General features: G+C 40.5%; 1 protein-coding gene across 1 annotated transcript; it reads right to left on the bottom strand.

The window, feature by feature from the left end:
- Window positions 1-43586: 43586 nt before the first annotated feature.
- Window positions 43587-70351, bottom strand: MKI67 (marker of proliferation Ki-67). The gene is made up of 17 exons (XM_074831536.1): window positions 70260-70351; window positions 68671-68752; window positions 68473-68588; window positions 67896-67965; window positions 66909-66987; window positions 62350-63855; window positions 61801-62039; window positions 60618-61038; window positions 58418-58533; window positions 58042-58213; window positions 57819-57953; window positions 52338-53686; window positions 51232-51307; window positions 49117-50669; window positions 48011-48086; window positions 45463-47448; window positions 43587-43962 (listed from the first exon to the last, which is right to left on the bottom strand). The coding sequence occupies exons 1-17, from the start codon at window positions 70349-70351 to the stop codon at window positions 43811-43813; spliced, it is 8220 nt and encodes a 2739-aa protein (XP_074687637.1). The 3' UTR covers window positions 43587-43810.
- Between the last annotated feature and the right edge of the window lie 1738 nt (window positions 70352-72089).

Here is a 72089-nt window from a genome sequence, read left to right as displayed (position 1 = left end):
GACTTACTGATACCCCTTTAGAGAGTGGATAAGCTGAGCCACATGATTAATTTCTTCACCACTTAAGTAAAGCCAAGGAAGGGAGCCTTACCATATGGATATCTTATGTCTTGGCCGACTGTTCTTTCTCTCTTCTGAATGGTCCCTGGCAAAGGTTCAAGCTAAGTGTCTAGAAATGGGGTTCAGGGTGTAACATCTGTCTGTAGTGCTGTCATAGGAGTTTGGAAAAGAATGAAAGGATGATGAGTCGATTGTCCAAGAAATTTGTCACTTTTAAAATCAGTACTGCTTGTCCTGGGCTGGGTTATCACAATGATGTGGCCTGAGACCTGCGTGAGCCTCCCAATGGTCCTGGAGATTATAAGAACTGGAAAGAAGACATAAAACAATGCCAGGGCCTAAGACAAGGTAAAAGCATTTGGCAGCAAGCCTGGACTTGCTTTCTCCCTGGAGAAGATCTGTTGGCACTTGTACTAGAAAGTGATGAACAAAAGTTTCTGCTTGTGCAGCATTTCCAGGACAGAGGGATTAAGAAACCATTCTACAAAACAGACTTACTATGGGGTGTGTTTTGGAGATCAAGAAAGGACAGCATTTGAGATTTGATGTAAAATTGAATGCAACAAGTCCACAGACAAATCACATCCTAGCATCAACGTGACAACCTTGTTCCTTCCTTTTCTACTCATTGTTGTAGTAAGTGAAAGCACCTATAGTCTGCGATCTTAAGGACCAACGGGGAGATCGTGTCAGGAATTCTTCTGACCCCTGGGAGCACTTCCAGTGAACTTTCTGCTGCAAGATGACAGTAGTTAACAAACCTAAACAGAAGTTTCCAACTTCCAATTGAGATATGTGTTATCACAGTCATAGCTGGCACAAAACATTGTTTTATTTCAAGGACATCATATTAAGAAGGGTAAGAACTCTAGTAGAACCCTAGCTGGTCTTCCTATATGTAATTGCATAAATTTCTGCTCCTGATGGAGCTGTAGATGATGTAGTTTGACCACTAATCCAGCAGTTTGACCACTAATCTAATCCAGGACCTGAGGCGCACTGGGCAACACTGTTCTTGGATGCCAATCTCCCTTTCCAGCTGGAACCGTGTCACCAGTCCAGACTGTCAGCCTGCCTGAAGGTGTAAGGAACTGAAGGGAGCAATGCCTCAAACATTCATCGACACAGTAAACCTCAAGGACAAGCTGTGGCCTTTGTGATTAGTCTAAGGAATGTCCCCCAAGGAAGCGGGAGTGTATGGAAGGCTGCACCCCCCACCCCCTTGCAGTTTATTGACAAACTCCTTAGATAAGCCTCAAAGGGGGGAAATGTGGAATCAGTGAAACCAAATGTTTCTCATCAAGCCCAAGCACCGCTAATCACTGGCTCTGCTGTGTCAGCCCCACTTCACTATTGAAAAGGTGATAAGGACTGATAAGAGGTGATCATTTCTGCCCCAGAAGCCGGATGATTGCTCAAGAAGCATGAAGTCAGCAAAAACCTGTGGGAACTGAGGAAAAACCAAAGGTGGGCAGGGTGAGCATGACCACCGATTCAACTGGACAAGGGGTGGTGCACCCCATTTCCCCCTCAATACATGACAGAATCCCCACTCCACCTTTTTCCTCATCTCTCATGGAAATGAGTTTCTGGAATCCCTGCCCCTCCTCGTCTAGTATACAAATCAGCTGATAAAATGAAATTAAAAGGCAACAGAAACTTTGCTGGGTGTGCACTCACCACCCAAAGCTACCTGCCCTGAGACAGCTGGATCCAGGGGTGGTGATCCAGATTTCTTTGACTCCCTTTCCCTTTCCCTTCACTTCTTACAGATTTATAAAAGACCACATTGCTTATTATCCTTTTCCAAGTTTAAATTGTTTTCTACCACAAGTAAAACATTTTAACTAGTCATTTGGTGTCATTTCACCTTAATTTAACCCGAGAGGATCACAGAACCACTACAACTCCCTGGGCTCCCAGTCCGGGTCGTGACAGAAGGCAAACAGACTGTGTCAGGACTAGATGTTTTTAGAGGTTTTTAGAAGAATTATTGTGAGATGTTTTCAGCAAGTTAATTTATCACACAGAGTGACATATTTGTGTTCATGTCTTGTGCAAGGCAGCTGGAAATTGGCTTTCCAGCAGAAGTCTCTGCATTGCTCTGACTGTTCTCCTACTTGCTCATGATGCTTCAAAATATGTTCTGCTCCTCAGAAGTCAACAGATTCTCAGAAGCAACTAGATTGAGTAAATCTAAAGACTTGAAAATTAGTCCAGACAAGTCTCTCCAACTTCTTTGGAAATTGATTTGTAATACATTAATAAGGCTGATACTTATGGAAAAAACCACCCATCACTCTCTTGTCATCTCTCTTTGAGACTGTATTCAGCTCCTTTTCCCTCTGGGATGTTGTCCAAGCATTTCTTACTTCCTTCAAATCCCACTTTACCATTTACCATAGCAGAAAATTGCAAGAAAGAGAGTCCTCTGCACTCTGTGGAGGTTATAAGACTAGAATATTGCTGTGGGAGGGTGAGTCTCTACTGAGGTGCAGGACCTGTGCCATACAGTCCCTGTGAAGCTACAACCATGCTCAGAGTGGTGCTCTGAACAGCTCCGGCACAGTGACATTCAGTCCAGAACCTCTGCTAGCGTGGACGTGGTGCTAAGCACTACTGGTAACCCCTGCTCTGGAAGGTACTCACAATGCTCCCAGAGTCGAGGCTGCACTTCGAAGACTTAGGTAAATATTTTAGATTCTTGTCAGTGCTGAGGATGTTTCCTGCAATAAGAATGAAGAAACTGATGAAGCAATAGAAGAATCTTAAAACTAAAAGATGGCATAGGCAGGAATTTGTGTTGCAGAAATCTAAACTCCTGTGCATGCAGCATTAAAAAATGATAATTAAAAAAACAATTAGGTGAGGGGTGCATGTGTAGACAAGTATATGAAGAAGAAATAACCAGGCTCAGGCATCCCTGCTGTTTTCTTTCATTTTCTTCTGAGCAGAGGGAAATCTTGTCAACTATTCACACGCTACAGGAGGAGGAAAAAAAAAATAAACATAGTCAACCTCTTTACCAATCCAGGTGCTTTATGTGAACAGAATCACTGCAGATAACCCTGAGACAGGACGGCCCTGGAGACGCATAGTGCTTCCAAACAGCTGATGGGTGGTTGGTCATACAACCATCAGAAAAGGTCAGTGATGAAAGGGCTGGGTGAAAAGCCAGCTGAAACCTGGAAAAGATGAGCAAGGGCTGCCAGTGAGTCTTACCTGGTTACTTACCAAGATACTGATAGTAGCCAGCTCAGCCCAGCCTTGCCCTGGAGCGACAGGAGTCCTGCAGAACAACTGTCCTCTTCTGTAGCTCTGAAAGTCCTTCTGGCTCTTGGCTTTCACAGACCCCTGAAACAAGATTCCTGGCCTTAGCTGTACGAAACTTCTGGTCTGGGCTCCACTACCTCTGGGGAAGAAACAACTTAGAGGGTATTCCAAAAAAATCCCAAACACCTTGATCCACACCTGAGAGAGTATATAAGAAGATCCAACAGGTGATGGCAGTATTAAGGAAAAGTGGGAAAAGCAACCCTCTCTTGAAGGTAAATTGAGGATTTGTGGGGAGAGGAGTCACAAGAAGCCAAACACTCAATATTTAGAGTTGAGGTGTGTTCCTGGCTCACTGTTTAGGAATGTTCCGAATTTTCACCTACACTTCTGAAAGAAAAAAAAATCCAAATAATGAAGCCTGGGTTTCGATGATGAAGAATATGTCTATCCAGAGCTTTATATAAAAAAAAGGAACATTTGTTTGAACATTACATGCTCAAATGCTTATTAATTTTTAACCATATTGCAGGTTCGGCCCACTTTCATTCTGCTGATGCTGGCGGTGTTCCCCAGGGGTGAGCTTGCCCCATGATGCTGTGCTGCCCGGCGGCTTCCAGTGACCAAATCAGCTTCTTTCCATCTCCAACAAGGTAGGCAAAAGCCCTTTAAAGCTTGGGAGAAAACCAGGGAAATTTATCCATCATTATTGCAGACAACACTTTTCTTATGGAAAGAAAGGTTTGTTGTCAGCTAATATGGGTTTCCAAAATTAGGTATATTTCTAATTTGTAATCTGTTAAACTACAAAGATCTCCTGGGTTTACACATGGGAGATATGTTCACCACAGAACCTGACTTACATTTCTATCACTTCCACTTCTATCAAAATTCAAGCCAATATACTGCATAAATTGATGCAACTTTGGAACTGAAAAGCTTTACCTAATACATGATAAACGGAACTAATAAGGCTCAAAGTATCAATTGATGCCCATATGAAATAGTCAACAAAAAGGTCAGGAATCTTATTTCCAGATAGAAACTTCATGAGTGGATTTCTGAAGATGGGGAACAGTATTTTGGTTTTGTTTGAGAAAGGATACTGGGGACCAGTGTAGGGCAAAGGTACATATGAGAAAACTACTAGAATTGTGCTGGCATTTGTGCACTTGACCGGGGTAGCTGGCAGTCCCCATCCCACTATGCTAAAAGAACTGGATTAATATCTGTTACAAAATGCCAGTTTACCAGAAAGACACGACAAGGCAGGAAAAAGAAAAGTACATATTGTTTATAGGCTGATCCCAGTGAGACAAGGACTTCAGAAGAACAGAAAGGAGCTATAAGTGCTTTGACTATTCTTAATCTATTTTGGTATTAACATGGAAATGCCTGTAACAGCTAAAGGGCTTCTTGGCCAAGAGAATAAGGTGAGAGAGTCTAAGAAAAAACATATCCTACAATTTTGTAAGAAGATTTCAAAGTACTATAACAAATACCCCACACACTTTTAGCTGCTTTATCTTTTCTAAAGCCAAATCCATTGTTAATTCACTTACACTAGCAAAATTGTTTCCATATAGCTCATACCGAATCCCTGAAAATAAGTCTTTCTTCCTATTACAGTATTTTTTTTTAAATATATATATCTGTGGGCAGAAGAGAGATTTTTTTTTTTACCTAACAAGAGTAAACGTATCTAGTTGAGGCAGCTGTAGGCATAATTAATTGTAGGAGGAAGCCTGTTTCACATGCTACCTACATAAATCACAGATTCAAGTACATGTATTTTTAATAAGTGCACCTTAAAAGCACACATGAAAAAAGATCACCTCAATATTTTAAAAGCAAAATTATTAAATTTGATTTAGTTCTATTTCTGCCTAGACCAAGCATCTGCTTTGCTGAGTGATGGGTGTCTCTTGCCATGGAATACACGTGAAGCTGAGGGAAAAAATATCAGGAGAATGGTAATATAATCTAAAGAAATGGCTACAGAGTAACGTCTGTGTATGTTTTCTTTTGCCAGTCCATCAATACCTCAAGCAAACCAAAAAGCTTGTTTGAGTTATGTTTTTCAAGTCTTTGATTTTACTACTTCTCTAACTTTATTTTTTGGTTTTAATTAGTTGGTTTTGCTACTAGGTTGTAGCAGGACAGTTTTCGTGTATGTCTACTGTATATCCAAAAGCAATTAAACTGCTAACAGTCAGGTATTTACAAAATCAGGTGCAGATGATACACAGCAACTGATGATGCCAGAAAATAACCTGAAGCAGGAGAAAGATGAGTCCTGGTAAACGAAGGTTACTAAAGAGATTAAACTGCTGCTCTTAGATTATTTTCTTTTCAAGATTTTCCACAAGGACAAGAATGAGACCTTTGTTTTTTTTACTTCTCCTTTACATTCTCAGCTTTCTTCACAGACAAATCTTTACTTACCTATCGACATGATTTCTTTTCATGCTGAAAAGGCACTCATGTAAACCATTCAAAGCAAGTCACACCTCTGTATAAAAATAAAAAGTATGTTTTAATTCTGGGCAACAGTTAATCTACAAACCAACTTTGCAAGGTGCTGGGCACTCAACTCCAGCCAACTTCAGTGGGCAATGAAAGTGTCCAGCCCCTTGCTGTTTCAACTGCAGATGTTTTCTCTGCACCGTAGAGCACCTATTAATTATGTACATGACAGTTCCTTCCTCCTACATTAGGGACAAATAAAAACCACAAACGTTTCTCCTGATAACATGCAATACTGCTTGCTTATCAGCTGTTTTCCACTTCTACAATACAGTAGCACCTTTGATAAACAGCAATGCATTGATATTTAGTCATGAGCAAGAATCTAGTAGCCTTGCTGCCAGAGCATGTCACACAAATATGTGTATTTTGAGTAGGCACTAGAAAAAAAAAACTTTTTTTGCCATCTTCAGTTTTGCATGCTAATTGTCACGCTCGTACAGCTGAGAAATTACATCAGGCGTCGTAGTACTGGGAAAGCTCTTCCATGCTGTTTTGCCAGTACACTTCAGTCCTGCCCTCCTGCATCCCTGTTATTCCAGCCTTTGCCCTCTCTTGAGCAGACGCTGCCAATTGTGCTAAATTGGGTAGTGGTTTTGGAATTGAACAAATTGGGACTAGAAAAAGACCCCAAGCTCATTTTCAATTTTGTTCTGAGCTCCTATTTGAACTCAAGTAGTTAAGAAAGCAATAAATAGGCCAGGGCCATAGGGGAACAGCACTTGATGTACATTTGGGTCAGGGGCTACCACTAGGATTTCTTTAGAAATCCAGATGATATTATATTAAAAAAAGTTTTGTATGGAATATTTTGGCTATTCACACACACACTACTTAGTTAGATACTACAATAACAGTCCAATCAACACTGCAAAATAGATAAGAATGATGTTTATTTTACCCAATTACTTACACATTGTAAACTTACCTCTCCAAATGTCCCAGCTTCCATTTAAAAATGGGTGTTCTACACTTTTACAAATAATTACTATGAAAAGATAGTAACTGATGGAGGCCTTACACTTAAACTTATTTTTAGCAAAATCTCTAGTTTAGTCTGTAATAAGTCAATAATACCTTAACAACAAAATTTCAGTCTTTATCATTATTATACAGATCCTTAAACTACAGTCATTGTTATATTATCCAAGTTTATGATAGTTGTATAATTAAGCAAAATAACAAATCTATCCTTTTTTTTGTTCTTCTGCCTTGTCCTTCAGATGCCAAACATGGAACATGTTGATGAAAATTGGTTAGTTTTTTTAAATGGAGATATCAATCACTTGGATTTTGGTGGGCTGTTTAGTTCAAGTTTTGTCTACTTTTCTATATACAGGCTATAAAGAATTTATGTTTGAATGGGCAAGGCTGAAGAACTGATCCCTGTGCTTCGACTGGAAGGATTTATGTGCAAACACACTGGCTGGCAGCAGGGCACGCTGGGAAGCGTTCAGCCCACGGGGTGCCAGTTTAGTGGATTTGCTCCCACAGAAACTTCCTCACAAAACTTTCATGAAAAATATTAAAAATAACCTTAATATCTTCAGCTGAAATTCCTGGAGCATCGAGAACAAGACTCAAGACTCCTCTTTAACAGAATAATAAAATGTTGCTATCACAAATATATCCAGGTTATCTCATGGGACAACCTATTACATGCACTGATGTTACACGTTTTAGGTGTGGGGTGAGCCAAAGACCAGGATAAAAGCTTTCCTTCTATCTTCGCAGAGATATTAGAATCTATTTTAGAGTGGTCCACTAGCTTCTTTTTTAAGGAACTTTTAATGACCATGCATAATTACTGGTGTATGAAACACCTCTCTGTTCATTACTGTCATGCCTTTTGAAACAACAAAGGGGGTACTTTGGTATTCATACAAGTAGATTTGATTAATGTAAACAACAAGCAACTGTTGTTTATCTTGACTCCTTTCATTCCTTCACAGTTGGACACTCTTTATTATCTCTCACTGATAAAAATAGTTCTTCAAATGGAATAAATCATTCAAAGAAATGACAGAAGAATACAAAAACCCAAGAAACATCCACCTTTACTATTATGGAGACAAGGTCCTTCTCTCTTTACCCTTCAGGGACACTTGGTGTTTTTCACTAACCTTAAATTTACTTCCAGGAAGAAAAAAAATTCTCAAATTGTTTATCAAGAGTGGTGTGAAAACTAATCAGAGGTGCTTATTCTCATCTTCTTTCATATCTTGCTTGTATCACTTTAGCAGTCTGCTTGCAACCCTTTTGATGATACAAAATACGCACATTGGATTAGAAAGAAATTAGAAAAACAGTTCAGGAAACGGGAATATAACAAAGCTTAGAGCTACGTTATTAAACAAGGCCAGAAAGGCTAGTTTCAAAAATGTAGTTTTTAATAGCAACATGATAGATGATACTAAGTGGATTGCATGATGGGTTGGCACCTTGGTGCATTGGGAGAAAACTGTGCAAAGGTAGTAATAAGGGTACTTAAGCAAAATGCTCCATAGCCAGTTCACACCACTAAACTTAAATATCAGAGTGAAACTCATGACCCCCGAAATAAATCTAAAAAGTCATCTGTCAAGGAACTAAGCCTTTCTTTTAAAAAGGGAGCATAAAGTTGGAAGAGCCTGTGAGTATCTGCATCACTATTATTGGTTGACATTCAGAGTATGAAAGGGGATGCTGAAAAAATGAAGGCCTCTTCTCCATACAGTCCCAGCTCCTGAGGCAGGCTGCCACCTTGGTTTCAGACCTGCATGCAAATCTTTTATCTAAATAGAAATAATTTTCATTACATCAAATGTAGAAGAGCACGAGGTTATAAAGTTCAGAATGTCTGTATACTGATGGGTTTCATTCATGCTTGTTCCAGTGAAATAAGACTTCATAAGGTTGTGGCCTTTTTATTTTTATTTTTTTTTTTATACGAAAAGCATCTAGTCAGAAATATTTGACTAGGTTCCTCATGAATGGCAGAAAACCCTGAAAGGCTTTCTTGCCAGCGTTCATCCCTACGGGGAGACCTCCAATGACTTTGTCAACACAACTGAGCAAATATGAAAAGCTTCTTCTACATTTCTACCTCGGTGGCGTGACCACAGCCTCTGAGCACAATGTGTGTTGAACAGAAAGCTGAGCTCACCTTGCCAGACCTTCAGAAGCAGCAGGAGCAGCACTGTATGTACGGGGGAGCAGCTCCTGAAGTCTCACAGCTGGGAAGGTCTGCCAAAAATCCCCTCTTCTACTTGGTAAGAAGGGTTCTGTCAGGTAGAGTATGCAAACAAACAAAAAGTAACAGAGCAAGTACAAGAAGTTTTGGCCTAGATTGACAGCCAGCACATTCCCCACTGCGTACGATGGGGGGGGGGGTAGCAGAGAAATGGCATAAAAACTTACCGAGGTTGGTAACTTCTTCCTAGTGTTGATCAGTGAGGGCCATGGCAGCGGAGAAACACATGTAATGAGACCTCCTGTGTGCTTCATTCACAATAAACATAAAAATATATTTACAGAGAAGTAGAACTAAAGCATCACAGCTGCATGAAATATAGTTACCAGCTAAAGCAGAAACAGGTTGGGAGATCACACCCTCAAACAATTAAGAGCACACAGGATGCACTGGTAAATGTTAAGCATTTTAAAGTAGTACTACCAATAATAAGACAACAAAAAATTTGGAGAAGAGGAGAAATGAAGACTTCGCCAACTGTTATTACAGTTGTTTTCTGCTTCTCTGCATAGGAGCAGACCTCTTCATTTTCACTCTCAACTTTTTGTGTTTTAATTTAAGTTTCAGTGTCAGCCAATTAAAAAAAAAATCAGATAAAAACTGCTAATCAATCTATCTTTTCTGAATGTGGGCATTCACTCAATTGAAACTAATTTACTCGAAATCAGTATGTGACGGAAAACACTAAAACTGCATCTTAAGTGTCCTTTCTCAATGCAGTTTTGTGACTGAGGCCACGCCAGGATTCAAATGAATTAAATTATTTCAGTTTAACAAATCACTGCCCAGAGAACCTACACGTAAATATCGCACGACTGGTTACCCACTCCATCTCTCAGTGACTTAGAATTAACTCTCATTATTTCTCAAACATGCTGTTTAAAATGATTTCTAGTAAGGGCTATTATGTGGTCTTGAGCCAGCATAATATACATGTATTTTGCACACTGAAAAAGACTTTTCTGTCTTCATTCCCCAAGGCAAATGTATTTCCTCTTTCCTTCCTGCTTTTCACAGGGGAACTGGTCTTTTCAAAACATTAAAAAAAAAAAGAAGGACCTGGAAAAAGGGTATTGCTTTCGGAGAGATATTGGAAAGTTCTTACCATGCGTACTCTAATGACTTCTCTTTATTACTAAATCATCTGCGTCAGCTTTTTGTTCTGTGTCTATGCACAGGTATGAGAACAAGAAAAAGCTAATAAAAAAACCAAACAACTCCTATCTTTTTGGTTTGGAATTTAACACGGACTCCAGGATGGGAGGGATATACACTGTGAAGGTAAACAAAGCAGTCAGAGCCATTTCTTTCTCGTGCAGTAGCAACATTTAACCTGGCATTTTAAAAGATGATGCTCACAAATACGGTTAAGTCATGTATTCAATTCTGCTCAACTACTGGTGTGAAATTTTAATCAAAAAACTAGGGAGCTCATTCAAAAAAGAAATTAGTGAAAAAACTTTGGTCGTCTCTCATCAGTGAAAACTGATTTAGTTATGCAAATTACTGCTATGAATATTAAACCACTGATGAAAGGTTTTTAATGAAGGGATCTTTTGTTTTGGAAATGCAAGGGTATATGCTTTAATTTCTTGCTAATTTACTGTTCTTTGATAATGTTCGCATTTTCCCCAAAGTGACTTCACTGATGGGTTTAATACTGTGAATAGAACTACAGGCCAACAATACTGGTTTTGACAAGCCTTCCCCTGTGTAACTACAGATCATGATTTGCAGCCCCTTATGCACAATTCTATTAGGGTGAATTTTGTCTACAGGGCTTTCCATGAAATGAATTCTCATTTTAATGTTAGCCTCCTGCAGTTTTTAATTTTTAATCTGTAATATGAAATTGCAAATTTTACAAACATCATTTGAAAAAGCCACTAGGACAGAACCGAATGCCAAAGTTTACATATTGCCTAATTAGACTGTTATGAGAAGCAGCTTATCAATGTCAAGCCAAAGATCATCAAAAAATCCAATTACTAATTTGAAAAACACATATATTTATAGGTTCATTTTGTTTAATTTGCATCCGATTAGCTTAATAATTGTTTAAAAATTGTATTAAGGTTAATAATTTTGGTTCAGTTAGCAACACACCTGGGTTGCCAAAGCGGTTTAGCAAATTAGTCAGCTACCCTACCTAAAATAAAACTCAATTGTAATCTCTTCCATCATAAAGCACAGAGAACTCATTACTCAAAAGACAAGGCAATTTTAAATATGAAAAGGTATTAAATCCACTTACTAGCTGTCTCTCTTTACAGCTGTATTAGGGGTCAAATGCTAAGAAGGAAGGACACGGTTTGTGTGGGCTCTCCTGAACCCTTCTGGAGGAGGCACCTCTACAATGCTGCATGTTGTGTCTTGTAAGAGACAGCGACAATCTGCTTTGATCTCCTCATACAGTGCAGGAGGATTTGGCCTTTTAAAAGTTGGCATTAAAAGGGAACAATAATGTCCAGTGCAAAGGCGTTTTTTCTTTACAGTCAATTTAAGTGAAACTTCAAAAGTTTATACTGATAATTACAGCACTGAATAAGTCTGTGAAATAGGTCCTATGGTTGGACTCGATGATCTTAAAGACCTTTTCCAACCTAAATGATTCTATGATTTTATGAAATAGGTGCCTCATCCAACATGACTTAACAATTTTAAATCATGTGAGAGGTTCATCACTCTCCCGTTCCTCCCTGATGCATTGCTGAGGTCAGTGGTGTCCTGAGAAAGCACAGGAGCTTGCCAAGAGGGAACTGCTGAGTCCGTGGACAATACCCATCCCACGGACCAGCATGGTACACCTATGGACAAAAACAAGCTAGGAAAGGTGGAACGGGATGGTGGGGTCTGCGTTTCAGTGGGCAACGTGAACAGGCCTCTTCTCACTGCTGCAAACGAGCAGCCTTTGCCCTGAAACTCCAAAGTCAGACTCGGTCTGTGAGTTCCTTTATTAAAATGGGAGCGTGGTTGAGAAGGGCCATCTTTTGCCTGGGGATGCTAGTCTTTCCCTTTAGTTAATGGAAAGAAGTAGGCTTCTCTAGAGGGCGAATGAGAGCAGAAACCCAAGCTGAAGTGCCCTGGAGGAACTGCCATGTCTCTGCTGACTACACAGGGATCTTGGGAGGCAAGTCTCTGGATGATCAAATTAGTCTTTGTGCCTGCCTCATTCCCTAATTGGCATTAGGTATACCAGCTAATGAACAAGGTATAGCGTAACAAAGGAAGCACACACTGGAAAAGGGGGAAAAATTAGCTGGTGCTAATTGGTGGTCTTGACTTTGCTGATAGTAATCACACACATTTTAAGAGGAGAGCTCTAAAGTGATGCACTCACTCTTAAAGACACTACAGTGATACATACATATATATATATATATATAAGGGTTATACAATTCGATCTTGGTAAATTGAAAGACTTGAACTTCAACAGATGACAGTTGATTGTTTTTCACCTGGTACAGCTACCAGATTAGACTGATGAAAGTCTGGGTTTTAGTTTTAAACTTAGTTGCAGGCTTTGACCGAAAACACGCTCTTAGTGGGTTCAATTAAAATTAATTTAGCCCTTAACTTGTCTTATGTATGATTTCTGACAAAATGATCTGGTTGACCCTCCTAGAGGGTTTTCTCATTTTCCATTACTTAAAAATAGGTCATTCAGAGCTTTATGAACACATGCAAAATATTAATTACAAAGTTCACACAACACAGTTTTGGTTAGCTTGTGGAATATCTTCTCTCTCAAAGAAAAGTCAGGATTTACAACCGTGTGCTTTGCTTCAGAGATTTACATGGTAAATGCTCGTAGGTGGTTAAGAAGAGCCCAGTCTTTAAACATAATTTATAGCTCTAATTGGTTGATTTTTAGGAAAATTTGTTTGACCATCTTAAGGGCAATGAAACCTGCATCTTTTCCTGGTATTCATAAACACTGCATTTTAAAATACTTCTAGAGCTGCAAAACTAAGTATATTAAAGACGTAGATGCAGCTGCCTCGGAAACTAGCAGAAGAGAAGATCATGAGCTCATTTCTGTGCCATACAGCAGCCACCTGGATTTCCTTATATACATCCATACTTATACAGCAGCCTGGAAAAGGCTCTTAATAATTGTAGAACATCCCAGTTTCCATTCCACCATGCTAGCACTTCTAAAACTATGTCTTTTCTTAGAAAATATGATCTTGTCACTGAAGGAAATAATACTAAGAGAATTAAATATAAAAGCTAAATATTAAAATTATATTGTTTTATTAGAAATAAACTTATATTTAGAAATACTTTTCAGATGGCTGCAAATCTGTGCAGTCCTTTTATCTCCTACAATGAAGAGCAAAAATGGTACATCCCTGGAAATCACATACAAGTTTTTTGTTTAACAAAGGAGGTTTTTTAGCTTTACTGCTAAGAAGTTTCTCTTGCAGTGGAAAAACATACTTGTGTACATTAAAACGACAATCCAACAAACTATTGTGTCTGTTGAAGCACTCCAACTTGACTGAACTTCTCTTTCAAAGTACTGTTGTACTGCACTTCACTGAGCCCAGATCTCCCCTAACGCTTGGACATTGGTGTGGAAGGATTTGCAGCAGTGGCATATTTTAAGCTCCTGTTCACAAGTCAGAATAGTTTTGGGTTTTTTTCATTCCTAAATGAACACTTAAGAGTGAGATTTCTCTCACACAGTTTTTGTTTTAAATAGCCATATATCTTGAGGAGGTAAAACAAGCCACGAGGTATTTTCTGCCAAGGTTTTTTTTGATTACTTGATCTTAGTATTGCACTATAAGCTTAAAAATGTAGCAATTTTATTCATGTCATTCTAATAGAAGCATTAAAAGTAGTGTTAAAAATGCTGATTTGTTGCCAGTGTTTCTTCCTTAACACAGACAGCCAGAGGAATATTTGTATCAATGCTGAGATTTCTTCTGGTTTCGGCTAAAATATTTCTATACAATCTAGAGTGATCTGGACAAAGAGATCCTGAATTATGATGCTCACAATCAGATCTGACTGGATCCTGATACACTTTTTTCCCCTCCCTGTGTTTATTCGGTATGTCTACCCTTAATTCTGAACTCTGACTGTAGGTCAGAGTTCACAAGGCATCTAGCAGGGAAAGTAATTTTCAATTTTCTTTCTACACTCTTAAATAGTACAATTTCTTTTTTTCTAAGTATAAAATATGCAGTATATGCCTTCTGAAAGGATACAGGCCTGCCTTTGTTTAGGTATCCCATCACATAGATCAGTTTTTAAATGAGGATACGGCCACCTTTTCCCAAGTGGCCAGTACAGAGAATGACCACATACAGGAATGAGAACCAGCCCAGCCCAAACCAGGGAAGTACCTTGTTTTCCACGGGATCACCACAGTTTTTACTGGGTCCTTTCCCCAGTTAATAAAACGTGTGATGGTACAAACTGTGTGTCAACTCTAACAAGGTTGCCCTAACCTGCATACTTAAGCCCTAAACACACAAAGAGCTGCAGTTTGTAATAGCTTATGGTTGCATTTGCAACAGGTTTAAAATTCTCCTATTAAAACTGGTTAGATAGTGAAACACTTCGTATCCATTTCTTGTTAAAAGTGATACTTTACAGTGAAAGACAGTAGGCTTTACTCATCCCTACCTCTGCTGTCTTATCCTTCAGAAGCTGTGGCTAACAAACATCAGGTTTAGACTACAAGGGTGTATTTTAGCCACACACTCTCCTGCATTCTACTGGAAATTAGAAATTCCTTCTTGAAAAAAAACCTGTACCACATTAATATGAAGAACTTGCTTACACTCATTTAAAAAAATCAAATTTATAATACTGAAGATCAGACCACTAATTTTTCTTGAGCTTTCCAAAACACTGATATTATTCCAATTTTTGATGTTAATATCTACTGCTATTTTCTTTATCATACAGATGACTTAGTGAGGAAAAGCGATGATGAGAGTGCTAGTCACAGATTGACAGGTACTAAAATACCTGCTAGGCATAAGTACTCATGTGAACCATAAAAATGTATTAGTATCTGTCTTGAGTACCATAAAAAGCTAGCAGATGACCCAATACACCTGACAGTTAAAATTCTAGTTGGGTTTCCGTTACCTTTTTTAGTACTATAAAAGGAAAGGTTACTTCATGAGATGTTCTTCAAGTTTATTACCTCCACAAATTTAAGCCTTTGAAGTGCATATATCTCTAGTCACAAGCCTGAGAATATTCACTAATTATGACTTTTGGAGTTGCATGTAACCTCACATGCAATTTTTAAAAAGGGTGCGAGTCCCACCTGTCTCCACTTTTCTTGCGACCTCCTCTGAGTATCAGCCATAAATTATATTCTAAAGAAACAGGAGAAGAAGCTGAAGTGGGAATCTATGGAGACAACATCCTCAAAGATCATCAATTACCTGGTATCTTTTAATCTTTGAGAATTGCTTCCATCAGACCTCAGCCTTTGGGAAATTATCAAACCTGATAGTGTTTACAACTCAGCATCAAGGTTAACAACTGCAATCATACTGTTCTCTCAAAATAGCATTGCACCTTGGTGTCAAGTCAGGAGAGGAATGCCATGGAAAGATACAAATTAAAAGGTGGAAAATTCAAACCAATACAAGTTTTCTTTCCACACCTCATGTAATTAAGCAGCTGATCTTGCTGTCAAGAAACTCTTTCAAGCCGAGAACTTACAGTATTCAGAAAGGATATTGGCTATGAAAGAGAAGGTCGAGAACAGACAGAATCGTGGCACTGATTACAGTGCAGGGTTTGAAATGTTAAAATTCAGTTCTGTTGTCAGGAATTTTTTGAAGGTTTTTAAACCCTCCATGACAACCAAGTTGCTTTTTCAACCTTAATTATGTAATAGAAGCAGAAAGTCCATATATTTTTAATAAGCGTGGAGATTAAATTTGAAGTATACATGTAGGTTCCCACAGCAAACTACTGTAGACCAGTGACAATGAACAGCACAGGAGAGAAAATGCCATTAAAAGCCTCTTCAGACTATCACTCCTAGAAAAATAACATCTCCCGCTTAAATTGTAAATACCCTGGAGGTATTTAAAAGACGTATAGATATGGCACTGACGCATATGGTTTAGTAGTGGACTTGGCAGTGTTAGGTTTATAGTTGGACTTGATGTTCTTAAAGGTCTTTTCCAACCTAAATGATTCTACGATTCTGTGTTTCTAAATATCATCACCAGTCAGCTCTCCCTATTGAAAACAACGTTTAAAATATTGATTTCTTCTTTACTACTGGTTCAAGATCACTTAACAAATCTGAATACTGAGTTACTAAAAGTCCAGCCTTAGAAGGTAATAGTTTTGTGACCACATTTCATAAGGTGTGACCATGTTCTTAAACACAAAAACAAACAAGAAATCTTTTGTCTGTATATTCACTATCATACTATAACCATGTAACCTTTTACTTAAAAGTAATACAAAGTAACAGCCTTTTAAAGGGTATATATTATACCATTCCTGACAACTTTGTTGATCTTATATTAACAGACTTCCGGTATTTCTGGAATATTATTGCTTCTTTTGCACAGAAAAAATGCATTTGGTTTAGTCTTTCATAATGTAATAGTAAAATATATCAAACTGAAAAAAACAAGTCCTGTGCACTATTTGGTGCCACGTAGTTTCTTACGCTGTTCTTTCCCCCCCTCTTTGGTCTAAAGCAAACATGCTGCTGCTGAAAAGGCTGGCAGTTACGGTTTGGGGGCTTTTTATGTTACCTGACCATGGATGTTCACCACCATTACTTACTATTTATTCTCTATTGTCTTTTTCCACATATAATCATTTCTAAAACAGATTTGTAGATAAAAAAATATAGATATGTCTACACAGTAACATGCAAATGCAAACATGGCCACTCTCAGCACATTTTTATGCATCCCTGAAATCCAAAGTCACTATGAAAAATATGAACACTCAAGTTTTTTCCCATCTAGGACCAAGGCATTAAAAGCAGTGAGGCATATATAGAAAGTTAGTGAAATTCTTCCAAAATTTTCAATCAAATCATCCTAGTCTGGTGGATAAACAACGCACTATCTAGGATAGCAACGCTTTATGGCAGACAAACACATTATGGCAACATCTGTCTGACGCTTTGATCCCTCCTGATCTTAAGAGTTGCAAAACCTCTTCCGACACTAGAGGTCAGCTGTTCACCCGTCTTTAATTTCCACATTATGCCCCGTAAAAGTTATACAAATGGTTTTTTTAAATGAAATACAAACTGTATACTGCCAGCAGTACACTAAAAATTAGTTGCATCTTTGCTGCAATCACTTGTAGCTCAAACTTTGGGATAGAAAATGACGCTGAACCTCACATCCCAAAGGTAAATAAATTGAGGTAGGTGACAGAGTTATAAATATCTCCTCACAGAATATTTTATAATTTATATACAATATTGGCATTATACCATCTTTGAACTCTTTTAACATCGTTTATACTTTAACATTTACTCTATTTTAATTTTGTGTCCAGAAGTTTTACACCCTTGTTTGTCCCTGGAATATTTACATATCACAGCACTTAGAATAACAGCCCATTTTTTAGAAGACATCTTGGCATAGTAAAACAACTGCAGTTTGCTTTAAGGACTCTACCACCTATCTGGGGTTCATTTTCTGATTCCCAAGGAGTTTCATAGAAAAGAAAAAGTCGCAAGTGCTTTACCTGATTTCTGTATCTGCCCAGATTCATCTTCTGTCAGAATGATCAAAAGCAGGTCTTTCAGAAAGCAGCAAAAACCCTACCAGAAGCAAATATAAAAGAGAAAAGAGTGAAATAGAAGTAGGGCAGCTTGGGAATTATTTTGTCAGCTGTTTTGCAGCTCTGCAAGGTGTTTTTAAACAAGCCATTCAGTTTCCTGAGTAAGTAAAAATATCTGGCCATTAGTAGCACTTATAACATGCAGAGGGTACGTATTTTGGAAATACCAAAAGTTTCCTGAAAGGGACTGAGTACAGGTGTAAATTCCAGAGACAACCAATGGCCCTTGGCATGGGATGACAACCACCCAGTTCTATTTGCCAATAAAGTGTTTGAGGAAAGATTAACTTAACCTGAGACACACACCTATACTTGAGAACAAATTGCAAGATAATTTTTGTGTGCTTTCTTACAGAAAATAATTCTAGATTTTGTATTTTCCCTTGTTACAAACTGTGAGGCTCATGAGATGAAGGCATCTCCTCTCTGTCCACCTCAACCACTACGATGCTACAGCTAATATTTGTCATTGCAAGATGGATCTCCAAAACTGACATTTTTCTACCACCACCTCCCAAACTGTCCCACACAAATTCGTGAAGCAATGCTGGGATACCTCTCAGTATCCTCGAGCGTGGTACTGGAGTGCCAGCAGCTGGGAGAAAAGTATAGTCATCTTGGTTTGTGGATCACTGTTCAGTTAGGAATGGAATATCAGTTCTTCTTTACTGGTACTCGACCCCCCAGTAAACGTTATGGTAAAAGTAGTAAAAGAATTCACTGCCACACAGATATTAAATGTATATCAAGTATTAACCACACAGTTAGTGTGTTTACAAACAGGTAAATTGAAGTAACAGAAAACAATAATTGCTATTACTGGGACTGTAAACTGAGCTTTAAAAGTGAATTTCACTCAGCTGCACTTCATCCAGCTAAAAACCAGCTAAAACATTTAAACAGCTCATACCTTAGAATCTAATCCACAGATAAAATCTATCTAAATTTGTATTTAATGCTGAATATTGCCTTCATTGAAGGAGATCTTGACACGGGAGCGTAAATCCTTATTTAACTATTTTCTCCCTAAGGTCACATACACATCAACTCAAAGCAATTCTCCAAGGACTTCTTAAAATTCATCAACTCAACACTTAACCTAGATAGCAGGTTCGAACGCTTACCCCTAGGGTTGCAGAGTGCTCCTATCTGACTTGAGAAAAGCTGCTGGTCGTGGACACTTCCAGGCGGAATTTGGGCAGGAATCAACCTTTCCTCCCTCTGAGAACTGTTATTTAACTAACTATAAATAAATGAGTAACCTACTATGAATGAAGTGTTCTATACTTATATATCAGCAAGGCAGAATCTGAACTTCTTTCTACACTGGAAAAAGTATTTATAGTAAACATGTAACGTTGGTAATCACACTTTACGTACGCGTAGGAAATAGGATTTAAGGGGTTCGAGGCTGACGGTGGGTTTGGGATGGAGGAATGAATTCTACTGCAGAAGTCACACATCCTTCATTCAGAAAGACCATTCTAATGATCTGTAGCACCAGCAAAGTGCACAGCATCTAATGATGAAATCAAACATATTTAAATACCAATCACGCCATCTCCATTAAAAAGAACATGAATTAGATGGATACTGAGAATTTAGGAAGGTGCAGATGGTTGCTATGATCATTCAAAATTCTGGCAATGGAAGCTGGAGAATGACAGGTAATCACCACTCTTAATCTCCCGTTTTCTTCGTCACCCAACTTCAGAATACACCGTACAGCAGCGAAGCAGCTTTAACTTACCCTGCCAGCATCCTTCAGAGACACAACAGAAATGCCCGGAAATGGCGAGAAAAGCAACTGCCTCGGAGTCCTTCAGTAAGAGCACGACAACATCTGCTTCCTGACTTTATGTTCCATTTTTTCCTTTGTGTCATTATAAGAACGTAACCTGCCCAAATTAAAAATGAAAAGGAAAGAGAAATTTTTAGAGTGGTTCGGTTTCTGAAGAATATATATTACTGGCCTTTGATGATACAGAAAAGTTAGCAATGAGCTTTTTCTACTACGTTTCCTTTTTTTAAATTTGTGTTGGCACACTACCAACAAGGACAAAGTGTCATTATAGAACACAGAGAGATAAGGTAATTTGAAAATTTTCCAGGGAAGAAATTTTCTAGAGGAAGGAGAAGACTTGTCAACCCCTCAGTTAAAAGCTTTGTCTCAATTCTTCCTGGGAAATTCATTAACAGAGCTTTGGAAGTGCATTTGAGGCAGACTTGCAATTTCAAATTTTTCACGGGGAAATGTAGTTACCAGCACAATATATCTTTACAGAATTTAAGTCAATGCGAATTCAAGTAAAATACGAGTTTTACAAAAAAGCACTAAGGAAATCTACTTTGGAAATGTTCTGAACAGAGAGCAAAGCACTAGTTTGCGTGTGTATAGTACTTTCACAGTTAAAAGCGTATTTATACAGTAAAATGTGTCAGCCAGTTTTCTTATTCTCCCGCTATTTCACCTGTTTTGCCAAGAACATTTCTACAACAGATATGACAACATCACTTACTAAAAGACTCCTGCAGACTAACATTTTTGACACTAGGGACTTCCCATCCTATCTTGTCCATCTCTTCACAAAACAGATCTGGACTTCCACAGATCTTCGTAGGATAGGCTTGTTCCTAGCATTACAAACAAACGAGAAGTTAGTCTTACACCAGGATCTAACTTGAGAGATCTCTCCTCTTTCTAGAAACTCTGGGGGTACACTCCTTCAGGAGAGACTCTAGGGCCTACCTTAGAGAAGATTGCGACTAGTGTTCCTTGTTAGTCTTTAGACCAAATCTGCATAACAGCGAGGTAGCCTGGGAAAGGAGGAACGAGAATAGTAGACAATTCCTGAAAGACAATTTTGGCTGGAAGGATAGAAACATCAGCCATGGAGGAGGATTCTCAGTCATTTCATCTGATCCAGCCCCCTGTTAGATTTCAGGCTTGAACCAGACACAAAAAATGACATCGAACAGTCACTGGAGAAAAAAAAAGAAGACTCATTAGTATCAGAAAAATATTCCTCAGTGCTTACCTGTATTTCTCAACCGTGCCATATAGTTTGCAAACGTGCTTATGCAGAGGGGACCATTTTCATTTTAGGCATGATGGTAGGACTGTGATTTCCTCTGAGATTCTAGGCCTAAAGTTTTATGGATGTGTATTTAGGAAACAGAGTTAGAAAACCCCACCAAAACCCATATTCCACTTCTCATGTCATTTATAAAGTTGGGTCACCTTTTTTTTTTTTTTTTTTTTTTTTTTTTACCTTCTTTTCCCCCCCCTCTGTGTTTACTACAACCCAAACCACTGTTTCTGTTCCTTATGAGAATGAAATGCAGAGGCTGCTGATCTTCAAATCCTGCTCCAAACCCAAAATATTTCTCAGTTTACTAGCTTTGAAGAAAACAACTTCAGACAAAACACTTCCAGTTTAAAACCCTCTTTAGAGCCTCTACTGTGACACATAGAATCACTGGTTCCGTGACATGAGACAATCACAGATTGTCTTAAATCTGTTCTGAAGCATATATGCCTCAAAAGAGTGTGGCACTCTTCCTTTTAGTGTCAGTTAGGACTAGTCTGCTTTTCATAGGAAGAGCAAGGTCAAAACCAATAATTATCTTTTGGAAGGAATTTCCTGGACTGCCTAAACAGGCCGTTATTTTGTTAAGAGAGACATTGTCTTCTCTGGTTTCTCAGCAGACACAGCCAGCTGTTATTTATGGATTATTTTTTAGTTATTACTTAGGTTTTTAAAGTCCGTTTAGTTAGAGTGGGCATTGCTGCTCAACAGAAAATAAACACAGAGCAGTTACTTTCTTGTGGACTGTAGCTCAACCAAACAAAAGCCCGATTAGCCACGTGCAGAGCATGCTCAGACACCACATCGCTGTGCTGTTAAGCACAGGCACAGTGACAGTCTGGATTCCAGCATGGTTTGTTAGCTCTAAACTCATCAGCAGCTGAACTGATCAGAAATGCATCGTCACAGCACTTAAAACTTGCGACTCTAAGTCTGCAGGTTGGGGAATGAGCGCCGAGAGCCAGCTCAGGTCCGAGCACCACCTAAAAAAGCACAAGGAGATACAGTCCTCTGAACGCATCTGCAAGAGCCAGCTGGCTCCAATGCCCAAGTTACTTCATTTTTTCCCATTACAATACCCCCACTTATAGGCACTTGCTTCTCTTATATTACTGGGAACAAAGGAGAAAATTTACAGTTGTGAGCTCAAAAACCAGCAAGCCTGTGGGGCTCACCTGGAAGAACGGTACTTACACCAGAAGCCTCAGAGGTTAAAGGATTACTCTGTTTCCTCTTTATATCCACATTTCATAGCGAAGGCTGAGCCAAAATAAGGAGAGCTTGCTGGATTCATGCCATCAGGACACGCAGTAGGGAAAGCTCCTTACAGCTCTGAAATGTAAACGCGAAAGCTGAGCAGCAGTTGAGCAGAAACGCCAAGTTCTGAGCAGAAACCTCCATTCAGATGGATCAAATCGTGAACAGGATACCACAAACACATCAATGATTTCTTGAGGAGTTGAATGCCAAGGCAAATGCGAGTACTCCAAAGAGAAATATCCTCTGCAACGTAAGATACATAGATTAATACACTGGCACAGACAAAAGCATAGCACAGCAGTGCTCTCCAACCCATTTACCTTAATACCACGTTCAGCATTTCATTTTCTCTGCACGTTGTCATGTATTACCGTGCATCGCTAATTCTTCCCTCTGTTCTCTGCTGAGGTCTAGACATCTCCTGCAAAAATTCGGCTACTAGACAGCTCTTGACTCTCTTCTCCATTAGAGCATCAGATGTTCGGAAAAACAGGGTAGGAAATGAAACATCAACACTAATAATAAAAAAAAAAATAATCTGCCTTTTAGCAAAACTTTCAAATAATAGCGTAGCTTAAGGATTTAAACCTACAGTAGTGTCTGCAACGTTTTGGTGTTGCAGGTTTTTTACCCTCCTAATGTGGAGCACAGCAATAATGGGGTTCTGACAGTGATCCCCTATACATTAACTTCAAGGGGCTACAAATGCCAAGTCACTTTGCCCCGTTCCCCTTCTGTGAATCAGTCGACGGTTACAGTCTCTGGGCTTCTCTGAAAACAACGGGAGATGCTTCTAGGAAGCAGCCCAAAGGGGCTGATAAATAGGTTTTATAAATAAATAGAAGGGGGGAGGTTTGGAGTCTGTTTTGCAGTTAGATAGACCTACAGCCATGAACCAAGCGTGAGGAGAAAAAACCCCAACCATTTGTAGGGTGAAAGGACACTGGAGAAGCTGCTCAGCCTGCTGGGACTTAAGAGTGATTCAGAATTGGACCTGTTTTATTGGATCTATATTTATATCAATAACACAGGTACAATTCTGAGTAACTCTTGAGTAACAGTCCAGACCTACTCTGCTTCAGTTGCTGCTGTGACAAGATGCATGAAGCTACACGACCTGCGTTAGGGAGATCACAAATCCTGCGCCATAGGCCCAGTGAAACAGTTTGGGTCCAGATGTTCCTCACATCTGGAAGGCTGAAATCAAAGCTGGAGAAAAGACCCCTCAATCCCAAAGCAATAACCATCACCAAGTGCTGACTCTAATCACAAAAAAGCATTGGGGGGTGGCTACTATTCAAGAGGAACAGACCATCTACTGGTCCTGGTCAGTGGAAAGCAGAGCAAACACATGCAGGAAGCAACAGAGCTAATTGGAAAATCTAGATCTACAGCATGTTACACTTCAAATTTACACACGAGAATTGAAAAAAAAATAAGAAACATAAGCACATTGTAACAGGATAAAACACCCAAAGCATTTAAAAATCTAGGGATGTGGACACCGCGCATTCCACATATTTAAAAAACCCACTTAAAATAAAAAAAAAAAATCTTAACCTTGTGTCACAACTGAGCTCTGAATGTCCAGACAGCATCCAATGCATTTATTACTTAATTCTGGAGTTTGATGAAGAACAGACTTCACAAAGAACTCACCTAAAGGACCATTATCATTCCCAAAAAGAAGAGCTAAGAACAACATCCAAACATAGCATCCAGCTGTAGAAACATTTATAACTCCTCATGGACTCAATAAAAACATAATCTGTTAACTCTGGTCTTAAAACTGCCCAAAAGTTAAGATGCCCGAGGTGAAATTTCTCCCTTTCTGCCCTGAATACAGTAAGAGGAAGCCACCAGCCAAGAAGCCGACTCACACCACGGTTACGCACACACCGCGCTCTCAAAACGGTCCCAGACCGCACCAGCTACTCCACATTCATCAAAACTCTACGAAAAAGGGCACCATCACACCTTCACACCCTCACTGCTCCCCTCTCTCACCCACGGAAGCACTCGCACAGCCTGGCCGTGTTTGGAAGGGAAACGTCTGCGCGGCAGGAGAGCCACGGAACGCTTCCAGAGACGCGCCGCGGGGCTCGGAAGGGTGAAGCTTTGAAATATGCTTCTAAGAGGACAGCGGTCGTTACGCATTCTTAGCTGTTCTTAAGAACACAAAACACACAAGCCCTGAAGTTTTTGCAAATTTAATCACTTAAAAACGCACTTTTTAATACAATATTTTTAAAAAATTATCAAAATTTCAGTATAGTAATCCTAATACATCTATAGTTTTTTTAAAGAATATTTACAGAACTGTGATGAAAAATAAGACTTAAGCACATGAAAATTTAAACAGAAAATAGCTTAAACTGGCAATAAAGTAATATGGCTTCCTGACGGCTGTACTGATCAACAGAAAAAGGGGGACAAATACTGATACAAAAAGATGGTTTTTTATGTTTGGAGTTTTGCATAAGCACCCCATGGTTTTAGGAAGCACTACACATAGACAAATCTAATTAAGATCAATTAAAACAGATACCTAAGCTTTATTTGTAAACACCTTAAAGACTATATTTTGATACTAATTCAGTGACCGCTTTTCAAAATCTGAGTTTAAAATCTGAGTGCAAATCAATTCACATGAAAAGATGCAATTTCAATTACTGAATTGATTTAAAAGCCGGTTCTGTGACTGTTTCTGTGACTGTTAAGATTATTTCCTTGCTCTTGCACTTGTTCTTGTGCTTGATCTTGTCTTCCTTCCATCCCTCCAGTCATCCAAGTAGCCCTTACACCCTCTTCACCAAGTTGTTCTTTGGCTTTGTTTCTTCTTCCTTTTTGGAGCGATCCATTTTCATCGTTCTCTATTTGTACACAAAAAAAAAAAAAAAAATTGTATCATAAATCAAACATTTCATACAAAATTCAATCTTCAGTTACATTGTTTTTAAAGGAAATGTCCCTAATGACTACATTCCAAAGATTTCATCTATGAATTCAACAAACCAGTTACAAACCCCACACTTCTGCACATCCAATATCCTTTAAGATAAATCCCCGAGGACTTACAGCTATTTCTGAAAGTAGGTTAACATTAATGACAGCACCAAAACCAATTAGCTACCGTTTGAGCTAAAGTTCCTTCTACTGATATGTAAAACTAAAACATATCCAACACCTAAGAAAAATCCTGCACAAACAAATATCTAGTAACTGTTCTGTGGTTCAGATAAAGCTGGAAAGTTAGGCTTTTAACTGTAAAGAAGTGACTAGACCCCTAAAGATCGAGATAGCACAGAAAAGTTAAGCTGCTCCAAGAGATAAACACTAACCCAAGCACCAGACATAGAAACCATCACTAAAATCCACGTGAGGAGAGATGACCTCCCCGGAAGAGAAACCATGCGGGCAGGTAGTAAAGCATCAGAAGAGATCAACCCTTTGGTGAGTACCTACAGCAGTAGCAGGAAGCAGGAACTAGCAAGTGTGCAAAGGGAAACAGAAAAAAACTCAATAAACCAAGACAGATACATGGCAACAGAGAGGTATGTGTTATATGAGGACAAGCACGTGCAATAGGAAAGGGAAAGAGCCAAAGAGAAATAAAACAAAGGGCACTGTCAAATCACAATAAGGTTTTTAACACGATTGCCAGGAAATCCCCTCAATATGTAGCTCTAAAGATTGTTATTTCCATTTGCATGCATTTATTTGACAATATTTCTTAATTGCATCATGGCAGTTTCATCACATCAAGCTGAAAATTGCAGGGAAGGCTTTAGGAGTCTGCAGCGAGAATTCTATTGGCTTGGGGAAAGCAAAACAGTAAAGGAGGAAATGGGAGACACGTGGAACTTTTGCTGTCTTTTTAGCTCAAACACAGCTTCAAGTCCTTCTAGCATCAACTTCAAAACCAGCTGATGGCTAGTGAAGGTTCTCCCAAACCTAGAGCTAGAAAAGCAGGAGCACGGATGGTATTTAGGAGAAAAGATGAACAATGGGTGCTATAAACTTGTTCTGTCACTACCACCTTCATCTCCACATAAGCTACTTGCTGTATTTACTCTAAACTACATTGTTAATGATTGAGATAGAATCTATTCTAGAAAAGCATGAAGACATTTGAGTACCCTAACAGAGGAATACTCCGTGTCATACCCCATCAAATCAATCCCTTCTACTTAGGAAAAACATCTGGTTTATGTAAGGTAACACCGACCCTATTTACTAAGTCTTCTTGCTATATTGAAGCCCTACTCGCTATAGTAGAGCACAGCAGCCCACAGTAATACTAGAATTTTGTACACATTATTGTTATATCCATAAATAACTTCGCTATATTTAGAAAGCAAATTCTTGCCTTACCTGATTTTGATTTTTTGGATGCCAAGTCATCTGCTGCAAACTGACATTTTCTTCTGTGAGAAGTTTCTGACAAGTCAAATTTTCTCTGGATAGAAGATGAACTTCCTGCCTCTGCTGCTAGATCAATCTTTTTCCTTGCGCCCCTCACTGATGCATTTGTTTTCACCTGCAAAGTTTTATTTCCCAAAGCTGGATTTTGATCTTCTCTCACAGTCGTCTTCTTATCATCACCTTCTGGCAACCCATGTCTTCTTCCGACAGTAAGAGATCTAGATGTTTGTGACGCTGCAGCAACCTCTGCACAAGCTACTCGTGGAATGGAAACAACTAGCTTTCTCCTGCTGCTCCTTACTTGCAAAGAAGGATTTTCTGAAGTCTCACGTTGACCATCTTTGCAAGTCATTCCTTTGTCATCCTCGGGTAAACTCCATTTTCCTCCAGCTGCTTTGGAGCTGGCTTCTTCAAGTTCAAAATTAACTTTTCTACCTCTACCTCTTCTACATGCTGTTCCATTTTTCTGTGCTTGATTCTCTTGCGGGATTTCAGTTTGCTTTGGTTTAAGTATTCCCTGTTCATTTCCCGCCTGCTTTCGACGCTTAAGAGCAGGACTGTAACTGTCTGCAGCAGGTACCTTATTTCTTATGAAGAAATGAGGCATTTCTTCACTGTCTTCCACACCACCTTGGTTAGGTTTGTTTTCAGGTCTTTTTAAACCTGTTTGCAGCTGACAATTTTCATTTTGAATGCTACTAGATATGGCTGGATCATCTTCAGTCTCTAAGATGCCATTGAAGCCATACTCCTGCAAAGTCTGTTTTCTATTTGCACGTTGGTTTTGTACCACTGAAGAAGCTTTGCCACAAGACTCAAGACTCTCACCTGCATGTTTTAACTTCGCTGGTTTTTTCCCTTTACCTCTTCCTGCTCTTCGAGTAGACTCAAGTCCTTCCACAAATGAATCAATTTCAACTTCTTCTGGATCAGGATGCTGTGAAACAATTTCCTCTTGGATGCAACGGTTTGCTCTCCTTCTTCTTCCTCTGCTCTTAGCTACTGGAATTGAACTACTGATCACTGGTTGATACTTCTCTCTTGGAGTCTTCACTAATGTACTCATATCAAATATACGTTCTATGGGTTCAACATCTGCGAGTTCAACGTTTTCCTCTGGTGTCTTGAAAATACAGCTGACCCCAGTCATGTCTTCTACTGGTTGATATTTCAGCTTTGGAGTTTTCCTGGTTAAAGTAACACCTGCCACATCTTTCACTGCTTCCCCTTCTTGTGCAGGAGTCTTCAGTAATCTTTGAAAGCCAATTTCATCTGTAACAGGTTCCAACTCTTCCTGTGGTGTCTTCCTGAGGTGCTTGATGCGTGACAGGACTACGATGGGCTGCAAGTTCTGCTTTGGGGTCCTCCTTTTACTTCCTGATTTCAGCTGAGATATCTCTTTTTCCGGAATTATTGACAAACTATCCACACTAAAATTTTCTCCCAGGATAGCTTTTACGTTTTCAGGAGTTTTCATGGATAATGTATCAAATACACACTTCACTGACTCCTCTATCTGAAAGTGAAAAATGTCTGGACTATCTTGTTTCTGTTCCGAAGCATCTGAACTGTTTAACGGTGACACCATCATCTCTCCTGAAATAAGTAGAAGACTTATGTAATTTGGAAAAATAACGATGGTGAAAATCCAAACATTCTAGTTGCTATAAGTAAGTAAAATGGATTCAAACAGCCAGAGCCTTTTAAAAACACAAATACAAAACTGTGCATCAACAGTTGATTTGGTAATTAGCTCCTACGAGACACAGCATACATTTAAAAAACTGACTATAAAAAAAATAGTTTTTATTTAAACTGATATAAAAATAAATGTTTTCCATTATCTCTAAAATTTCTAGTGCTGCAAGTCTTTTATTGCAATTTCCTTTGTTTTGATGCAATACCAGACATAAATCAGAAATTTTCACATTAAGGAACATACATTTGACCTTTCTGACAGCAAGGAAGAAAAACATGACAAGAGATATTTATAAAATTCTTATCTCAAGTTGGAAGGGACACCTGAGGATCCCACCTCCCTGCTCCTCACAGCACTACCTGAAACTAAACCATATAACCAAGAGTGTTGTCTAAACGCTCCCTGAACTCTGACAGGCTGTGTGCTGTGACCACTTCCCTGAGCAGCCTGTTCCACTGACCAACCACCCTCCCAGTGAAGAGCCTCTTCCTAACGCCCAACCTCAGCTTCCCCTGACGCAGCTTCATCCCATTTCCTCGTGGCCTATCCCTGGTCAGCAGAGAAAGGAGAGCAGCACCTCCCCCTCCACTGCCCCCCTCGAGGAGGAAGGGCTGCCATGAGGGCACCCCTCAGCCCTCTCCAAGCTCAACAACAAACCAAGCGACCTCAGCTGCTCTTTGCAAGTCTTACCCTTCAGGCCTTTCACCTTGGTCACCATCCTCTCGACACACTCTGATCTCCTTCGTACAGCCACGCGCCCAAAACCCGAGGAGGGGCCGCAGCTCTGCAGCGCAGAGTGGGACAGCTGCCTCCCCGACTGGCCAGCTGTGTTGTGTTTGCCGTATCCTAGGACACGGTTGGACCGTTTGGTTGCCACGACTCACGACGCAACTTGCCATCAACCCAAACCCCCAGATGCCTTTCCACGGGGCTGCTTTCCAGCCTCTCATCCCCCAACTTGTACCTTTAGCCAGGATTACTCCATCCCAGGTGGAGAATCCTGCACTTGCCCTTGTTAAATTTCACACGTTTGCTGATTGCTCAGCTCTCCTCTCCCAAGATCTCTCAGGAAGGCCTCTCTAACCAGGAGGGAGCCCCACAGCTCCTCCTACTCTACTGTCACTGACAAACTTACTTGCCCTACATTCCATTTCTGTGTCCAGGTCATTTATAAAATCATTAAAGAGCACTGGCCTTAAAATTAAGCCCTGGGGGACCCCACTGGTGCCTGGCCACCAGCCTGATGTAACCCCATTTACTCTCTGAGCCCGTCCCGTCAGCCAAGTGCTCACCCAACATACCATGGACTTGTCCAGCTCTGTGCTGGACATTTTATCCAGAAGGATACTGTGAGAAACAGTATCAAAAACTTCACTAAAATCCCAAACCACCACATCTACTGGCTTCTCTTGGTCAACTACATGGGTGGTGACTTTGTCATAAAAGTAAATTACATTGGTTAAAGCAGGACGTTCCCCTCATAAACCCGTGCTGGCTATGACTCTTCCATCTTCTCTTGGGTGCTCTTCTTTTCCAGACTTTGCAATTCTTTTGAATTCAAATTCTTTTCACACTGCTTTGCTGAAGCAGGATGGACTTTTGTCTTCCTCGACCTGCCCTTTGTTGGTCTCTGGGTAGAGTCGTCTTCACTAGTTGATTCCTTCTGTTGAGAATCTTCACTTGGTGAAACATTTCCTTTATCTTCTAAAATAGGGGATTTTTTTCCCCATTCAAAGTTTTTACAAAGAAAAGAACACAAACAAAAGTTATATATTACTATGCCTGATCAAAGTATCTGTGAGTTTCAATTTTCCTAACAGACATCTTGCTCAAACAAATCACACTAGTATGTTAAAAAAAATTTAAAGTAAATAAAGATTTTAACTAATTCCTAGATTGGACAGGCTTCTGACCAAAAATGTTTGGTTTATTTGGTAGGTAGCATTCATAGGTTTAAGCTATGTTCTTGAAAGTCTTTACAAAAAAAATGTAATTTTAAGTGGAGATGTTTTACACTGTTACGTTTGGAGATGCCAACCTTACCATACCAACTAATTACTACACCGTTACTTCTACAACAATAGAATTCCAGCACCTGGTGTTCATTAGGGATGCTGCACAAACCCCATGGGTTGCCACCCTAGGGAATGGGGCTTTGTTATGTGTTTTGGGTTGCTGTTAAACCCTAGAAATTTGTTCTGTTCTCCTCTCACAGACATTCGAACCTGTAATTTACGGAGAGCTAGTTAACTGTGTTAATAATTAATTTTTTCTTTTTGGTGGTTGGTTGCTCATTTGGGAGCATCCGTAACAATTGGTGTAGTTGGCAGGATGTTGATAGAGGAGTTATTACAGAAATATAGTTGTGCCCCTTCTTCCCCAGATGTACAATGGGCGAAGGAGAGGTGGTTTGATCCGGTGGAAGTTGAGAGAAAGTTGGAACAAAGTCAGGGAAGTTGGTGGAATAGCAGAAGTGAAGGAAAAATGTGTGCCATATTAGGTGCCTGCTTGATTCAGGTGCAGGATTATTTTGTAGCAGTGGAGAGAGATGCCTTAGAGGAGCGGTTGGAAGTCGAATTATTACAAGAAAGACATAGAAGGCGGTTATTAGAAAAAAAAAATGAAATTATGCTGGCACAAGCAAAAAAGCCCCCTAATGTTGCTCAGATTCGAAAGTTAATTACTAGTGTAGATCTTGAGGAGTGGGATGGAGATATTTGGGGAGAGTCTGATGAAAGTGGCTCAGAGCAAAAAAAGGAATTGGAGGAAAGACATGTGCAACCTCTCATTAAAACAGAAAGGCATACAGGTCCACAAGGGGGGAACCCCCGAACCTCTGTCCGTATATCGCATAAACTGGGTGAAACTGAGTATTTGTGGAGAGTTTCTTTAACGGGGGGGGGTGGGGGGGTGGGGGGGGTATCGAATTTTGTTGAGTGATGACGATGCGAGTGGTTTCTGGGGTCCCGGTGTGTTTTTAAGTGATGGACCAGCGGGTAACCAGTGGGTAACATCTCGAGTGGCTTACTGGGCTGGGGGTGTGGACCCCAAGGAGAGGGGGGAACCTGTTACCATTAAAGGGACTGTCGGAGCTGGCGGAGGGAGGACAAAAGGCGGTTGGCATTCGGGGGGGGGGGGAGGGGGGTGGTGAGAGGGGATGGTGCAGAATACTGCTTTCGGCGCGGGTGGATCCCAGCCCCCTTAGAGCTCTCATCAGAGGGCTCCCGGGTGCTTTAAAGATCCATGTCCAGTCCCTCAAAGAAAGGGTGCAAAGAGCTATTGAATGCGACCAGCGAAACCCCCCGGCCCTCCGTGCGAGTGTTAACATGGGCAGGAGTGTGACAGGATCTGGTCACTGATGGGCGAGAGATGGGCTGGGCTGACCCGGGGCGGGGGGCGAAAGTGGAAGCCGGAAGGTTCGGCCAGTCAGTCGGAAACACACACATACCCCCCCCACCCCCACCCCCCCCCAGCAGCCTCCTCGTAGAGAGTTTAAACCGCCTCGGGATAAATCAGGTCGATTTTACGATTCAGGAAGGAATTCTCTTTGGCGGAAGGCGGAAGGCGTTGGCACTGGGGATACCCCGGGCAATATTACATGGGCAATCTACTGGTAACATCTCGAAGTTGGTGCAATTGCTGGAGGGCAGAACTCGAGAACAAAGGAAAAATATTCGGGTTTGATGTTTTGGCAGGTAAACAGTGTTGTTTACCACACGGCAGTGTGGAGTTTTGGAGTTAGGGGGACGGAACTTACCTGTGTCTCTCAATATCCACTGCCAACTGCTGCCAAACAGGGTATTTTTGAGATGATTCATGACACTGAAAAAAGATTATAAATCGTACACATTCCCCTTAGAATTCTCCGGTGTGGCCAGTCTGCAAACCAAACAAAAGGTGGCAATTAACAGCGATTATGGGCGGCTGAATGCCCATCCAGGCCTTTGTCAGCTGCAGGGCCTGGCTGGGCTGGGCACAGCCTGCAGGAGCCGGCGCCATGTCTGGAACCGGCTCGTTGTGGGGCCTTTGTCAGAGCAGAGGTGGCTTTGCTCCCACGTGGGACAGGGCAGTTTACATTTGCATGTCTTTCGCCGACAATTGCTTGCTATGCACTGGCTCAAAAGCTCGCTAAAACCACGCCTGGAGAAAGGGTTAAGAGCTCTGGAAACCGCCCCCCCCCCGCCCCTCCTCCTGTGGCAGTCGGGCAGTGAGAAACTGCGAGGAAGGCTGTGTGCAGTGAGATCATTATTGCCACACAAGGCAGATAGGGAAGGAAATACCCAAATCAATTTAATCAGGTAACAGGAGCCACTTTACTGCTGGGGTGGTCCAGGAGTGGGCACACAAGGCATCAAGCAGGTATTTCATACACCATATTACCCTCAAGCTAATGGTATGGTTGAGCGAGTTAATGGCTTGATCAAGAGACTTGCCAATGTTTCACGCCCTAACTTGGATATAAGGTTGGCACAAGCGGTTTTTATTGTTAATAACCGCTGGGGACATTATGTGAACCCAAAAATATGAGCATTTTGTCCTATGGGATTATCAGATGATGATGCTCCTATATTTGACAATCATAAGGCCCAATTCCCCCTGAAAATATATGCAGGCCAACCTGTCATGGTGAAGTTGCCCTCAGTTGGCATTGTGCCTGTGACCTTACTAAAATCTAGGGGGTTTGCACACCCCATCCTATCCTCAGGCTAATGGGCATAGTTGACATGCTTGGGAAGCCTTAGGGAAAGGTGGAAAAACTCACCATATTAGTGCCCAATAGATAATTACTAATTTTTAACTTGATGCCCAGGTTCTGATCCGAGGCCTAGTTCTGTTTTTTTTGTTAGGATCTTGGAGGAACAGATGACTTCAACATCCTGCTTGGCCATGGGGATCCATATGGACAATCAAGACCTGGATGACAACGTGGTGGCGAATGAATCTTGTGAAATTGGCAGCGTTCAGAAGAATGTGATTGGACTGGGTGCTGTTGTGTTAATGTCACTTTAGGTCAAAAAGATGAAGGAAGTGGCAAGAGACTTGAAGCAACTGTTGCTATATTAAGCATTAAATGGATATGTTTGAATCTTCCTTGTTAGAATGGTTAATCAGCTTCCTTCAATTTTGATTGTAATACACTGTATGGTTGGAGGATTGTTTTTTTAAGATTTGATTGCATAATCATCTAGGGATGACAATCCACAAGGAGTATGGAGACACACCGGGACCGCACTCCCTTTTAACCTTGGAGGCAAGAGGTGACTGCACCACCACTTCAAGGAAACCAGCCGAATCATGGCTGTAGTCACGAGGTGGATTGTGGCAGGTGCATCTGCCCAATGAAAGCAGCTTCTTGGCTGCTGAAGTGCAGCAGCTCCTGGCTGCCTTTGTTCTCAGGGCTTCGCAGTAATTGGGGCCTTTGGCCAATGGGAGCCGCTATTGACTACAGGTCAGATTGGGCCTGGGTATAAATGGAGTCCCCTGGGGGAGCCATTTTGAGCTCGTCCCCTGGAGCTGCACGCTGCGGTTGAGGACTCTCCCCTTGGGTCAGGACGCTGCCCAAGGAAACTCCTCGAGGTGCCTTGGGTCGGGACGCTGCCCTGAGCAGGTTCTCGAGGTTGAGAGCCCTTGAGGTGAGAGACAGCGCGTTTTGGGTTGCCGTTAAACCCTAGGGAGTGGGGCTTTGTTATGTGTTTTAGGTTGCCATTCAACCGTAAAAATTTGTTCTGTTCTCCTCTCACAGACATTCGAACCTGTGATTTACGGAGAGCTAGTTAACTGTGTTAATAATTAAATTATTTTTTTTTGGTGGTTGGTTGCTATTTTGGGAGCATCCGTAACAAGGCCTCAGAGTTTAAATACTAAATACCAATACTAAAAGCTAAAGAAAGTATTTTACCTTCATTTCCTCTGGTATTTCAAACAATTCCGCAAGTCCAATATAGTCCACTTCGAAATCGGAACATTTCTGCTCGGGTTCTGCCATAAGCCTTTGCAGACCCACAAAACCATCAGCTGGTTGATGGAAAGGTTATGGAAATAAGTTATGGAAATAACGCAGGTCAAAACAATTCACCAAAGATTTTAAAAGAAGTTGTATTTTCTTCCTAAAACAATTTGAACCAAACCAGGAGAGGAATGCCATGGAAAGATACAAATTAAAAGGTGGAAAATTCAAACCAATACAAGTTTTCTTTCCACACCTCATGTAATTAAGCAGCTGATCTTGCTGTCAAGAAACTCTTTCAAGCCGAGAACTTACAGTATTCAGAAAGGATATTGGCTATGAAAGAGAAGGTCGAGAACAGACAGAATCGTGGCACTGATTACAGTGCAGGGTTTGAAATGTTAAAATTCAGTTCTGTTGTCAGGAATTTTTTGAAGGTTTTTAAACCCTCCATGACAACCAAGTTGCTTTTTCAACCTTAATTATGTAATAGAAGCAGAAAGTCCATATATTTTTAATAAGCGTGGAGATTAAATTTGAAGTATACATGTAGGTTCCCACAGCAAACTACTGTAGACCAGTGACAATGAACAGCACAGGAGAGAAAATGCCATTAAAAGCCTCTTCAGACTATCACTCCTAGAAAAATAACATCTCCCGCTTAAATTGTAAATACCCTGGAGGTATTTAAAAGACGTATAGATATGGCACTGACGCATATGGTTTAGTAGTGGACTTGGCAGTGTTAGGTTTATAGTTGGACTTGATGTTCTTAAAGGTCTTTTCCAACCTAAATGATTCTACGATTCTGTGTTTCTAAATATCATCACCAGTCAGCTCTCCCTATTGAAAACAACGTTTAAAATATTGATTTCTTCTTTACTACTGGTTCAAGATCACTTAACAAATCTGAATACTGAGTTACTAAAAGTCCAGCCTTAGAAGGTAATAGTTTTGTGACCACATTTCATAAGGTGTGACCATGTTCTTAAACACAAAAACAAACAAGAAATCTTTTGTCTGTATATTCACTATCATACTATAACCATGTAACCTTTTACTTAAAAGTAATACAAAGTAACAGCCTTTTAAAGGGTATATATTATACCATTCCTGACAACTTTGTTGATCTTATATTAACAGACTTCTGGTATTTCTGGAATATTATTGCTTCTTTTGCACAGAAAAAATGCATTTGGTTTAGTCTTTCATAATGTAATAGTAAAATATATCAAACTGAAAAAAACAAGTCCTGTGCACTATTTGGTGCCACGTAGTTTCTTACGCTGTTCTTTCCCCCCCTCTTTGGTCTAAAGCAAACATGCTGCTGCTGAAAAGGCTGGCAGTTACGGTTTGGGGGCTTTTTATGTTACCTGACCATGGATGTTCACCACCATTACTTACTATTTATTCTCTATTGTCTTTTTCCACATATAATCATTTCTAAAACAGATTTGTAGATAAAAAAATATAGATATGTCTACACAGTAACATGCAAATGCAAACATGGCCACTCTCAGCACATTTTTATGCATCCCTGAAATCCAAAGTCACTATGAAAAATATGAACACTCAAGTTTTTTCCCATCTAGGACCAAGGCATTAAAAGCAGTGAGGCATATATAGAAAGTTAGTGAAATTCTTCCAAAATTTTCAATCAAATCATCCTAGTCTGGTGGATAAACAACGCACTATCTAGGATAGCAACGCTTTATGGCAGACAAACACATTATGGCAACATCTGTCTGACACTTTGATCCCTCCTGATCTTAAGAGTTGCAAAACCTCTTCCGACACTAGAGGTCAGCTGTTCACCCGTCTTTAATTTCCACATTATGCCCCGTAAAAGTTATACAAATGGTTTTTTTAAATGAAATACAAACTGTATACTGCCAGCAGTACACTAAAAATTAGTTGCATCTTTGCTGCAATCACTTGTAGCTCAAACTTTGGGATAGAAAATGACGCTGAACCTCACATCCCAAAGGTAAATAAATTGAGGTAGGTGACAGAGTTATAAATATCTCCTCACAGAATATTTTATAATTTATATACAATATTGGCATTATACCATCTTTGAACTCTTTTAACATCGTTTATACTTTAACATTTACTCTATTTTAATTTTGTGTCCAGAAGTTTTACACCCTTGTTTGTCCCTGGAATATTTACATATCACAGCACTTAGAATAACAGCCCATTTTTTAGAAGACATCTTGGCATAGTAAAACAACTGCAGTTTGCTTTAAGGACTCTACCACCTATCTGGGGTTCATTTTCTGATTCCCAAGGAGTTTCATAGAAAAGAAAAAGTCGCAAGTGCTTTACCTGATTTCTGTATCTGCCCAGATTCATCTTCTGTCAGAATGATCAAAAGCAGGTCTTTCAGAAAGCAGCAAAAACCCTACCAGAAGCAAATATAAAAGAGAAAAGAGTGAAATAGAAGTAGGGCAGCTTGGGAATTATTTTGTCAGCTGTTTTGCAGCTCTGCAAGGTGTTTTTAAACAAGCCATTCAGTTTCCTGAGTAAGTAAAAATATCTGGCCATTAGTAGCACTTATAACATGCAGAGGGTACGTATTTTGGAAATACCAAAAGTTTCCTGAAAGGGACTGAGTACAGGTGTAAATTCCAGAGACAACCAATGGCCCTTGGCATGGGATGACAACCACCCAGTTCTATTTGCCAATAAAGTGTTTGAGGAAAGATTAACTTAACCTGAGACACACACCTATACTTGAGAACAAATTGCAAGATAATTTTTGTGTGCTTTCTTACAGAAAATAATTCTAGATTTTGTATTTTCCCTTGTTACAAACTGTGAGGCTCATGAGATGAAGGCATCTCCTCTCTGTCCACCTCAACCACTACGATGCTACAGCTAATATTTGTCATTGCAAGATGGATCTCCAAAACTGACATTTTTCTACCACCACCTCCCAAACTGTCCCACACAAATTCGTGAAGCAATGCTGGGATACCTCTCAGTATCCTCGAGCGTGGTACTGGAGTGCCAGCAGCTGGGAGAAAAGTATAGTCATCTTGGTTTGTGGATCACTGTTCAGTTAGGAATGGAATATCAGTTCTTCTTTACTGGTACTCGACCCCCCAGTAAACGTTATGGTAAAAGTAGTAAAAGAATTCACTGCCACACAGATATTAAATGTATATCAAGTATTAACCACACAGTTAGTGTGTTTACAAACAGGTAAATTGAAGTAACAGAAAACAATAATTGCTATTACTGGGACTGTAAACTGAGCTTTAAAAGTGAATTTCACTCAGCTGCACTTCATCCAGCTAAAAACCAGCTAAAACATTTAAACAGCTCATACCTTAGAATCTAATCCACAGATAAAATCTATCTAAATTTGTATTTAATGCTGAATATTGCCTTCATTGAAGGAGATCTTGACATGGGAGCGTAAATCCTTATTTAACTATTTTCTCCCTAAGGTCACATACACATCAACTCAAAGCAATTCTCCAAGGACTTCTTAAAATTCATCAACTCAACACTTAACCTAGATAGCAGGTTCGAACGCTTACCCCTAGGGTTGCAGAGTGCTCCTATCTGACTTGAGAAAAGCTGCTGGTCGTGGACACTTCCAGGCGGAATTTGGGCAGGAATCAACCTTTCCTCCCTCTGAGAACTGTTATTTAACTAACTATAAATAAATGAGTAACCTACTATGAATGAAGTGTTCTATACTTATATATCAGCAAGGCAGAATCTGAACTTCTTTCTACACTGGAAAAAGTATTTATAGTAAACATGTAACGTTGGTAATCACACTTTACGTACGCGTAGGAAATAGGATTTAAGGGGTTCGAGGCTGACGGTGGGTTTGGGATGGAGGAATGAATTCTACTGCAGAAGTCACACATCCTTCATTCAGAAAGACCATTCTAATGATCTGTAGCACCAGCAAAGTGCACAGCATCTAATGATGAAATCAAACATATTTAAATACCAATCACGCCATCTCCATTAAAAAGAACATGAATTAGATGGATACTGAGAATTTAGGAAGGTGCAGATGGTTGCTATGATCATTCAAAATTCTGGCAATGGAAGCTGGAGAATGACAGGTAATCACCACTCTTAATCTCCCGTTTTCTTCGTCACCCAACTTCAGAATACACCGTACAGCAGCGAAGCAGCTTTAACTTACCCTGCCAGCATCCTTCAGAGACACAACAGAAATGCCCGGAAATGGCGAGAAAAGCAACTGCCTCGGAGTCCTTCAGTAAGAGCACGACAACATCTGCTTCCTGACTTTATGTTCCATTTTTTCCTTTGTGTCATTATAAGAACGTAACCTGCCCAAATTAAAAATGAAAAGGAAAGAGTAATTTTTAGAGTGGTTCGGTTTCTGAAGAATATATATTACTGGCCTTTGATGATACAGAAAAGTTAGCAATGAGCTTTTTCTACTACGTTTCCTTTTTTTAAATTTGTGTTGGCACACTACCAACAAGGACAAAGTGTCATTATAGAACACAGAGAGATAAGGTAATTTGAAAATTTTCCAGGGAAGAAATTTTCTAGAGGAAGGAGAAGACTTGTCAACCCCTCAGTTAAAAGCTTTGTCTCAATTCTTCCTGGGAAATTCATTAACAGAGCTTTGGAAGTGCATTTGAGGCAGACTTGCAATTTCAAATTTTTCACGGGGAAATGTAGTTACCAGCACAATATATCTTTACAGAATTTAAGTCAATGCGAATTCAAGTAAAATACGAGTTTTACAAAAAAGCACTAAGGAAATCTACTTTGGAAATGTTCTGAACAGAGAGCAAAGCACTAGTTTGCGTGTGTATAGTACTTTCACAGTTAAAAGCGTATTTATACAGTAAAATGTGTCAGCCAGTTTTCTTATTCTCCCGCTATTTCACCTGTTTTGCCAAGAACATTTCTACAACAGATATGACAACATCACTTACTAAAAGACTCCTGCAGACTAACATTTTTGACACTAGGGACTTCCCATCCTATCTTGTCCATCTCTTCACAAAACAGATCTGGACTTCCACAGATCTTCGTAGGATAGGCTTGTTCCTAGCATTACAAACAAACGAGAAGTTAGTCTTACACCAGGATCTAACTTGAGAGATCTCTCCTCTTTCTAGAAACTCTGGGGGTACACTCCTTCAGGAGAGACTCTACGGCCTACCTTAGAGAAGATTGCGACTAGTGTTCCTTGTTAGTCTTTAGACCAAATCTGCATAACAGCGAGGTAGCCTGGGAAAGGAGGAACGAGAATAGTAGACAATTCCTGAAAGACAATTTTGGCTGGAAGGATAGAAACATCAGCCATGGAGGAGGATTCTCAGTCATTTCATCTGATCCAGCCCCCTGTTAGATTTCAGGCTTGAACCAGACACAAAAAATGACATCGAACAGTCACTGGAGAAAAAAAAAGAAGACTCATTAGTATCAGAAAAATATTCCTCAGTGCTTACCTGTATTTCTCAACCGTGCCATATAGTTTGCAAACGTGCTTATGCAGAGGGGACCATTTTCATTTTAGGCATGATGGTAGGACTGTGATTTCCTCTGAGATTCTAGGCCTAAAGTTTTATGGATGTGTATTTAGGAAACAGAGTTAAAAAACCCCACCAAAACCCATATTCCACTTCTCATGTCATTTATAAAGTTGGGTCACCTTTTTTTTTTTTTTTTTTTTTTTTTACCTTCTTTTCCCCCCCTCTGTGTTTACTACAACCCAAACCACTGTTTCTGTTCCTTATGAGAATGAAATGCAGAGGCTGCTGATCTTCAAATCCTGCTCCAAACCCAAAATATTTCTCAGTTTACTAGCTTTGAAGAAAACAACTTCAGACAAAACACTTCCAGTTTAAAACCCTCTTTAGAGCCTCTACTGTGACACATAGAATCACTGGTTCCGTGACATGAGACAATCACAGATTGTCTTAAATCTGTTCTGAAGCATATATGCCTCAAAAGAGTGTGGCACTCTTCCTTTTAGTGTCAGTTAGGACTAGTCTGCTTTTCATAGGAAGAGCAAGGTCAAAACCAATAATTATCTTTTGGAAGGAATTTCCTGGACTGCCTAAACAGGCCATTATTTTGTTAAGAGAGACATTGTCTTCTCTGGTTTCTCAGCAGACACAGCCAGCTGTTATTTATGGATTATTTTTTAGTTATTACTTAGGTTTTTAAAGTCCATTTAGTTAGAGTGGGCATTGCTGCTCAACAGAAAATAAACACAGAGCAGTTACTTTCTTGTGGACCGTAGCTCAACCAAACAAAAGCCCGATTAGCCACGTGCAGAGCACGCTCAGACACCACATCGCTGTGCTGTTAAGCACAGGCACAGTGACAGTCTGGATTCCAGCATGGTTTGTTAGCTCTAAACTCATCAGCAGCTGAACTCATCAGAAATGCATCGTCACAGCACTTAAAACTTGCGACTCTAAGTCTGCAGGTTGGGGAATGAGCGCCGAGAGCCAGCTCAGGTCCGAGCACCACCTAAAAAAGCACAAGGAGATACAGTCCTCTGAACGCATCTGCAAGAGCCAGCTGGCTCCAATGCCCAAGTTACTTCATTTTTTCCCATTACAATACCCCCACTTATAGGCACTTGCTTCTCTTATATTACTGGGAACAAAGGAGAAAATTTACAGTTGTGAGCTCAAAAACCAGCAAGCCTGTGGGGCTCACCTGGAAGAACGGTACTTACACCAGAAGCCTCAGAGGTTAAAGGATTACTCTGTTTCCTCTTTATATCCACATTTCATAGCGAAGGCTGAGCCAAAATAAGGAGAGCTTGCTGGATTCATGCCATCAGGACACGCAGTAGGGAAAGCTCCTTACAGCTCTGAAATGTAAACGCGAAAGCTGAGCAGCAGTTGAGCAGAAACGCCAAGTTCTGAGCAGAAACCTCCATTCAGATGGATCAAATCGTGAACAGGATACCACAAACACATCAATGATTTCTTGAGGAGTTGAATGCCAAGGCAAATGCGAGTACTCCAAAGAGAAATATCCTCTGCAACGTAAGATACATAGATTAATACACTGGCACAGACAAAAGCATAGCACAGCAGTGCTCTCCAACCCATTTACCTTAATACCACGTTCAGCATTTCATTTTCTCTGCACGTTGTCATTTATTACCGTGCATCGCTAATTCTTCCCTCTGTTCTCTGCTGAGGTCTAGACATCTCCTGCAAAAATTCGGCTACTAGACAGCTCTTGACTCTCTTCTCCATTAGAGCATCAGATGTTCGGAAAAACAGGGTAGGAAATGAAACATCAACACTAATAATAAAAAAAAAAATAATCTGCCTTTTAGCAAAACTTTCAAATAATAGCGTAGCTTAAGGATTTAAACCTACAGTAGTGTCTGCAACGTTTTGGTGTTGCAGGTTTTTTACCCTCCTAATGTGGAGCACAGCAATAATGGGGTTCTGACAGTGATCCCCTATACATTAACTTCAAGGGGCTACAAATGCCGAGTCACTTTGCCCCGTTCCCCTTCTGTGAATCAGTCGACGGTTACAGTCTCTGGGCTTCTCTGAAAACAACGGGAGATGCTTCTAGGAAGCAGCCCAAAGGGGCTGATAAATAGGTTTTATAAATAAATAGAAGGGGGGAGGTTTGGAGTCTGTTTTGCAGTTAGATAGACCTACAGCCATGAACCAAGCGTGAGGAGAAAAAACCCCAACCATTTGTAGGGTGAAAGGACACTGGAGAAGCTGCTCAGCCTGCTGGGACTTAAGAGTGATTCAGAATTGTACCTGTTTTATTGGATCTATATTTATATCAATAACACAGGTACAATTCTGAGTAACTCTTGAGTAACAGTCCAGACCTACTCTGCTTCAGCTGCTGCTGTGACAAGATGCATGAAGCTACACGACCTGCGTTAGGGAGATCACAAATCCTGCGCCATAGGCCCAGTGAAACAGTTTGGGTCCAGATGTTCCTCACATCTGGAAGGCTGAAATCAAAGCTGGAGAAAAGACCCCTCAATCCCAAAGCAATAACCATCACCAAGTGCTGACTCTAATCACAAAAAAGCATTGGGGGGTGGCTACTATTTCAAGAGGAACAGACCATCTACTGGTCCTGGTCAGTGGAAAGCAGAGCAAACACATGCAGGAAGCAACAGAGTTAATTGGAAAATCTAGGTCTACAGCATGTTACACTTCAAATTTACACACGAGAATTGAAAAAAATAAGAAACATAAGCACATTGTAACAGGATAAAACACCCAAAGCATTTAAAAATCTAGGGATGTGGACACCGCGCATTCCACATATTTAAAAAACCCACTTAAAATAAAAAAAAAAAAATCTTAACCTTGTGTCACAACTGAGCTCTGAATGTCCAGACAGCATCCAATGCATTTATTACTTAATTCTGGAGTTTGATGAAGAACAGACTTCACAAAGAACTCACCTAAAGGACCATTATCATTCCCAAAAAGAAGAGCTAAGAACAACATCCAAACATAGCATCCAGCTGTAGAAACATTTATAACTCCTCATGGACTCAATAAAAACATAATCTGTTAACTCTGGTCTTAAAACTGCCCAAAAGTTAAGATGCCCGAGGTGAAATTTCTCCCTTTCTGCCCTGAATACAGTAAGAGGAAGCCACCAGCCAAGAAGCCGACTCACACCACGGTTACGCACACACCGCGCTCTCAAAACGGTCCCAGACCGCACCAGCTACTCCACATTCATCAAAACTCTACGAAAAAGGGCACCATCACACCTTCACACCCTCACTGCTCCCCTCTCTCACCCACGGAAGCACTCGCACAGCCTGGCCGCGTTTGGAAGGGAAACGTCTGCGCGGCAGGAGAGCCACGGAACGCTTCCAGAGACGCGCCGCGGGGCTCGGAAGGGTGAAGCTTTGAAATATGCTTCTAAGAGGACAGCGGTCGTTACGCATTCTTAGCTGTTCTTAAGAACACAAAACACACAAGCCCTGAAGTTTTTGCAAATTTAATCACTTAAAAACGCACTTTTTAATACAATATTTTTAAAAAATTATCAAAATTTCAGTATAGTAATCCTAATACATCTATAGTTTTTTTAAAGAATATTTACAGAACTGTGATGAAAAATAAGACTTAAGCACATGAAAATTTAAACAGAAAATAGCTTAAACTGGCAATAAAGTAATATGGCTTCCTGACTGCTGAACTGATCAACAGAAAAAGGGGGACAAATACTGATACAAAAAGATGGTTTTTTATGTTTGGAGTTTTGCATAAGCACCCCATGGTTTTAGGAAGCACTACACATAGACAAATCTAATTAAGATCAATTAAAACAGTTACCTAAGCTTTATTTGTAAACACCTTAAAGACTATATTTTGATACTAATTCAGTGACCGCTTTTCAAAATCTGAGTTTAAAATCTGAGTGCAAATCAATTCACATGAAAAGATGCAATTTCAATTACTGAATTGATTTAAAAGCCGGTTCTGTGACTGTTTCTGTGACTGTTAAGATTATTTCCTTGCTCTTGCACTTGTTCTTGTGCTTGATCTTGTCTTCCTGTCCGTCCTTCCAGTCGTCCGAGTAGCCCTTACACCCTCTTCACCAAGTTGTTCTTTGGCTTTGTTTCTTCTTCCTTTTTGGAGCGATCCATTTTCATCGTTCTCTATTTGTACACAAAAAAAAAAAAAAAATTGTATCATAAATCAAACATTTCATACAAAATTCAATCTTCAGTTACATTGTTTTTAAAGGAAATGTCCCTAATGACTACATTCCAAAGATTTCATCTATGAATTCAACAAACCAGTTACAAACCCCACACTTCTGCACATCCAATATCCTTTAAGATAAATCCCCGAGGACTTACAGCTATTTCTGAAAGTAGGTTAACATTAATGACAGCACCAAAACCAATTAGCTACCGTTTGAGCTAAAAGTTCCTTCTACTGATATGTAAAACTAAAACATATCCAACACCGAAGAAAAATCCTGCACAAACAAATATCTAGTAACTGTTCTGTGGTTCAGATAAAGCTGGAAAGTTAGGCTTTTAACTGTAAAGAAGTGACTAGACCCCTAAAGATCGAGATAGCACAGAAAAGTTAAGCTGCTCCAAGAGATAAACACTAACCCAAGCACCAGACATAGAAACCATCACTAAAATCCACGTGAGGAGAGATGACCTCCCCGGAAGAGAAACCATGCGGGCAGGTAGTAAAGCATCAGAAGAGATCAACCCTTTGGTGAGTACCTACAGCAGTAGCAGGAAGCAGGAACTAGCAAGTGTGCAAAGGGAAACAGAAAAAAACTCAATAAACCAAGACAGATACATGGCAACAGAGAGGTATGTGTTATATGAGGACAAGCACGTGCAATAGGAAAGGGAAAGAGCCAAAGAGAAATAAAACAAAGGGCACTGTCAAATCACAATAAGGTTTTTAACACGATTGCCAGGAAATCCCTCAATATGTAGCTCTAAAGATTGTTATTTCCATTTGCATGCATTTATTTGACAATATTTCTTAATTGCATCATGGCAGTTTCATCACATCAAGCTGAAAATTGCAGGGAAGGCTTTAGGAGTCTGCAGCGAGAATTCTATTGGCTTGGGGAAAGCAAAACAGTAAAGGAGGAAATGGGAGACACGTGGAACTTTTGCTGTCTTTTTAGCTCAAACACAGCTTCGAGTCCTTCTAGCATCAACTTCAAAACCAGCTGATGGCTAGTGAAGGTTCTCCCAAACCTAGAGCTAGAAAAGCAGGAGCACGGATGGTATTTAGGAGAAAAGATGAACAATGGGTGCTATAAACTTGTTCTGTCACTACCACCTTCATCTCCACATAAGCTACTTGCTGTATTTACTCTAAACTACATTGTTAATGATTGAGATAGAATCTATTCTAGAAAAGCATGAAGACATTTGAGTACCCTAACAGAGGAATACTCCGTGTCATACCCCATCAAATCAATCCCTTCCACTTAGGAAAAACATCTGGTTTATGTAAGGTAACACCGACCCTATTTACTAAGTCTTCTTGCTATATTGAAGCCCTACTCGCTATAGTAGAGCACAGCAGCCCACAGTAATACTAGAATTTTGTACACATTTTTGTTATATCCATAAATAACTTCGCTATATTTAGAAAGCAAATTCTTGCCTTACCTGATTTTGATTTTTTGGATGCCAAGTCATCTGCTGCAAACTGACATTTTCTTGTGCGAGAAGAGGAAGTTGCCTGTTGTATAGGGTTAACTTCTTGTTTCTTAAGAATCCCCTTTTTACATCTATTTATGGGCAAGAAAGGATTTTCCCTGAGAAAAGCAGAAGTAGTTTCTTCAGATTTGGAAGAAATTCTTCTCTTTCTGCCCACTCTTGATGGATTTCCTTTTGCAGATAGAGCTACTGCCAAAAGTATATTCTGTTGTTCTTCAGGAGTTTCAGGATTGTCCAAAATCAGCTTTTTCTTTCTACTACTTTCTTTTGATAAGCCCTGTTTTCCCTGAATAGAACTTGTGGCTTCTAACAAGAGGGCAATGCCTTTCCTTCTGCCTCTTCTCAGCTGATTTTCTTTTACGGGTGAATCAAAAGTTTCTAATGGAACATTTTGATATTCTTTAGGAGCTGCTTCTCTACCATTATCTGCTGGCAAATGGCGTTTTCCTCTAAGAGAAATGTGATTAGTTGTGTGTGATGCCAGAGCAGTTTCTTTCCTTCTGCCCCTTCCTAAAGGCTTCTCTTTTGCACAGGACACTGTTTCCAAAGACATATTTTGTTCTTCATTAGTACCCTCCTCTTTATCATCAGTTTCTGACAAGTCAAATTTTCTCTGGATAGAAGATGAACTTCCTGCCTCTGCTGCTAGATCAATCTTTTTCCTTGCGTCCCTCACTGATGCATTTGTTTTCACCTGCAAAGTTTTATTTCCCAAAGCTGGATTTTGATCTTCTCTCACAGTCGTCTTCTTATCATCACCTTCTGGTAACCCATGTCTTCTTCTGACAGGAAGAGATCTAGATGTTTGTGATGCTGCAGCAACCTCTCGTCTTTTCCCTCGTCTCAGGGGATTCTCTTGGGTTGAAGAGGGAGCAGCAAACAAAGATGAATATTGCTCTTTTACAAAAGCCTCATCTTTGCTATGACCTGCAATTAATGTTTGGTTTTCCATATAGTCAGAACAAGCTACTTGTGGAATGGAAACAACTAGCTTTCTCCTGCTCCTCCTTAATTGCAAAGAAGGATTTTCTGAAGTCTCACGTTGACCATCTTTGCAAGTCATTCCTTTGTCATCCTCGGGTAAACTCCATTTTCCTCCAGCTGCTTTGGAGCTGGCTTCTTCAAGTTCAAAATTAACTTTTCTACCTCTACCTCTTCTACATGCTGTTCCATTTTTCTGTGCTTGATTCTCTTGCGGGATTTCAGTTTGCTTTGGTTTAAGTATTCCCTGTTCATTTCCCGCCTGCTTTCGACGCTTAAGAGCAGGACTGTAACTGTCTGCAGCAGGTACCTTATTTCTTATGAAGAAATGAGGCATTTCTTCACTGTCTTCCACACCACCTTGTTTAGGTTTGTTTTCAGGTCTTTTTAAACCTGTTTGCAGCTGACAATTTTCATTTTGAATGCTACTAGATATGGCTGGATCATCTTCAGTCTCTAAGATGCCATTGAAGCCATACTCCTGCAAAGTCTGTTTTCTATTTGCACGTTGGTTTTGTACCACTGAAGAAGCTTTGCCACAAGACTCAAGACTCTCACCTGCATGTTTTAACTCTGCTGTTTTTTTCCCTTTACCTCTTCCTGCTCTTCGAGTAGCTCCAAGTCCTTCCACAAATGAATCAATTTCAACTTCTTCTGGATCAGGATGCTGTGAAACAGTTTCCTCTTGGATGCAACGGTTTGCTCTCCTTCCTCTTCCTCTGTTTTTAGCTGCTGAAGTTGAAGTACTGATCTCTTCCATCTCCTCTTGGGTGCTCTTTTTTTCCAGACTTTGCAATTCTTTTGAATTCAAATTCTTTTCACACTGCTTTGCTGAAGCAGGATGGACTTTTGTCTTCCTCGACCTGCCCTTTGTTGGTCTCTGGGTAGAGTCGTCTTCACTAGTTGATTCCCTCTGTTGAGAATCTTCACTTGGTGAAACATTTCCTTTATCTTCTAAAATAGGGGATTTTTTTTCCCCATTCAAAGTTTTTACAAAGAAAAGAACACAAACAAAAGTTATATATTACTATGCCTGATCAAAGTATCTGTGAGTTTCAATTTTCCTAACAGACATCTTGCTCAAACAAATCACACTAGTATGTTAAAAAAAATTTAAAGTAAATAAAGATTTTAACTAAATCCTAGATTGGACAGGCTTCTGACCAAAAATGTTTGGTTTATTTGGTAGGTAGCATTCATAGGTTTAAGCTATGTTCTTGGAAGTCTTTACAAAAAAAAGGTAATTTTAAGTGGAGATGTTTTACACTGTTACGTTTGGAGATGCCAACCTTACCATACCAACTAATTACTACACCGTTACTTCTACACCATTAGAATTCCAGCACCTGGTGTTCATTAGGGATGACTGCACAAATTCCATGAGCTATCACTTCACATATACAATATACAGCTTCACACTGTATGTTCAGGAATTTTAAAAACATGTTAGAACTTGACAGTAACATATATTACTTTGTATATTCATCTTTCCTCTAGTTAAAGTATTTGTACTTACCATATTTATGACTGGAATTAGTACAAGGAGGTGCAGTATCTTCTTGCTCAGAATCCGGAACACTTCCTGATCCGACCTAAGGGAATAAACAATCATCCATAAATCCATCTCTGACAGGACCAGAAATAATGGAGCCAACCAATACAAAATTAATGTATAGTAATGGTTGAAAAAAGTCTTGTCAAGTACTTTCCTCTAAAAATGAAATCAACTCAGTTTTGTAACTGCATCCATGTATTTGTTATTAGCACACAAATGTATCAAACTTCACCCTTCTCATCTGAGCTAGTGTAGCAGTTTTTAAAGGGAAAGATTACAAACACTGCGTAGAGTTGAAAAAAGTATTAATAAGATTGGCTGAAAAGTGTCTAAATGAGTGCTCAAAAGGAATTTGGGGTATTGAAGCTGAATTAGTTGAGTGTTTTGTAGTGTTTTATTGTAGTTCTACACAGATGAGCACTAAGCCCAGTGATCCTTGACATTTTACCTATGGATCTGGGTGTGAACAGAAAAATCAATACTAATAAAATTCACAAATGATAACAGTGATGAAGCTGTGAATTATAAGGTCAGAATGGTAACCCAGAGCAACCTCAGTAACTACTTTGGGTTCCTTCAGTGAAAATACATGTTAACACAGGCAAACGCACAGCGACAGAGCTACCTCTCTAAAAGAGGCATCCATTCAGGGAGCGATGAAACAAGCACTTACGGGCATAGTGAGCCATCAACCGATCACGTGGTGACATGTTTTCTTCAATGCCCAACACTTTGGGATGTGCAAAGACAGAGATAGCTTAAAATCTAAACTATGGGGTGTGAAGCAGCTGTACAAAACAAAACAAAAAAACCCGTGTGTCTTCTAACAAGGGGGCATTCACCTGGACAGCTACCAAGGAAAAAAAAAAAAATGCCATCTTTAGTGTTTTCAAATCAACAGGAGGTGCCTTTCTAGAAGGTATTATTTCCTCCAGAGGTTCTGGGCATGACATATTTGAAATGCTGTAACGTACAAGATGTCATACAAGGAAGCCTAAGCATTCATCTCAACCACAGGCCTCAAAGTTTAAATACGTTCCTTCCAAAAGCTAAAGAAAGCATTTTACCTTTGTTTCCTCTGGTATTTCAAACAATTCCGCAAGTCCAACATAGTCCACTTTGAAATCGGAACATTTCTGCTTGGGTTCTGCCATAAGCCTTTGCAGACCCACAAAATCATCAGCTGGTTGATACTTTTCTCTCGGAGCCTTCACTAATGTACTCATATCAAATATATCTTCTATGGGTTCAACTCCTATGGGTTCAACGTTTTCCTCTGGTGTCTTGAAAATACGGCTGACTCCAATCGTGTCTTCTACTGGTTGATATTTCAGCTTTGGAGTTTTCCTGGTTAAAGTAACACCTGCCACATCTTTCACTGCTTCCCCTTCTTGTACAGGAGTCTTCAGCAATCTTTGAAAGCCAGTTTCACCCGTAACAGGTTCCAACTCTTGCTGCGGGGTCTTCATGAGCTGCTTGATGCCCGACAGGACCTCGATGGGCTCTGGCTTTCGCTTTGGGGTCCTCATGAGCTCCTTGATGCCCGACAAGGCCTCTGCAGTATCTCCCTGAGATACTTTAATCTCATTTTTGATGTGTGATTGTGTTTCAGTACCAGTTTCAGTTGAAGTCTCCTTGATTTTTGGAATGTTTTGTAGATTTTCAAGTGCCATTTCACAAATGTCTGCTTTTAATTCAGTTGAGTGCTTTCTAGCACTTCTTAAAGACTTCAATCTTTTCTCTGTTATCTTTATTTTAAGTTTAGTTCCACTCTCAGATTTTTCTGCTGTGGCAGTCTTAGTATCTTTGTTAAAAGTCTGTTTGTCTCCTTTTATCTTTGCTGATGGGCCTTTACGAAGCTGCCGCCTTGTTCCAGGAAGGTCCTGTGAAGAAGCTTGTTTAATGGAGATATTTCTAGCTCTTTTGGCTCCTTTAGGTGGAATCAGTGATTCTGTATTTTCTACTTCCTTTATTCCTCCAGACCTTCTAGGCCACAGAAGCATTTCTTCACTGTCTTCCACACCACCTTGTTTAGGTTTGTTTTCAGGTCTTTTTAAACCTGTTTGCAGCTGACAATTTTCATTTTGAATGCTACTAGATATGGCTGGATCATCTTCAGTCTCTAAGATGCCATTGAAGCCATACTCCTGCAAAGTCTGTTTTCTATTTGCACGTTGTTTTTGTACCACTGAAGAAGCTTTGCCACAAGACTCAAGACTCTCACCTGCATGTTTTAACTCTGCTGTTTTTTTCCCTTTACCTCTTCCTGCTCTTCGAGTAGCTCCAAGTCCTTCCACAAATGAATCAATTTCAACTTCTTCTGGATCAGGATGCTGTGAAACAGTTTCCTCTTGGATGCAACGGTTTGCTCTCCTTCCTCTTCCTCTGTTTTTAGCTGCTGAAGTTGAAGTACTGATCTCTTCCATCTCCTCTTGGGTGCTCTTTTTTTCCAGACTTTGCAATTCTTTTGAATTCAAATTCTTTTCACACTGCTTTGCTGAAGCAGGATGGACTTTTGTCTTCCTCGACCTGCCCTTTGTTGGTCTCTGGGTAGAGTCGTCTTCACTAGTTGATTCCCTCTGTTGAGAATCTTCACTTGGTGAAACATTTCCTTTATCTTCTAAAATAGGGGATTTTTTTTCCCCATTCAAAGTTTTTACAAAGAAAAGAACACAAACAAAAGTTATATATTACTATGCCTGATCAAAGTATCTGTGAGTTTCAATTTTCCTAACAGACATCTTGCTCAAACAAATCACACTAGTATGTTAAAAAAAATTTAAAGTAAATAAAGATTTTAACTAAATCCTAGATTGGACAGGCTTCTGACCAAAAATGTTTGGTTTATTTGGTAGGTAGCATTCATAGGTTTAAGCTATGTTCTTGGAAGTCTTTACAAAAAAAAGGTAATTTTAAGTGGAGATGTTTTACACTGTTACGTTTGGAGATGCCAACCTTACCATACCAACTAATTACTACACCGTTACTTCTACACCATTAGAATTCCAGCACCTGGTGTTCATTAGGGATGACTGCACAAATTCCATGAGCTATCACTTCACATATACAATATACAGCTTCACACTGTATGTTCAGGAATTTTAAAAACATGTTAGAACTTGACAGTAACATATATTACTTTGTATATTCATCTTTCCTCTAGTTAAAGTATTTGTACTTACCATATTTATGACTGGAATTAGTACAAGGAGGTGCAGTATCTTCTTGCTCAGAATCCGGAACACTTCCTGATCCGACCTAAGGGAATAAACAATCATCCATAAATCCATCTCTGACAGGACCAGAAATAATGGAGCCAACCAATACAAAATTAATGTATAGTAATGGTTGAAAAAAGTCTTGTCAAGTACTTTCCTCTAAAAATGAAATCAACTCAGTTTTGTAACTGCATCCATGTATTTGTTATTAGCACACAAATGTATCAAACTTCACCCTTCTCATCTGAGCTAGTGTAGCAGTTTTTAAAGGGAAAGATTACAAACACTGCGTAGAGTTGAAAAAAGTATTAATAAGATTGGCTGAAAAGTGTCTAAATGAGTGCTCAAAAGGAATTTGGGGTATTGAAGCTGAATTAGTTGAGTGTTTTGTAGTGTTTTATTGTAGTTCTACACAGATGAGCACTAAGCCCAGTGATCCTTGACATTTTACCTATGGATCTGGGTGTGAACAGAAAAATCAATACTAATAAAATTCACAAATGATAACAGTGATGAAGCTGTGAATTATAAGGTCAGAATGGTAACCCAGAGCAACCTCAGTAACTACTTTGGGTTCCTTCAGTGAAAATACATGTTAACACAGGCAAACGCACAGCGACAGAGCTACCTCTCTAAAAGAGGCATCCATTCAGGGAGCGATGAAACAAGCACTTACGGGCATAGTGAGCTATCAACCGATCACGTGGTGACATGTTTTCTTCAATGCCCAACACTTTGGGATGTGCAAAGACAGAGATAGCTTAAAATCTAAACTATGGGGTGTGAAGCAGCTGTACAAAACAAAACAAAAAAACCCGTGTGTCTTCTAACAAGGGGGCATTCACCTGGACAGCTACCAAGGAAAAAAAAAAAAATGCCATCTTTAGTGTTTTCAAATCAACAGGAGGTGCCTTTCTAGAAGGTATTATTTCCTCCAGAGGTTCTGGGCATGACATATTTGAAGTGCTGTAACGTACAAGATGTCATACAAGGAAGCCTAAGCATTCATCTCAACCACAGGCCTCAAAGTTTAAATACGTTCCTTCCAAAAGCTAAAGAAAGCATTTTACCTTTGTTTCCTCTGGTATTTCAAACAATTCCGCAAGTCCAACATAGTCCACTTTGAAATCGGAACATTTCTGCTTGGGTTCTGCCATAAGCCTTTGCAGACCCACAAAATCATCAGCTGGTTGATACTTTTCTCTCGGAGCCTTCACTAATGTACTCATATCAAATATATCTTCTATGGGTTCAACTCCTATGGGTTCAACGTTTTCCTCTGGTGTCTTGAAAATACGGCTGACTCCAATCGTGTCTTCTACTGGTTGATATTTCAGCTTTGGAGTTTTCCTGGTTAAAGTAACACCTGCCACATCTTTCACTGCTTCCCCTTCTTGTACAGGAGTCTTCAGCAATCTTTGAAAGCCAGTTTCACCCGTAACAGGTTCCAACTCTTGCTGCGGGGTCTTCATGAGCTGCTTGATGCCCGACAGGACCTCGATGGGCTCTGGCTTTCGCTTTGGGGTCCTCATGAGCTCCTTGATGCCTGACAGCACCTCAATGGGCTCTGGCTTCTGCTTTGGGGTCCTCATGAGCTCCTTGATGCCTGACAGCACCTCGATGGGCTCTGGCTTCTGCTTTGGGGTCTTCATGAGCTGCTTGATGCCTGACAGGTCCTCGATGGGCTCTGGCTTGCGCTTTGGGGTCTTCATGAGCTGCTTGATACCTGACAGGTCCTCGATGGGCTCTGGCTTGCGCTTTGGGGTCTTCGTGAGCTGCTTGATACCTGACAGGTCCTCGATGGGCTCTGACTTGCGCTTTGGGGTCTTCATGAGCTGCTTGATACCTGACAGGACCTCGATGGGCTCTGGCTTCTGCTTTGGGGTCTTCATGAGCTGCTTGATGCCCGACAGGACCTCAGTGGGCTCTGGCTTTCGCTTTGGGGTCCTCATGAGCTCCTTGATGCCCGACAAGGCCTCTACAGGCTCCAGCGTCCGCTTTGGGGTCCTCCTGAGCTGCTTGATGTCCAACAGGACCTCGATGGGCTCTGGCTTGCGCTTTGGGGTCCTCATGAGCTCCTTGATGCCCGACAAGGCCTCTACAGGCTCCAACGTCCGCTTTGGGGTCTTCCTGAGCTGCTTGATGCCCGGCAGGTCTTCGACAGGCTCCGACTTCTGCTTTGGGGTCCTCCTTTTACTTCCTGATTTCAGCCGAGATATCTCTTTTTCCGGAATTATTGACAAACTAGCCACACTAACATTTTCTCCCAGCATAGCTTTTATTTTTTCAGGAGTTTTCATGGATAATGTATCAAATACACACTTCACCGACTCCTCTATCTGAAAGTGAAAAATGTCTGGACTATCTTGTTTCTGTTCCGAAGCATCTGAACTGTTTAACGGTGACACCATCATCTCTCCTGAAATAAGTAGAAGACTTATGTAATTTGGAAAAATAACGATGGTGAAAATCCAAACATTCTAGTTGCTATAAGTAAGTAAAATGGATTCAAACAGCCAGAGCCTTTTAAAAACACAAATACAAAACTGTGCATCAACAGTTGATTTGGTAATTAGCTCCTACGAGACACAGCATACATTTAAAAAACTGACTATAAAAAAAATAGTTTTTATTTAAACTGATATAAAAATAAATGTTTTCCATTATCTCTAAAATTTCTAGTGCTGCAAGTCTTTTATTGCAATTTCCTTTGTTTTGATGCAATACCAGACATAAATCAGAAATTTTCACATTAAGGAACATACATTTGACCTTTCTGACAGCAAGGAAGAAAAACATGACAAGAGATATTTATAAAATTCTTATCTCAAGTTGGAAGGGACACCTGAGGATCCCACCTCCCTGCTCCTCACAGCACTACCTGAAACTAAACCATATAACCAAGAGTGTTGTCTAAACGCTCCCTGAACTCTGACAGGCTGTGTGCTGTGACCACTTCCCTGAGCAGCCTGTTCCACTGACCAACCACCCTCCCAGTGAAGAGCCTCTTCCTAACGCCCAACCTCAGCTTCCCCTGACGCAGCTTCATCCCATTTCCTCGTGGCCTATCCCTGGTCAGCAGAGAAAGGAGAGCAGCACCTCCCCCTCCACTGCCCCCCTCGAGGAGGAAGGGCTGCCATGAGGGCACCCCTCAGCCCTCTCCAAGCTCAACAACAAACCAAGCGACCTCAGCTGCTCTTTGCAAGTCTTACCCTTCAGGCCTTTCACCTTGGTCACCATCCTCTCGACACACTCTGATCTCCTTCGTACAGCCACGCGCCCAAAACCCGAGGAGGGGCCGCAGCTCTGCAGCGCAGAGTGGGACAGCTGCCTCCCCGACTGGCCAGCTGTGTTGTGTTTGCCGTATCCTAGGACACGGTTGGACCGTTTGGTTGCCACGACTCACGACGCAACTTGCCATCAACCCAAACCCCCAGATGCCTTTCCACGGGGCTGCTTTCCAGCCTCTCATCCCCCAACTTGTACCTTTAGCCAGGATTACTCCATCCCAGGTGGAGAATCCTGCACTTGCCCTTGTTAAATTTCACACGTTTGCTGATTGCTCAGCTCTCCTCTCCCAAGATCTCTCAGGAAGGCCTCTCTAACCAGGAGGGAGCCCCACAGCTCCTCCTACTCTACTGTCACTGACAAACTTACTTGCCCTACATTCCATTTCTGTGTCCAGGTCATTTATAAAATCATTAAAGAGCACTGGCCTTAAAATTAAGCCCTGGGGGACCCCACTGGTGCCTGGCCACCAGCCTGATGTAACCCCATTTACTCTCTGAGCCCGTCCCGTCAGCCAAGTGCTCACCCAACATACCATGGACTTGTCCAGCTCTGTGCTGGACATTTTATCCAGAAGGATACTGTGAGAAACAGTATCAAAAACTTCACTAAAATCCCAAACCACCACATCTACTGGCTTCTCTTGGTCAACTACATGGGTGGTGACTTTGTCATAAAAGTAAATTACATTGGTTAAAGCAGGACGTTCCCCTCATAAACCCGTGCTGGCTATGACCAATGGCTGCGTTCTCTCAAGTGTTTTTCAGTAACTCTGTCCTGGTTTAACCAGGATAGGGTTAAATTTCCCCAGCAGTGGGGGGGGGAGCTCTAGCCGGGTTATTCAGATACCATGCAGACATCACATCCTGGCAGGTCACATTTTTCCTGGTGCAGGAGCGCGGTGCACTCGTGGTTTTGTACATCGTGCTTCCCACTGCTGTATTTGGTAGCTATTTTGCTCTGTTAATTGCTATCGCTATTACTGTTATTGTTGTTGTTGGTTGTGTTGCTATTGCACTGTTGTATTAAACCTTTCCTTATTTCAGTCTCGGGGCTTTGTATTTCACTCCCTTTGTGGGGGAGGGGCAGCGGCCGCGTGGTCTCAGACCCCGGCAGGGGCTAAACCACCACAAACTCCTAGAATAAACTTCTCTGTAATTTTGCCAGGCACTGAAGTGAGGCTGAAAGCACTGTAATTACCAGAGTCTTCCTTCTTACCCATCTTGAAAATTGGGACATTTCCCATCTTACTGTCACCCTTCCTAAGACCACCGAAAAATAATGGAGAGGTCTCACAGGAACATCGGCCACCTACACCAGGTTTGTATGTGGCTGGTACTTGGAAAGGTACTTTTCACAACTATTCCTTATGGTCCCTGCAGAGGCACAGAGTTCGAGTTTTTGGATTCTTTTGCATCCTGCTCATTCTGCGGAGCCAAAAATGACAAAGCTTGGGAAAAGGTGAATTTCTCTGGCTGTTTAGTGCCAACTATTTATTTGCCCTCACCATTTCCTAGCACAGTAAGCATGAGCATTACAACAAGCGTAACTATGCTGCTGCTCAGCAGATGCAGCCAACATTCCTACCACTAGTAAAAAAGAACTGAAGCCAAGGAAAGGTTATGGAAATAACTCAGGTCAGAACAATTCACCAAAGATTTTAAAAGAAATTGTATTTTCTTCCCAAAACAATTTGAACCAAACTTATGCCAGAAACGCTATTTCCAGAATAATATACTCAAAACCAAGGCTTGAATGTTAAAAGGCTAACCTTGCTTTGGTCCCTGGAAAAACAGTGGCACAGGTTGAAACACACCTCTCGGCACAGGAAGAACGGGGTTATTGGGAACAGTCAGCTTGGATTTATCAGAGGAAAAATCATACCTGACCGATCCAATTACCTTTTATGATGAAAAGAGCGCAGTGGCTATTATTTAATGCAACTTTAACAATGTTTTCAACACTGTCTCCCACAATATTTTGGTACTTAAACAGGAACATCACGGTTAGATGAACGGGCAACTGGTTGAATCAAGAACTGGCTGGTGGATCAGGCTCAGAGAGTTACAGTTAATAAGTCTCTACCTGCCGGCCAGTAACAAGGAAGCGTACTGCAGCCTGGAGGAACAGGCTAACTCTAATAATCTCAATCTTAAAACTATCTGTTCATTTTAAAAGCATAACCCTCATCTTCAAGCTAGAAATAGAGTATGCAAGTCTGCTGGTGTCAGTTCTTAAATCAGGGCTTGTAGGATCTAGCAATAACTTGCCTTTGTAGTTCCTATCCTGTCAAGTCCTAATCGTAAAATGTTCAAGTCCTTCCAAATTCCTGGTCCAGCAGCATTAAGAAACAAACTTAAGTTTTTCAATCCATATTCCCTAAATGATGAAACTAAAGCATTCACGACATACAAAAGCATTGGTGTGTGTAGAATCTAAGATTAAGGGCTTGCCCACCGATTTAAGGAAAGCACTAAAGAATAGAATAACTAACAGCTGCTAACGGACATCTTCAAGCGCATGAAGATCACTCTACTAGTTCTTCTTTTCAAAGAAAAACTTTTTACTGGACTCCCTTCTGAAGTTTTAACAAGGTTTGTTACATCTAAGCCTGACTTCCACAACATCTGAAATAAACCAAAATACATTGCAATTATTATTTTAAATATTGGAGGACTTAATTCTTGATTTTTCATGATGCTCATCATCATCAGTAGATGATGCTCAATTTTGCTAAATTCTCAAGAAAACAGAATTTTAATTTCAAGAATTCTGGGTTATACAGGGACACAGTGACTGGTATGCAAGCTTATTAGGAAAAGCTGCACAACAAAGTACCATCTCAACAGATTTTTCTAACGTGACACATTTTTGGTTTGTTTGTTTTTTGTTTGTTTTTTTGGGTTTTTTTTTTAAATAGACTTTTTCTGCAAGATTACACAATGACCTCTCCTTACCATGAAACTTGGTCACTGGATTTAGATGTATCCAGACAACCGATTAAGAAAGCGCCACGCTTCAACATTTTGAAGTTTGATACCAAATAAATAAAATAACATCTACTCAAAAATTAACTGGAACTACAAACATGTCTTAATACATGATAAAAATCAATGGTTCCTTTTATGGGTTGCCAGATGCTTCATCTCAATACATCGAGTCTGCCTAGGCTGAGCCTACTCGCTGTCTCAAGCAGCAGACACACCACTACACTGCTACCCCTAAATATACCAAAACATTTCCTTTCTTTTCAAATAACATACCAGATTCTTCAGGCGTCTGCAATTCAGAAGTTTCCACTGCGGTACATGTTGGTGTAAAATCAGTCTTCTGAACAGAGGCCAAAGGTAAAGTTTTTCCACTCTTATTTTCTGGAGTTTGAAACATTTCAGCTATTCCTATAAATTAAATTCAGAGAAATGAGCATATGCTTTGACAAAAGAACTACACAGTTGTCAGAGTGAGCAACAGATTTCAACACCTTACCTGTGAAGCTTTCATCCATATTCATGTTTAGCTTCACGATAGGATTTTTTACCACTTTAGGGACCTGTCCAACTGTTCTGACTGTGGTGGAATAAGCTCTACCTACAACTATTGTAGCAGGTGACTCTGCATGACCTGTACTAAAATGACCTTTTATTTTTCTTTTTGGAGTCTGCAGAGGGGAAAGAAAAGGAAAAAAAAAAAGGTTAGTAAACTAAGATAGCTTTTATATAAAATCTACATTTCTTATTTGCTGTAAAAAAAGACATCAACACCCATTTAACATCATACTAGAAGCTCATAAGCTTCCCGTTTCTGTAGCAGAATACCTACAAGCTGGTTTGTGGTTATACAAAAACAAAAAGAAAAGGAATACCTTTGGTGATTTGGTTTTCTTCTTTAGGGAGCTTCCTTTTCGGACACTTTTTTTAACAGTCTTTGACTGTGGTCTTGCAACACCTAGTTTCACCACTTCTGCCCAAGATTTTGCAACTAGAAAGCAAAAGAGAAATAACCACTTTAATTCTCAGCTGTATAAATTGAAGTTCACACTTAATTCCCTGTGAATTTGCTGCAGTCAGGCACAGGGAAGTGGTTGCATCATCTGACAACACCTACACTAAAGTGCTCTGTGAAATGCTTTCAGTTGGTGGACCCAATTTCAGCTGAACAAGTGTCCAATTACCCGCTATGGCTATTTCCACAGCAAAACAAAAGCAAAAAGCTTCATACAGAGTCAAATAGATGTAAGATCCTAGCACTAAAAGCTAATCCAATTCCACCCTCACTCTTTTTGTATGGAAAGAATTTTTTCCAACAGAAGTTTGCCATGAGCCTTTCAGTCTCGTTCATTATTATACCTGAACTTTTCCCTGGTGGGACATGAGATTTACCATCAGAGAAACAGCTTCTACGTGATCCATACCCAGCTTTTCTTTCACCACCTTCCCAAGGAATTTCATAGTCAGGCAATTACTTGTTTATACTGCTTACAGCATTTAGATCTACAGACATTCCATAATTTTTTCTTATATCACCTTCTCCTTATAACATCCTCTGAAAATTCCCAAAGCAAAGTTGTCTTTATCACAGCATCATTCTGTACACAGCAGAGGAATAGGGAAAATAGTTACAGGTGTGTAATAAATGAAGCTGTAAGGACATCTCATAGTCTATTTCTGAAGTAAAGGAGGTAGAAGACAATGATTATATAAAAGAAATGCTTTTTTTTTTTTTTTTTAAGTAGAGATAAAAAGGGGAATGCCCTTCCTGAAGAAAAGGATGTTATTATTTTCTTGTCAGAATTGCTGTGCAAGTTAGGGAAAGTCTGTAAATAAGACTTCAAATGCTGGCATTGCTAAGGTGTTCAGAATACATAGAGAAGGGCCAAGCATGCAGGAAATTATCTGAAAAAGCACAAAGTTTTATTTTGGATACAAAGTAGACACCTAAAATTTTTAAGAACTGTGGCTTTCTTTTCACATTACAGAATAAACTGATGCACTGATATAAAAAACCACTCACGCATTACAGAGAGGTGGTGAAAAATGGTGTGTTACTAATATTTGTGAACTACTCTGTTGCTATGAAAATGAACGGCACAACCAAAGCCACTGAAAAAAGAACCCCCACTTATTTCACTAAAAGACTAATACCACATTCAGCTGTATTAACCAGGAAGTACTGTGAAGACCTGTGATTTTATCTTATCATGTAATAATATTAATGATGAGATCCTTATTGGTACACATATGCAGCACATTGTTCAAAAGTTTAAAGTGACACTACAAAAAAAATGGAGACAGTAAAGAGTAACAAAAATTCCTGGGTGAATAGTGGTGTTAGTGGGAAGTTTTAAATTTGACTTTGAAAGAGTCAAATTGATTTAATTTATGAAGTAGATGACAAAGACACATTATCTGTAAGCTTCTTCAAAAATAAAAACATCAAGAACCAGATGCCCCCTATCATAATGTTTCCAATGCTGTGAAAACCTTTTCAAACCAGTGTTCAACATTCAAATTCAAATGTTCAACTTCAACATATTCAAATTAACACCCAGTTACCACCCTATTTTTTTTAATTCTGTTATATACCACTGTCAACAATTAAATGCAGTCCAGCCCATGGACAAAAGTTGTGAACTGCCTATAAAAAAAGGCACAAAGAAAACAAACTGAAGCTAGATTGCTATAAAACTCAGGTTTTCACATCAAAATTGATGTAACTGATACAATGTAATGTAGTTCAATATTACCTGAACTTGGAAGGACTTGAAGGATCACTATTGCAACTAACCTCGCAAAGAGAACCTTAACTCTACCATTTTTCAACTTCTGAACTTTAAGATGTGTTCTAAACAGGGTTTCATATATGCTTTAGTAATTTGCTTTATGAATATGAGAGAATGTAACACTTTGCGATTCCCAGGTTGTTTCCAAGAAGTCCAACAACCGCCAGAAGATATGCCAATCATTTGGTGGGCTCTGCATAACAAAATAACAGGCCTACTTCAGTTTTGTTCCTGTATTTTACAGCATTAAAATTACTACTAAAAATTATCTGCTGAAACAAACCTAGTAAATTGGCACTAGAGGCACCGCTTCTTCTTTTTGCATTGATAACTGCTACAGCCCCACTTCTCCTCATGGGTGTGACCTTTGAAGCAACTTGTGCACTTTTTGTCAATTTGTCAGGTGTAGTTGTTGAAGAGGTTTTATCATCTTGGTGAACGTGAGAAGATTTAGGGGTTTTCACTTGGGGATCATTTTTCTCCTTCGTATTCAGGTTTTCTGCAACGGCATCCTTTTCTTCTGCAATTGGGGATGGTGTTGTGATGTGAGACACAGAGAAACGGCCTTTTGTGAAAAGTGCTGGAGAGCCTAAAGGAAGTGTAGGTGTTGCTTTCCCAGAAGCAGGGGATGAGGCCGCTGGTGACTTCCAGGCTGGCAAATGCTTTGGTGACATGGTTTCTTTCTGCAAATGTTCAGAAAGTTCCTGGTAGAAAAAAAAAGATAAAGATAAAATGTTACTGCACATAGCTCAACTACATCCCTGGCAAGTACATACAATAGTATAAACTATCATCAGATCAATCGAGAAAACCTTAAATATTATTCTCTGAAAACAAACTTGTAACAAGTGTTAAATTTCAAAACAGTCTCACAAGACAGAATCACAGAATCATCTAGGTTGGAAAAGACCTTGAAGATCATCTAGTCCAACCATTAAGACACATGCAAATTCAATCGAATAAATTAACTGAACTTCTACTTTATTCAAAAGTTTTGTTCATATCAAGTACACTAGATACATTTCAACCAGTTTACATCAACAGCGAATGTTTTCAAAGTTCTAGCCAAACCACATGGCAGTAGCTTCTGCAGTCTGTCAAACTCCTCTTCTTTTTTCTCTTACTTAGGGTAAACTGGAGCTTGTAGACACTGCTTCTAAGCGCAAACATACAGAAATACACTCCTGTGTATGCGTGAGAACAAGCAATAGCATGTGAGGTGAATAAAAACACACCTGTATAAAGGCAGGTGGATATAAAGTGTAAGCCGAGCCCTTTCTTACAATGGAAAAGTTAAAAAAATGCTGAGTAACACTTGATTTTAAATATGATTTTAATTTGCCATTAAAATCTCCACTTCCCAGCATACACCTGACAAGGTTTACTACTAATTTTTAGAAGTCTTAGAATTTATAAATTCTGCTCACATTAATTATCTTCGCAACCTGATCAGTCTTAACTTTTACCTGGACTGTGAAGCGCTTCAATCCCTGAGCCTTTTTCAGAACGGCGCGTGGCGAGTTTCCAAACGGTAAGCTCAGTCTGGCAGGAATTGCACCTCTTTTAATGGGCGAGTTGGGAGGCAAACTTTTATCAAAAAGTTCTGGACTTAGATGACCACCAAAAGACACTCTCTTCCTTTTTTCTAAAGGCTGAAGTAACAAACCACCACTTTTCCTCTTCTGAGATAGCATTTTTGTCTTGCCTAAAAATAACAATTGAAAATATTTCTATATATCTAAGAATCCAAGCCAACGTTTTAACCAGCAGAGAAAACAGTGCTTACTTGGGCCTTTTAATGTTGGAAACATATCGGAAGAGATAAATAGACTCAATTAAGTAAACTTTTATACATATTATTGTGTATTTTTATGGTCACTATAACTACACGATAAATATTTTAGAACTAATGTGTCAGCAATGAGTTCTACGTTTCACATAAGTGAAAAAATTATCACAAAAACACTATGATAATTTCTCAAATATAAAAATGACAAGGGATTAAACATATCTACCTGACTCTCCTCCAGCCAACAGGCCAGAAACATTCATTTCTGAGACAGCCTCATTGCCTTTCAGTACAGCAGCACTTCCAGAAGACCTTCTCCTGGACGACAATCTACGAGGTCTCATATCACAGGCATCTTCCAAATCTTGTTTCTGGTGATGCCCCTTCGTGGCCAGGTCTTCTTTAGCTCCCTTGTCGTTTCCATCTGGAGTTTTACTGGGATGTTCTTGAACAGCACTTGTCTCCAAGGCTTTTTCAGTTTGCAGACCAGAGGTCCTTGGCCTACCCCTTTGTCTTCCAGAGTCAGACTTCGGACTAGCAGTAGATGACAGTTCTGATGTTAACTCTTCTGCGGCCGGTGTCTCCAAATGGACACCTGTGTTTGATAATTCTTTACTTTGCCTGTTACTTCTTCTGGGACTCTTGGAATTTGAAAGAGAAACGGGAGTTTCAGAACATTCCTCTTTTGAGTTAACAAAGTTTGCCTGATCACAAATTTCTTTCAGCACTTCTTCTTTTACAGATCTTCCTGGGGTACGTTGTTTACTGTTTCGTCTTTGTTTTAAGCATTCATTTTCTGCCAAAGGCAGTTGTTTGAGGCTATCATTTCCACACACTGAATCTTCCCTTTGAGTCTCAGCTAAAATTTCTGAAAAAGACTTACATTTCAATGACACACGTCGCTGAGTTGTTGGAGTATCAGTATATACAGGACTCACTCCACTGGTTTCTTTGGTAGGTGATATGAAATGCGACCGAGGACTCCTCCTCCTGGATGTTGGTGTAGACAGAACATATTTATCTACTTCAGAAACATTAATTGTGTTTGTCATTTGTGCTAGTTTAGCTACTGCTGCTGGAGAGCTGTGTATTTTTATTTTATCTGCACAATCCAAGCATTCTATAATGCACGGCTTCAGTGGAAATGCTGCATTTGCATCATTCTCCTTACTGGATTTGGTTGTAACTTCAGTACTTTTAGAACTGCCTTCTGTACTTAGTTCCTTACGATCCTGCAAGTGATTTCTTTCCCCAGCATGTCTTGGTGTCTCCTTTGAAATAGAAGTTCGAGGACTCCTGGTAAAACTCTTCCTGGTAGCGCTTCCTACAGCTGAGATCTGGTTAAATTCTGAACAGATTACTTCTTGCTTTATTTTACATTCTTCAATATTTTCACTTCTACTTCTTTCTTTTTCTTTAGTCAGGCTTCCCAGATCATAAACACAACTCGATGAAGTTCGAGCACTTGGCTCTAGCAGAACAGTCTTCCCATCTTCTTTTGCAGCTTGTTGACATACATTTCCCTCTTGCAGAGTCTTCTTCACTTTAATCTCACATTTCAGTTTTTCATAAAGTTTACTAAAGGGAGACATTTCACTTTGCCTCCTACTAGAGAGATGTATTCTGTGTGCAGATTTGGGTGTTTGTAGTTTGACAGGTAAAGCTTTGCAAGTTTTTTCCTCTGTACTTTGTTTATTTTCATTGGCATTTTTTTCTTCACATTCAGCATTATCTGCAAAGCAAAGCAAAAAATAATACAGATGCAGAGTTACTTAAAAATGGTAGAACTACAAATATGAGTTCCATAAATACAGGTGAAAATTCCATCCTTTCCTCTCCCAAGATGGTCAACCAGGGTCCAGGATACAGTACTGTAAATAAAGCTCTGTTAACCAGAACAATTTTTCTCATGATAGAAGTATTAGTACCTAAATATTTAATTAAACTTTAAGTTGTAATCTGGAATTCATCCCATATTCAGGGAAGGCACTTGATGTTTCACGCTTTTGTTTTTCATCAGAATCAATGGCTCATAAACATCTTTCAGGGCTGCCACAAGACAAATCTGTGAGCATACAATCAACCCACCATTTAGATCAGCTCACCACACTTCCATCTGCTTTTCATCCTGCATTTACATAGGTGCTCCGTTGCTTTAGGGTAAAGCCAGACTGCAGAGCTGCCTCTTCCCAGATGAGACACAGCAAGTGACTGCGCACGTGCTGCCATTCCACTGGATCCCGGGACACGCACACGAGGAAGACTGAGGCAGAATGCTTCACTTCGGGCTTCCCATGAGCAAGGGGTATGTGCACACTAACAGAGTTCATCTGCTAAGAGGTGCTTTTTTTAAGCCCTGAGAAGCTGAGACCTGACGTACATCATCTACAGGGTCTATTTCTCAACACCACTTTATGTCAGTGGGAACACCCGCTGGAAGCTGATACATGTTGACTTTTCTTAATTGTGATGGGAAATAATCTGTGTAAAGATTAAGGTACTGACACAGAAAGGAAAGCCTATCAATTATCACAGAAGCATCCAGGTTGGAAAAGCCCTTGAAGCTCCTCCAGTCCAACCATGAACCTCACACTGACCGTTCCCAACTCCACCAGATCCCTCAGCGCTGGGTCAACCCGACTCTTCAACCCCTCCAGGGATGGGGACTCCCCCCCTGCCCTGGGCAGCCCATTCCAACGCCCAACAACCCCTTCTGCAAAGAAATACTTCCTAAGAGCCAGTCTGACCCTGCCCTGGCGCAGCTTGAGGCCATTCCCTCTTGTCCTGGCGCTTGTTCCTTGGGTTAAGAGACTCATCCCCCGCTCTCTGCACCCTCCTTTCAGGGAGTTGTAGAGGGCGATGAGGTCTCCCCTCAGCCTCCTCTTCTCCAGACTAAACCCCCCCAGTTCCCTCAGCCGCTCCCCATCAGACCTGTGCTCCAGACCCTGCACCAGCTCCGTTGCCCTTCCCTGGACACGCTCGAGTCATTCAATGTCCTTTTTGTAGTGAGGGGCCCAAAACTGAACCCAGTCATAGAGGTGCGGCCTCACCAGTGCCAAGTCCAGGGGTAAGATCCCTTCCCTGTCCCTGCTGGCCACGCTATTGCTGATACAAGCCAGGATGCCATTGGCCTTCTTGGCCACCTGGGCACACTGCTGCCTCCTGTTCAGCCGGCTGGCAATCAACACCCCCAGGTCCCTCTCTGACTGGCAGCTCTCCAGCCACTCCTCCCCAAGCCTGTAGCGCTGCTGAGGGTTGTTGTGGCCCAAGTGCACACCCGGCATTTGGCCTTATTGAAACTCCTACAGTTGGCCTCAGCCCAGCAAACCAGCCTGTCCAGATCTCTCTGCAGAGCCTCCCTACCCTCGAGCAGATCAACACTCCCACCCAACTTGGTGTCATCTGCAAATTACTGAGGGTGCACTCATTCCCCTCGTCTAGATCATCAATAAAGATGTTAAACAGAAGTGGCCCCAAAACTGAGCCTTGGACACCACTCGTGACCGGCTGCCAACCAGATTTAACTCCGAATCACCACAACTCTGGGCCCAGCCATCCAGCCAGTTTTTCACCCAGCAAAGCATGTGCCCATCCAAGCCACGAGCAGCCAGTTTCGCCAGGAGAATGCTGTCTAGGAAATGCTTCTGGGAAAGGGGAAAAGGAGTGAGTGGGGGAAAGAGACACATGGGAAAGAACAGGAAATTAAATCTTTCTATGAAAGCTGTTACCCGACTGCAGACAAGTACATCAACATTTTTTTTTTTCACTCAGTTGACAAGTTGTTCCCTTAAAGTTGACAGAACAATGAAGCAAAGACTGTTGTATCGTAGGACAGCATTGGGGAACCTGTTACCCGAATCCTGCAAACACAGATGCGCTCACAACAACCTACTGAAATGGAACACTTGGAAACAGTCTGGGCTTTTTGCACTGCAACAACCATTTGTCACAAAAATCAAACCCATCTGTAGATAAATAGCCTCCATCTAACAAACTTTGTATCTTCCCATGAAAATCAGCATTAATTAAGACAAGAATGATGGGAAGGTGAAGTCCTGGCATTTAACCAGTCCATGATCTGTAACTAGCCAGACTTGGTAGCTCTAGAAGATTTTCCTGGGTCTACACAAAACAGCTATTGTAAATTATTATTTCCATCATCAAAATTAACCCTTCCTACGTATCTCCAAAATGATAGCTGTTTCAATTTCTTATCAGGAAAGAATACATGAGATAACGCAATGTTTGCTCAAAAGGAAAAAAGAAACTCATTAGTACAAATGAGGAAAGCTGTATTCTCGATCAGCAGAGAACTGCAAGTTAAATTTTAATCACAAAGGTGAATTTGTCATGTTGTACTTATCTGATGCTGCTGAAAAGTAAAATGTAATAGGCAATTGTTGCATGTATCAGTTTCAACTGGCATTTGTATGGCTTTGCAAAGCTGGTGTAACTCAACTCCCTTCTTAGCTATAATGTTCATAAACTGAATCTGCACAAGTCACTTAAAGCAATATAAATGGGTTTTGCCAACTCCAGGCTAACTGTTACTGCCCATTTGTCAGGATGAAATTCAACTGAGCTCTTCTGGCAGGACTTGGCTTTGGTAAATCACAGCATCTAAGCATGATGAGATAGTACACTGACTTGGCAAGGTGTATTGTACTGAAAAGTCCTAAACCACATTTCCTTTGCTCTTTTCAACCTTGTTTTTCTTTTTATGCTAAGAATAAATGCAGTTAAGGGGGAAGAAGAAAACAAAGCCCCCATAAAACAGGTACCAACCTGAAGCATGAAGACTTTTAGATCCTGAAGTTTGTTTGTGTAGTAATTCCACTTCTGCCACCTGCTGAACATGAAGAACCTGTAAATTTGCACAATATTACAGCAGAGCAACAAATATTTTACAGTTTAGCTTTCACCTGCACATTGAAAAACAGTATAGAAGTATATGCATTGTTTACTAAACAGGCATAGAAGTATTCAAATGAAATCCTAGAATATTTCAAAGTTGAAGCACACTGACCAATACACATTTAAGGCCCTATATAGCAAGAGTGTAAGTCTTGTTTTGCCATTAGAATTATTAGCTCTAAAAGCAGCTGTATCATAAGAATATATATAAGCACACTTGAATCTCACCTTCTTACCAGACCTACTGGAAAATTTTTATTTAAATAAGAGAACTATAAAATAATAGTAGAAAAAAAAAATCTTTCAATAGCCACAGTACTCACAAACTAACACCATCCCCTTTAAGGGAGAAAACTTTGCTGAGAACAAAAAAAGAAACTAATGGAAATAAATTATTAAAAGACAGGCTTAGCTTGATATTTATAAATTCTAACAACACATTAGTGTACTAGCACATAGAACAACAGATTATTTTGGAAAAAAAAAAAAGAATGCTCATTCTCTAGGGCAAACTTCCCTGTTTAAAATATGAGGATATCCAAGGCTCATAACTCTGCATTTCCTCCATTCCATCCTCTCTTCGAAAAAACTATGGATTAATTTTTAATAGTTTACCTGTATTAGTAACATCATAGATTATTAAGGATCTATTACCAGAAACTGACAAGTCTAAAATTAATAAATTATTAATTTTTTAAAAAGTATTTATCTGAAGGAGTTTATTCGTATTTTCAAACAGGAAGTTAGTCTATGGCTGAAAAATTATTTCTAACAAGAAAACAGAACAAGGAAATAGAATACTGTATCACTACCAATACCAACGTACTTGCAATAAATAACCTATGGCCACAAAATTACCTGCAGTGTTTCATCTTTTGGAGACCTAGAACGTTTCTTTCTTGGAGTTGATTGGAGAGGATATTCAAATCTGGAAGAAATGTTTAAAAAGACAACCATTTTTTGACAAATTGCTGATGTCTAAATCCCTATTATTAAGATAAATGACCTAGCAATAGTTGTCCACTCCCAACAATACAGACATACCACTTTTAAAGGCTTTAACTACATCAAACTAGTTCTAAATTTTCCCCTAAAAATGACTACCCTCGAAACAAAACCACAATGATCTCTCTAGACAATTCTATCTTTATTGGTTTAGCTTAACGTAATATAAAAATGATAAAAAAAAAAATCTTTAAGCAATCCTGCTTTCTGAAGAAGGTCTATAAGACCTCATAAAGAAATATGAAATAAACTAGATTAACTTCTGCTCCTGAAGATGGTGAAAGGACATTTTAATTTTTCCCGTTTATCTCCAGCCACCTTCTGCATCTCCATCCAACAGCAGAGCCTGCGCCCACAAAGGTCTCTGCGCTCTTTGCCTGCACAACACCTTCCAGGATCAAGGCACTAACAGTTTGGCAGTGGCACTTACCTGAAAGAACGATCAATAATAGTTAACACATCTCCGTGCTTCAGAGGTACAGGTTGCTGAAAACAACCACCATTCAGCTGCGTAGGATTTACCGTACTTAAATTAGTCAGTATTGCCTAAAAATAAAACAAACATTTTGTGTAGCCTGATGAGATCCAACAATGCAACGTATACCTCATTAAAATATGTCAATCTTACCTCCTTGTTTTCATTTACTTCAATTTTACAATGTTCTTTCGACACCTGAGGCAATTGGATGCGAATATCACATTCTGTTCTCCTGCAGGTGAAAATACAGTTTGAGTTTCAAGACATGCAAAAGACAGAAGAATCTGACTACTATAGAATTAGGTGATTTCCCAACTTTTCAGCTAATAGTTGTGCAGCACCATGGTACTTTCTTAAATTTGGCAATGTGAAGAAAATGAACTACCTAACTGCAGCAAAAAATAGCAGCTCATGCTTCTACATCATCAGAGAATCCATATCAGAAGAAAAAATGTGAAATACGCAAATTCTGAAAAAAGCAGTTCACAAGCCAAAAGAGACATCTACAACATATCTCCTGGTTTGAGATTACCTGTTTCCTGACTTGCAAGTTGCTGAAGACTTCCAGAATATTTTTAGGAAATACCAGCATGTTCTTAAAATACCACATGTTCTTAAGTTCACTCTTAAGCATTTGTTACTTATCACCCTCAGAGACAGACCATTGGTAGCTGGACCTCTGGTCTCACCTGGAGAGCCACCTGAACCTTCTCTAAAAGCTGCTAGTAAGTGAAAGTTATGTTTCTAAGTGTACAGACTTTCTCTTTTTTTTTTTTTTAAGCTTTTGACATGCTGTAGCTTGCAGGCAGCAGACTTATCCACTGTCATACCAGAGGTACTACTGTTCCCAGAAGCACCAACACCTCTCACTGATGCAGCTGGCAGAAATTAATGTTTGTACCATTAAGTATCATCTGTCTGGGCAGCTCTGCTGAGGCCAAGGAACAGGTATTATTGACCCTGGAGAGCTTCCCATAGATTTGCCCTGAAGAATCTGATTCCAGACTGAATAATTAGTTATTTAAGGTATCTATCAGACAATAAAGTGCTGAACAGACCTAGTTTAAGGGAAGTAAAACCACTTTATTTAAAGCCTATTTATAGTAAGATAATCTAGTCAAGTCTTCACATACACCATTCAGGCATATTAATTTTATCTTTTAATGTGAAGTGGCTGGATCAAGCTCAAAACCCACTATCACTAGACTGTATAAGTCAAAGTGAGTTTCAAGATTGGAGGAGGAGGTATAAATTTTTCTTCATATTTAATATCAATTCTAGATATTGCCTGACATATTCCATTACTGAGGTTTCAGAGAACCAAACCAAAACAAAAAGGTTGAAAAGAGCAGTGATGTAATGAAGATTGTCAAAACCAAGCCATGTACCTCACTTCTCTTCGCTAGTCAATTATCTGGAAACTGCCTCAGAATAAAGGTATACCATCACTTACTTGTCAAATGTGTATTACTTTTAATCCCTCCCCCAGACTTCCTTTGGCCAGAAACTTTAAAAAAAAGAAAAGTAGTAGTTCTGGCAAGGAAAGGACAAAAAGCAGTAAAAAAAATTAAGTTCAGCTTTCTAGTCTTAACAGTTAACCTTAGTCCAATGTCACCTTCCCTTCCCTGAACACCATTCACAACTAAACATTTTTGCAAATAAGTATTAGAAGATATAATCTGCAGGAAAAATATCACTAATATTATTTTGATGTACGCAAGTACTCAACCAATTCTCACCTTCCAAATAAACAAGAACTTGCAGTGAGTGGAAAACTAATTCCATCAGTCCCATTCCGTTTAATTACGATGATATTCCCAAAGAGCGGCATCTTCAAATGTAAGGAATCTTACCTATAAAAGCACGTCAAAATTACTCATCAAAATTACTCATCCAAATAATGTAAAACAGGTGGTTTTTTTTTTTTTACTTCTTTTCAATAAAGATTTTCTAACGTACAGCAGAAGACTCTCAGTGTAGAAAACTGGGAACTATTTACCATGAGCAAACACGGGAAGCTGAAGGCACCCTGTGTTTGGAGAAACTTGCTTATAGAGGGTGGCAAGAGCAGTCATCACGTGGTCCTGTAAACTCGATTATACTACTTTGACATCTGCAATAGGTATTTCCTACCCATCAGAGCCTTTGCAAGGATTCAGGGGCAACACACACTGTATTTCACCCTGTGCGCCACTCTATTTTCATGTAAACAGTCACTCCTCCTCACTTAAATCGAAGTATTAGACATTCTCTTCTCTACACGGAAATTCTTAAACTCGATTTTAAAGTAAAGAGACCAATAGACTATAGTTGCATCCTCCTGAACAAGGAGGAAATAAATGGTGGCGTCCCCCCAAACGAGCACTCGCAGGAAGGGAGCTGAACGGCTGCAAGGATCAGCCGCAGCTGGGAGGGTGGCAAGTGCATCTCGGCGGGCACTGAGAGGCAGCAGAAGAAGGAACAGCGTTTAACTTGGAAAAAAAAAAAAACCAAAACCAAACCCACAGCGTTTGCACTACCAGAGACGCTCTTCCTTTTATATACAGAGCGCGTCACGAAGTACAAGCCATCCTCAAGAAAGCGTATATAAAATGCACCATCAAATATTACACCTTTGAAAGTGACAAGCGGAAAACAAGGGGCCTAATGTACTTAAGGGCGATCCTTCTGAACTTTTTCACTGGGTTTCATACGGTAAAAATACTTGTTGAAAAACCAAAACAAAACACACGCATAGACAAATTTGACAGTACCAAATTTGAACATACGTTCCAAGAACCGGCAGTCTCCAATTTGCCTTACCCAAAGCGTCTCATTCACAGTTTCCACCACCTCCTACGAGGGAAAAACACCACGCGAGCTGCAGAAGCCGAAGTTTACGCCACCGTTCCAAGCCCAGGCTCTGCAAACGGGGCGGCCACAGCCACCGGCGCGGCGGGGGCTGGTGCGTCCGGGCTCCCACCGGCAGGACGGGGCAAGCAGACGGTCACCGAGGGGAACAACTCGCCCCAACTCCTCCCGGAGCCTTAAAACCGCGTCCGCCCGGCCCGAGCCCCCTCACCCCTGGGGACGGCCCTTCCTTCCCACGAAGCCGCGCTCACCCACCGCTCCCCGAGCGCAGCGGCGGCCCGGACGGCTCCTACCTGCGACGGAGCGGTGTCGGCTCGCTGAGGGGCCGGTGACGGCGGCAGCGGCGCTGCCCACCGCCCCCCGCTCCCGCCCCCAGTCCCGGCGCGGTCCCTTCTGTCAGTGCGCGGCGCCGACTGAGCCTTCCCGCGCGCGCCCGAGCACGCACCGGGCCCTCGCACAACCCCGGTACCCGCGGGTGTATCCCTGCGCCGCGCCGCGCCGAGACAGAGCACGGCAGCCGCGCAGACCGGTCGTGGAACGGCCGCCGCCCTCACCTGCTGACAGCCGCCACGGCGGGCGGGGCGGGACGCACCGGGGCCGGTCGGCTGGGACAGGCGCCCCTCGGCGGCCGGACTTTTTTACGTTAACAGCCACCAGCTCGGCGGAAGGAGAAAAGAACCCACTGAACGGACGGGGAGATTTTCTTTTGAAAAGACGCG

The sequence above is a fragment of the Strix aluco genome, chromosome 7, assembly GCF_031877795.1.
Source record: "Strix aluco isolate bStrAlu1 chromosome 7, bStrAlu1.hap1, whole genome shotgun sequence".
NCBI classification, from domain to species: Eukaryota; Metazoa; Chordata; class Aves; order Strigiformes; family Strigidae; genus Strix; species Strix aluco.
This window is presented reverse-complemented; position numbering and strand designations above follow the sequence as displayed.

What these genes read in the sequence shown, in the direction of transcription:
- MKI67 (XM_074831536.1), bottom strand. Translation starts at nt 70,351, where the DNA reads ATGCCGCTCTTTGGGAATATCATCGTAATTAAACGGAATGGGACTGAT. An exon ending in ATTATTGATCGTTCTTTCAG is followed by an intron (nt 67,966 to 68,472) that starts GTAAGTGCCACT and finishes CATTTCTTCCAG; the next exon opens with ATTTGAATATCCTCTCCAAT. An exon ending in AGAAAACCAAATCACCAAAG is followed by an intron (nt 58,214 to 58,417) that starts GTATTCCTTTTC and finishes TCCCCTCTGCAG; the next exon opens with ACTCCAAAAAGAAAAATAAA.